This window comes from Neltuma alba, unplaced genomic scaffold (genome assembly GCF_004799145.2).
Source record: "Neltuma alba isolate B1F8T4 unplaced genomic scaffold, ASM479914v2 tig00010693_pilon, whole genome shotgun sequence".
In the NCBI taxonomy this organism is placed as follows: domain Eukaryota; kingdom Viridiplantae; phylum Streptophyta; class Magnoliopsida; order Fabales; family Fabaceae; genus Neltuma; species Neltuma alba.
This window is the reverse complement of record NW_021635533.1, coordinates 74,597-146,685: the sequence shown is the minus strand read 5'-3', so window position 1 is coordinate 146,685 and position 72,089 is coordinate 74,597. Positions and strand designations below refer to the sequence as shown.

Here is a 72,089-nt window from a genome sequence, read left to right as displayed (position 1 = left end):
CCTGAAAATCCCAGAAAAATATCAAAAAATGAAAAATGGTAGGTTAAGGCCTGAACACTTCAGAAAAATTCTAGAAAAATAGCAAAAAGGTTCAGAGGCCTATATGAGGCTGAAAATGATGAAAATACCCCTAGAAGGAATTTGCGGAACTCCTAGGATTTTGACTGATTTGGAATATTTTTAAAAATGAATTATTTAAAATATAGGGAGGCCTCAGATAATGGGACAAAATGGGGGGAAAGTATTTGAGAAATTATCACAAGTTTTATAAATAATTCCGTCTTTAGAAAATGGAGAGGTTGGCTTTAATAGAATTTAAAGCCTATTTATATACTATCCGGAGAAAGTCAAAGTCAAATGTCTAGAGATTGATTTTTGACTTAAGAAAAATTAGAAGAATTTCTTGTGATGAATAAATAGTATTGGTATCCGGAGATAAATTCTCAGAGTTCTGAACTGATAGAAAAAATTCAATCAAGATCACTCTGAAATAAATATTATTAATTATTTTAATTATTTTAATGGAAGAACAAGGGAAGAGCATCACTCCCTCTTTGGGCATGTTATATAATGTGATGTGGATTTATTTGAGGTGAGAAAAAGGTACCAGAACATGTCCCAGTGGTCCCGGTAAGTCAGGATCCGAAAAAGTACCCTATACAGTGCAGAATGGCAAGATAGGTGGAGGAATGCCTAAGGGTTGTATTTTGCATGAATTTTATATTAATTTCGTTCTTATTTTAATGCCAAAATGATGAAAGAATATGGAAGAGACAAGTGTACAGTCAGATGGGGAAAAGATGGGTGACACGTGTACGGTCGGATTAGGGACATGTGGCTTGATGAGGTAAGTATGATGTCATCATGATGAGGTAAGCATAATGTCATAAGACACTTTTCACCATAAGACTAAAAGAGAAAATGGATGGTCCAGATCAAGCCACGTATTTTTAAGATCAACGGCCCAGATTCAGTCTTATTTTCTATAAATACTCCTCCCCTCCCCTCATTTCGTCCTAACCTCATGAAAACCATGAGAAAACTCTTGCAAAATGGATTCTAGAGAGAGAAAGAAGAAGGAGAGAGGAAGGCCAAGTGATCCCATGCAAGATCAAGCTCTAAAACAAGGTATGTTCATGGTTTTTGATGTAGTTTTAACTACCCTTGTTGTTATTGAGTTTGGTTATGGATTTTAATAATTTTTGGGAGCTTGAAATCCTAGGGAGTTATGCTGCATGAAATTCTTAAGAGTAGGGGAAGATGAAATTGATGTTAGATTAATGTTCAAAGACTTGAAAGGAACACGAATCAAGTGGTTTTATGCTGAAATTGGTTGAATTTCATGATTGTGTAACTTGAGGAAATGTTTTGTGCAGACCTGGTTCTTGTGCCTAGGATGTTATTTTGGATGATTTTGATGCTTTCAATGTGTTTAAAATGAAAAATTGTGTAGGGATAAGATGAAAAGATGAAATTGGAAGCATTGGAATCAAAACTGAAAACTAAGTGACAGATTTCGTTTTGGGCCTAAGAGCAAGGGAAGGGGCTGGATTTTGATGAATTTAAGCTCATATTGGGATTCCTTGGGCAAAATTGTGTAGGATTGGCCTAAGGAAACAATTTTTACAAAGTTAGAACACTATATTATAAAATAAGGAAAAATGAATTAAGTTTAAGGACATAAGTCTTTCATATTGTGTAATTCTTGGTCCTAATGAGTAATGTGACCTTTGTGACTGTGATTAGGACCTTGAGGCATCCAAGAGAAGGCTTAGATGTGGTTGAGTAAGCAACTTTAATGGTTGGAAGCAAAAAGGAGTAAAAAGAAAGGTTAAGAACACAAGGTAGCAAACTTTACCCTATTCTTATGTGCTTGGTTTTTGCTTGTATGTATGACATGTTCTATGTTATATGGTTTTATGAACTTATGCACTGTGATTGTGAATATGTTTGAAATGTGTCATAGGCCTATGTGTTTTATGGTTAATGCATGATGATTATCAAACATGTCACTATGTTATAGAAATGTTATGTTGCAAGCATGTTATGAATACCAAACTTGCCATGCATGTTTAGGTGGTTATTGTTTGCTACTGAGATTCTCCTGAATCTCACCCCTCTCTAACCAACCATTTAGTTCAATCAATGATGCACAATGATTGCATGAAGGAGAGCATGAGAAGGAAAGGAGAAGAAAGTAGAGAATTATTGATGTTAATGATTGTTAAGGATTTATGTATAATTCTCCTATTATGTAAATTATGTATATGAATGCTAATGATGCAATGTGTTTGTTTAGAATGACTATGGCATGAATGGAAATGTATAAAAAGGATAGGAAAGGATAAGGCCAAGTTATGCATGCCAAGAAAATAAAAAGAATTAAAGCAAGAATTGTCCAGTGGATAAAACTTTTTATTAATTATTCCTTACAATTTTTATTAATTCTGGATCACGTCCTTATATTTAATTTTTTTCATTGGGTCCTTTAATTTTATAATATTAAGTATATTAGTCCCTTAGAGTAAAATTTGTTAACAGCGTTAAACTTTCCATTCATCCAGGTCTGAAACATTTTGCCTCTGCTCCACTTCCACCATAGTTGTCACACCCCAAAAATTTTCATTTAGCAATAAAGGATTAAAAATTGAGATGAGGGTCAATGTAGGAACTAGATGGGGAGATGAAACAACTTTTGATATGAAACCCCGAAAAGATTTGGACTGGCATTTTCATAATCATCGGTCTAGGAAGGGCAAAAAGGAAAAAATTGATAAAAATTTCAGAAAATCCTCAAAAAATAGAAAAAGTGTAGAGTAGAGGTTTTGAAAACTTGGTTGAGGTTGGAAAGGTGGAATTTAAGTGAAAATGAATTATTACGGAATTTCCTGTAAACAGAGGTTTTTTGGGAAATTATTGAAAAATTGAAGGAAAATAATTATTTTAACTAGTTAGAGGCCTCAATAATTTTGGAAGATTGATGGAAAATTAATCTAAATGTTTATTTGAATTTATAAAATTAATTTTAGGCCTTGAAAGTTCAGAAATTAATTTTAGAAAATTTATTTTCCAGCAGTGACACTGATAGAAGCGCAATCAGAGAAAATTCAAAATAAATACTTAGAGGTGGTGACAAATTCTGAAAATTTTCAGATCATATTCTCATATTAAAAGGTTAATTATCATCAAGAGAAATAAATTTTTGGAGGTCTAAAACAATTATAGAATGTTACTGGTGAATAGTAACTGATAAAGTTTCAAATTGGTTTGAGATAGTGATTAGGTTTGTGGGCTATCTTCTTGAACAGCCCAAACCATTTGTGGGGCCCACATTGAGCCCAATAAGGGTCTAATTTCATGCAGAATCTGGAGGCTTCAATTAATTAAAAAATGCAAAAATTAAGGGATATTTGTGTGGAAAAAGTCAGAGAAAAGCCAAATGGAGTGATCTGAATATTTTGAACACTTGATAGCTGCCATATAAACCTTATTAGGTGTCCAATTTCGTCCAATTGAAGAGGGGAGGAGCAGACTTGAATTTTCTATATATACCCCTTAGAAAATACAAGAAAAATGTTAGAAAATTGGAAAAATAAGGGGAGACTCAGTCACTGTTCATCCAGCCCTATTTTTCAAAAATCTTGAGGTGTTTTAGGCAAGAAATCATCCAACATACATCAAGAAAATATTAAGGTATGTCTAAGCATCATTCTCCCTAAGTTTTACATGGATTTAATAAGGATTTTTACTTGAGAAAATGTTTCAGCCAGACCTGGTTCATGTGCTTAGGATGTGATTTTGATGATTTTAATACTTCCAATATTTTTAAAATAAAAAATTGTGAAGGGATAAGATGAAAGAATGAAGTTAGAAGCATTGGAATCAAAATTGAAAATTAAGTGACATATTTTGGTTTTGACCTAAGACCAGGGGAAGGAGTTGGATTTTTATGGATCTAAACTCATATTTGGATTCTTTGGACAAAATTGTGTAGGATTACCCTAAGGGAACAATTTTTACAAAACTAAAATACTACATTATAAATTAAGAAAAAAGGGATTAAGTTTAAAGACATAAGTCTTCCACGTTGTGTAATTTTTGGTTATAATGAGTAATGTGACCTTTGTGGCTGTGATTATGACCTTGATGCATCCAAGAGAAGGTTTGGATGTGATTGAGCAAGCCAATGGTTGGAAGCAAAAAGGGAGTAAGAAGAAAGCTTAAGAACACAAGGTAGCAAACTTGACCTTACTTTTATGTGCTTAGTATTTGCTTGCATGTATGACATGTTTCTATGTTATATGACGTTATGAACTCATGTGTTGTGATTGTAAATGTGTTTGAATTATACCATAGGCCTATGTGTTTTATGATAAATGCATGATGATTTCCAAACATGTCATTATGTTATAAAGATGTTAAGTTGCAAGCATGTTATAAATGCCAAGCTTGCCATAGAAGTTTGGGTGGTTATTGTTTGCTACTGAGATTCTCCTGAATCTCACATCTCCCTAACCAACCATTTTGGTCAATCAATGATGTACAATGATTGCATGAAGGAGAGCATGAGAAGAAAGGAGAAGAAAGTGGAGAACTATTGATGTTAATGACCGGTTAAGGATTTATATATAATTCTCCTATTATGTAAATTATATATATGAATACCATTGATACCATGTATTTATTTAGAATATTTAGGCATGAATGAAAATATATGAGAATGAATAGGAAAGGATAAGACCATGTTATGCATGCCAAAACGATAAAAAGAATTAAAGTAAGAATTGTTTAATGGATAAAACGTAAGTCTTGGAGCAGTCAACTGCCAGCTCTAACTTGACCCATCAAATGAATGAGTTAAACCATGAAATTTGGTAAACATGTTGTACACATCCCAAGCTTTAAAATGACATATAGATCACTTCAATTAGATGTGTATACTAAGAGATACGATTTTTCTATATTTAGTTATGATTTTTTAAAGTTGGACCAAAAATCTAGAATTTAACCAATGAACAGTAACAGGAAAACTAATTGCAAATTTTCAATCTACGGGCTTAGTTCGTGAATCGCTTGAACTGTAATGTTTCCAAACGCGTACTCTGAGAGGTTAAAGGAAGAATGTTTCAACATCTAACCAAGCTCTCCCCTCTCCTTCATTCTTTGCATGATTTCGTCTCTTTACCCACCTGTCTCCTTGCTGATAATTGGCCCACCGCTGCTTTCAACCTCTCCGTAATTTTAGCTATAAATTGAATTTTGCTTGGCTAGAGGAACCCAGATTCTCGTACTACTTTATTTTTACCTCCATGGATGATTCTGCAGCAGTACTTGTTTTTGGGTGTTAGGCTCAAAAGAATCACTCACCACTTTTCTTCCCACAAACCCAACACTTTCGTCTTTTTTCATGCTTTTCTTGTTACCATAATTCTCCAAACGAGGTTCAAGCTTGTTGAACGAAGGAAGGAGAGGGAAGAGCTGGGTCGGCTATGGCGGAAGGAGAGAGGGCAAAGAAGTTTTAGACTTGACTAACGTAAAATTTAACACGGTTAGCAGATTTAACTCTAAGGGAATAATAGATTTAACATTATAAAATTAGAGGACCCAATAAAAAGGAAAAAAACAGTATAAAGACTTGATTCAAAGTTGATAAAAACTATAGGGACCTTCAAATTAGTTTTCTTTTTATAAATTGATAAATTATAGGAAGTGCTATAATCACTAAATTCGGAGACATGTGGCAGTTTTTTATTATGTATTTAAATATATTTAAATGCAATCTTCTAAAAGAAATTCCTAATAAAATCATATAATTGTATCCTTTATTTGTTATTAATTATTAATAAACCAAAAATACCAGTAAGCCAAGGATCTAGCATTGGAGCTTGTGGAGAATTTATGTTAAATTTGAGTAATAATACTACCATTATTTATTATACTTAGTCAATTGTTATTTTATTTGAGCTTTTATGTAATAAACTACTTCTGCAGCATACCTTTTTGGTTGATTTATGGAAACTCTATCATGCTTGTAGCTACTTAAATATATACTTAATTTTGGTAGGGTCCTTAGAAGGGATATGTAGTACTTAAACTCTGAATGATGGGCGGGATATGTTGTTGAATGAATCTTAGATTTATTGGTTTTTAAGCTTGTGCCAATCCTTGGATTCAGATGAAACACATTATTATTGCTGCTCGAGTACCTGTAATGTTGACGCCCAACATAGACAAGTCAATTGTATTGTATAATGCTACCTGGTTCATTGTCACCCAGCTAGAATAACATGTCATTGGAGTAGAGATTATTATGGGGAGACATATTGGCTTGCACGTATTGATTCCACTTTTGACCATTACATCCAATATATCATTGTGCATAAGACAATACCCAACGATGCTATGTTTTGCTATGACTATTAACAAAAGTTAAGATTAGAGCATGATGAACATTGGACTGTATTTGTTCTGGTCAGTTTTCACTCTTGGATAGCCATATGCAGACGCACGGCGGCAAGGCTCCAAGAGCTCAATGGAGGAGTTTAAACGGTGGGATAGTGGCGGGAATGGCCGGTAATGACAGTTTTACGGTGGTGGGGCAGAGGGAGACCACGGCGCACTGAAGAAATGAGAAAGAAAGTGAGGAGAGTCGAGCGGCCGAGGGGGTTAGAAGACACACTTTCCACGGCGGTTTTCAATAAAACCACCGTGGAAAGAGTTTTTAACGGCGGTTCTTTAAAGAACCGCCGTTAAAAATACTTTCCACAGTGGTTCTTTAAAGAACCGCCGTTAAAAATACTTTCCACGGCGGTTTTATTGAGAACCACCGTGGAAAGTCATACCCTTTCAACTTATTTACAAAAATGCCACCGCGTTTTTTTCCACTTCGTTTTTCTACTGAACCGTCGTTAGTTTGCGACGTTAAAAGTCTTTTTTCTAGTAGTGTTATATCACGCGTGAAGCATAGAGAAGGGTTGAAGATCTTGGTCCTTAATGGTAATGGGTATCCTATAGGAAAAACCTCTAATGTTGTCTACAAGGAAATTTTTCTTTATAATCTATAAATTTGGAGAACTTATTATGTTAAACCAAACTTTGTATTTTTTGTCCTTTTTTAAGCTTTTTATTTGCCTCAAATATACCCCATGCATTGCAAGGGCACTGAACTAGTTTATTATTAATAATTGATACATATTGTTTTTTTTGGTAGTATAATAAAAAAAAATCCTATTTTCTTGTGTAAAATACTTTAATTAAAAATAATAAGGTTAATATAATATTTGATCATTCAAGTTTGTCCTCATTTTAGTTTTAATCCTTCAAATTTTAAATTATAGATTTTGATCCCTCAAGAGGCAAACTAATTTAAACTTTTATAAAATTATAAGGACTAATATTTTAAATGAAAAGAAACTTGAAGGATCAAAACTTATAGTTTAAAATTTCAGAGATCAAAACTCAAATAAAGGCAAATCTGGAGGACCAAAATTTATATTAAATTAAAATAATAACAGACTTGAGATTTTGTTTTGAGTTATAGGACGCACCTTATGTATTGTTCTGCCCAATCCAACTTATATTTGCAACGCAACGACTATAGACCTTATCATTTTATGCCATTTTTACTGACATAGGTTAGATCTGTTGGAAGGGCTAGTTCCTGGCCACATGACCACCTAAAATTCAAATTTTCACTCAGAACATGCTTATATTTAATGTCCAACAATTTCTCAAATAAAATTATTTTTAATAAAAATATACCGCAAGCAAACCCAGTCATCACCATGCTGGCCTTTATTTTCGTCATATGAGGAGCAAAACAAACATAACCTTATCATATATATAAAATATTTGTACTAAACCACATAACACATAGTAGAAAAGCAAGCATGGACACATACAATTCCACTCAAACAAGACAATATTTATTTGGAAGAATTACAATGAGGTCCTAGGGAAGAAAAATAATTACAAACAAGTCCTAAAGCTGTCATTTTCTATTATGAAACTTGACATCACATGCTGTTTAAGTTGCTATTATGACTTTTTAGCAATTATTTTTCTTCTTTGAGACCTTATTGTAATTCTTCCTATTTATTTAAAGCAAATATAAAAAGAAAAAAACAAATAACCTAATGATATGTTATTTGTTTTCTCGCCCACAAAAGCTCAAAGTAACTAGCTGTTCACCATTAGAACCAGAGATGAAGCTCCAAATCAACTTGTCCATTAGAAGCCACAGCACCAGAATCAACTTTCGTGGTCTTGTTCTTCTTCTTCAACCGCTAGTGCTGTTCTTAACATTTGCAATGGGGAAGAGGTTGAGGGTTCGTGGTTTGGCCATGGCCTCTTTCATCATCATAAAGTTTGAATAATATGAATCAAAAGCGGTTGATGAGTTGTTCATAGTGTAATTTGGAGCATAACTCCCATACTGCGGTGGATTGTTCTATCAAAAGTGTCCCATTTGAAGTGTCCTACAAACATCAACAAATAAGCATAATTAATTACAACCCATTAATTTTTGATCAATCAGTGAATTGAGCAACAGTTTGCACAATTATTTTGATCAGAATTACAATTACAAAACTCATTATAGTGGCAACATTCATAATTCAAACAACATTTAAGACATTAGTATTAGATTTAATATAGTTAATATAAAGTGTCATAACGCGTCCGGATTTTGCATTGAAACTCTGACTAAGATCCAAGATATGAACCAGATTCATTTCTTAAAATAATCATAAATACTACCTTCGGTTTTTAATATAAGAGTTGATTTGACATTTAGGTTCTAAATATAAAACCTAAATTCATTTTGTCTCGAATATTTATTCATTTTGTCCTCAAGCAATCCTTACAATAGTTGCATATGTCAAGAACTTACAATCAATTTATAATTCAAACGTAGATTATTAATAAAAGTATTTTAGAGAAAATAATATCCATTTAATACAAACAATTAACTTAACTAACTTTCTTAATCTCTCCAAATTAATCAAGTAAGTCTTATATTAAGGACCAGAAGTAGTACTCAAGATGATGACGATGGATCGCAGGATACTAATCCAAGATATGTACCGGATTTATTTTCTTAAAATAAACCGTCAATATTGAAGATGGCGGCAGTGAATCGCCAGATATCGATCATGGCTTTTGATTTCAATGAAAAATTTTCAATCCACGATTAAGATCAAGCAGCAATTAAAAAAACCAAACGAGTAACCAGAATAAGAACTCAAGTGCCATTGTGAGAATGCATGAAAATTATTGCAAACAAGAATCCATACTCCCTAGGAGTCAGAGGCTCCGACAGATTGAGTCTAGCTTGTTGAAGTAAAGGAGTCTTTGGCTGAGCGACCTTTTATTGACAAACAGCACGAGCAGTTCCAACTTGAGGGGCTCCTGAGAAGTTATAGGCTTGACCAAAAAGATCTCTGACAACATACATTTGCGATTTGGCTTTTGAAGCTTCGAGCAACGAGCACATTTCTTGATTTTAAATTGGGTTTTCTTTGAGGATGTCGATGTTTTCAATTTTGGGGCTTTTTGGGTTTTAGAGGATTTAGGTAGAGATTGAAATAGGGAGCCATTGAGATCAATGACTTTTTTTGCCATTGCTCTGAAAATGAGAGAAGACAAGATAGAAGAGTATTTACTTAGCATATACTCCTCTGCTCCTATTTACGGGAGAGAGAAAAAAAAGGTATTTTTTAGTTCTATTTATAGGACACAGAAAGAAATTTTTTGTATGGATATATAATTTTACCCTTCATTTATTACTCTGTTAACTTTGTTTACATGAGGTATAATATATTTTAAATAGAAATAAAGTTAGAAAGTTATTAAATTTTAAATTAGAGTTAATGAAATTTAAGGTTTTTCTTGGTCTGTATAAAATACGTTAGAAGTGACTTATAAATAAGATTAGAGGAGTACAGCGTTGAGAACCTATTGGGTAAGCATTTATCGACATACAATACTTATGGCGATGCATTATTAAAGGGAAAATTGCTCATAAATGCGTGCGTGTAGAATTAATTGGCCAATGGTATCTAAATTCAAGTACCGATGTTTTTTGTGCATGAAATTTTCTAGAATATTGTTGTTTTGTGTATTAAAACCTATAAGGTGCCATTGGACAATTAATTCTCTAAATAGGTATTTATAGACACTTTTCTCCTACTCTTCTAATTCTATTTATATGGTATTTTTAGCATGTTTCATAAAGATCAAAGAAAACCTTGAATTACTTTAACATATATCGATATCATAACAAATAGAGATAAAATAATATATTCATATTAAAAATTTAATATAACAACTTATAAATAAGACTAAAAAAGGACTTTTCTCTCTGTTTTATATAAACATGAACGAATGAGCATTAAATATAACTATTCGATATTGAGAATTTCGCCCCTTTAGTTTTTATTTTGAGAAGATTGAAATTGAGGATCCATAACGTCCTGACTTTAAATATGTTTTCTTTGACCATGTCATCAAACAATGAAGAAAGAGATAGACTGAGTGGGGGGATCACTTGTCTTTGGAGCCCATATCTGTGTTAAATTGACATTAAAAAAAATGTTATCACCTCCGTTTTTAAAAGTTAAATACATTGAAGTTATAAATGTAAATTCTTAGGCCAAAATACACACAAGTCCCCTCAACTATGTGTTATGATTTTGGTTCCCTTTTTATGAGAATACACGCAGGCAGGCAAGCAATGTTAAAATACCCCATGTTTTTGCAAAGAGTAAAAAATAATTTACTATAAAAAATTTAGACGGCCAAATTTACAATTTTTCTTATGCGTTTAAAAACAAGTAACTGACAACTTTTCTTATGCGTTTAAAAACAATTTTTCTTATGCACTTGTAGAGTAACATCCCTGCGCTATTTTTTTTTTTTTTCCATTTCCAATGTGCGGGGCTAAAAAATCTGACAACTTTTTTTTTCTCTTGGAGTAATTAAAAAAAAAAAGAGGATGGAGAAGAGAAACTCATATTCATACTAAAATTAAGGGTTATTTTATGTTTGTAGCAAATAAGGAGAGATGGACATACTTGTATGTTTTTATAATTAGTAAATTTGTGGTTCAATAAATCTGTTGTTACTATAACTAAGATATTTTTAAATGAATTTTAATTCTCTTTTAAAATTTTTTTCCGTGTTTTCTAAAATATACCAAACATACGCAAAATTTTACAAGGGTTTTTCTTTTTCTTTTTCTTTTTCCTTTTTGGTTAGTGATTGAGAGTAAGTTGTTTTCATTCAACTAATTAGATGGAGAAGGATAGCTATCATAATTTGCTAATCATTAATAAATGGGCTTTCTAGAAACTATAAAATTGGAAAACTGAAAAAGAGTGAAATAAAGCAAAATGGTTATTTTCCACCCAATTTGTATTTTTTTGTTTGGGCTAAAAGGCTTTCCAAGAACAAGAAATATAGAGAAAAATGATATAAGGAACTTTACCTAAATTTTTCCTGAAAAAGTGCAAAGTGCATCCAGCACCTATCTTATTTCTCATGTGCATCCAACTCTCTGATCTTTTTTATAATGCATCCAATACTCTGATCTTATTTTTATGGTGCACTCAATACTTTGATGTTATTAGATTATTTTTTAGTTACACCCAATACCTTAAAGATTAAAATGCTGAATGTACATGTACCCTAAAAAGATTAAAAAACAAAATTAAATGAAAAATAAAAATTCTTTGACATTATTGTTATTTATACTTTTCTTAACAAAAAGAAACCAATATATATATTTATAGACTATAGAGGCGCCATATAATTTTTTAAAAATCCAATTATTACTTTTTCTTAGGCATGGATGTGAAAGCTATTAATGATGAATGAGAAAGAATAAATGACCTAAAAATGTAAAATGTGAAGGAAGTAGCCAAGAAAAGATAAAGACAAGAGGTGAGCGAGGGAGGAGTAAGGACGAGAGGGTCTAACGCTCGGTGAGTGCCAAGAGTATCACAATTCTAGTGCACCTTACTTCCTTTCTGGAAAAGGCTTCATCTTCTTTTGCATTTACTTCATTTTACCAACTTGTGTTACTCTTATCACTGTAGCATTCAAAATTCAGACAACATTAAAGACATTAATATTAAATTTTATAATAATTAATATAAAGTGTTATAACTTAACGCATCCGGATTTTGCATTGACATTATGAATAACATTCATGATATGTACGAGATTCAATTTCTTAAAATAATCATCTGTATAGAAGATGGTGGCGGCATATCGCCAGATATCATTCAGAATTTTTTCAATGAAAAATATTGAATACACGATTAAGTTCATGTGGAAGTTAAGAAACAAGCAAGTAATTAGAATAAGAACTGATGCGAAAAACGTGAGAATTAACGCATGAAAATTATTGCAAACAAAATTTTGAAGGAAACAAACCCATAGTCATTGGGAATCAAATGCTTTAATAAATTGAGTCTTTGTTGAAATGAAGAAGTTGTTGCCCTAGTAACTTTAGATTGACATACTATCACATCCCAAAAATTTTCATATGACAATAAAGGATCAAAAATTAGGATGAGAATCAATGTAGGAACTAGACGAGGAGATGAAACAACTTTTGATATGAAACCCCGAAAAAGTCCGGACTGGTATGTTCATAGTCATCGGTCTAGGAAGGGCAAAACGGAAAAATTTCAGAAAAATTTCAGAAAATCTCCAAAAAATGAGAAAAGTGTAGAGTATAGGTTTTTGAAACTTGGTTGAGGCTCAAAAGGTGGAATTTCAGTGAAAATGAATTATTATGGAATTTCCCGTAAACAGAGGTTTTTCGGGAAATTATTAAAAAGTTGAAGGAAGATAATTATTTTAATTAGTTAGAGGCCTCAATAATTTTGGAAGATTGATGGAAAATTCATCTAAATGTTTATTTGAATTTATAAAATTAATTTTAGACCTTGAAAGTTCAGAAATTAATTTTAGGGAATTTATTTTCCCGTAGTGACACCGATAGAGGCATAATCGGAGAAAATTCAAAATAAATACTTAGAGGTGGTGACAAATTCTGAAAATTTTCAGATCATATTCTCATATTAAAAGGTTAATTATCATCAAGAGAAATAAATTTTTGGAGGTCTAAAATAATTATAGAATATTACTGGTGAATAGTAGCTGATAAAGTTTCAAATTGGTTTGAGATAGCGATTGGGTTTGTGGGCCATCTTTTTAGACCAGCCCAAAAGATTTTTGGACCCACATTGACCCCAATAAGGGCTCAATTTCGTACAGAATCTGGAGATTTCAATTAATTAAAGAAAAATGCAAAAATTAAGGGATATTTGTGTGGAAAAATCTAGAGAAAAGCCAAATGGAGTGATCTGAATATTTTGGACACTTGATGGCTGCCACATACACCTTATTAGTGTCCAATTTTTTCCAATTGAAGAGGGGAGGGCAAGACTTGAATTTTCTATATATACCTCTTAGAAAATACAAGAAAAATGTTAGAAAATTAGGAAAATAAGGGGAGACTCTGCCACTGTTCATCAAGTCCTATTTTTTGAAAATCTTGAGGTGTTTTAGGCAAGAAATCATCCAACATACAGTAAAGAAACATTAAGGTATGTCTAAGCATCATTCTCCCTGAGTTTTACATGGATTAAATAAGGATTTTTGCTTGGAAAAATGCTGGAAAAATGCTGTAAAATTTCGGTTGGACGTGTGGTGCTTAGTAAAGGATAGAAACCTTAATAATCAAGTGGAATAAGAAAGATTAAATGGTGTATGGATTGATTTTTGGAAGAAAATCAAAGTTAGGATCTAAGAGTTCCTATTCGACCAGTACTGTTTTTGTGTAGGGATATGTTGTTGGAAAATGTTTAAAATCATTGGAATCAAAAATAAAATTTTTAGAAGTTTAAAACCCCTATTTGGCCAAGTGAACTTCATGGGGAAGGAGTATGAATTTTTAAAATCTGATTGCACTATTGGATTCCAAATGAAAAATTGTGTAGGATTGAGTCATGAAATGATTGATTCTAAATGAGGAATCAATTTGTTAAAAATCAAAGAAAAAAGGGGGAAATTGTTAAGTTAATGTTAATATTAAACTGTTGAAACCAAGTTGTTTTGTGATTGATATGACCTATGTTTATGCTTGGTTTAATAGGCATTGAGAGGAAGAATTAAGGAGAAGCATTGCTCCTTAGAGGAATTAACTGGACAAGCTTTACAAAGTTAGCTTTGAATTATAATTTGATGGTTTATCTTGCTTGTTTAATGTGATTTGTTGTTTGCTTGGATTAAGGAACTTGTGTGGTGGTGTTGATTGGTTGGATAACCTTGGTTTATGCTTTGACCAAATGTATTGAATTGTGTCGATACAAAAGTGTTGATGTTCCTCTCCTAACATGGCATTAAGCATGATTTTATGTGGTTTGATTATGCCTTGAGGTATGATAACGTATTACATGTAAACTTGCTTGATTTTCATGACAATTATAATTCATATGCTACTGGGATTTCTTTGAAATCTCATTCCCCCTATGTTAAATTATGTCTCAAATAGGGAATGATTCATCCGATGGCAAGGGCAAGGAAATAATTTTGGGATAGAGTAGCATTATGGAAATGATGCTTTTATGTTATGTTGTGTAATGTATTAATGAGCTTTATGTTGAAAATGTAATGGATTATGAATGATATGTGATGTAAATTATATTTGTATGACATGCCCTTATGCTAAAATTATGAATGATGTAATGTTAAAGGAGTGTAGGAAAGAGGAAAATGGGAGATAAATTAAAGAAAGTAACATTGGAGGATAGAAATTTAGGAAAATTTCACTTAAGGACCGCAGAACACAATTAATATCAAAGAGCCCCCAAAACTTTCTGAAACCTCACTGCAGGACCAAGGGGCCAATTTGATATTAATTCCACAAACGCAATGATGCCATTGCCCCTCATTTCACTTCCTTTGAAATTTGAAAATAAGGCCAAAAAACGATGGTCAAAAGTCCTCCCTCTCTCTCTATGCGAACGTGATTCCAATGTGCGAAAACTCTTCCCTCTCCCACTTGCGAACATGCAACCACTCTGGGAAAATTGTAGCATCTCCCAGTCTGTGAACGTGCTACCACTTTGTGAAAAATCTTCCCTCTCTCAGCTGCGAACGTGCTACCTCTGTGGGAAAATTCTTGCCTACCACAATCTGCGAAAAATGTTCGATGTGCCCCTAAAAATTCTGTCAGCTTCATTCTGCGGGTTCGTGGTAGTCACTACAAGCAGAAGGAGAATAAGAAGAGGCCGACAAAGGAGGAAACTTGCAAGGCTATCGATAAAGAAGGAAGAAGCAGGGCGAGAAGAAGTCATTGATTTCCTTTGGTAAGCTTCACGGTCCACATTAAATGCAGTAGATTTCTTTGATTCTGTTTTCATGGTAGGTTAAGGAGGAATAACCCACTGAAAGGTTGGTGTGTTTGGTAATGACATTTAGGTTTTAACCCAGGAATGGTTACCAATGTATCACATAGTGTTCGGCCGTCACCCCTACTGCCCTTTAGCAAATGCTCCTGATTTAGTGAGAGAAGGCTTGTGAGTGTAGTATAAAGAGTTTGTGTGGGGGCCAAGTAAAAAATTTATTAATTATTTAGGAAAAAATTAGTGTTGGTAGTTAACTGTATTGCTCTAGTGTTTCTTTGCATTTTGCAGGAATCAAGAAAAGAATTGGGAGGGGCAAATGTTGTCGTATGGATTAGGCAAATGAGTTTGTTTTGTTTGGTTTATCCCGTTGATTGTTGGAATGTGAGATTTTGTGGGCTAACAATGAGAGTTAGTCAATTGACGTGAAGAATTAGTTGACTAACCAGTTGCATGTAACAACCTCATGTTTGCATATATCTGTCAAGTTAGGCAATTTACATGAAGAATCAGTAAATTACCAATTATGTTTGTTGGAATCTGATCTGTAGTGGCCTTACAAGGAAAATTAGGCAATTGACACATAGAATTAGAGGATTATCCAGTTAGCTTCTGTCTAACAGTTTCATGCTTTCAGGAATCTGTCAAGTTACACAATTTACATTGAGAATCAGTAAATTACCCACTATGTTTGTGGGAATTTGTCTGCAATGGCCTCACAAGAAAAATTAGGCAATTGACACGAGCAATTAGCTGAATTTCCACTTAGCCTCTGTGCAACTGCTTGATGTGTGTTAGACTCTGGAAGTTAGGAAATTTACATGAACAATCAGTGCCGTAACAACTTGCAATTCAAAATTTCATGTTTGTTGGCATTTGATCTGTAGTGGCCTCACAAGGAAAATTAATCAATTGACATGAGGATTTAGGGGATTATCTACTTAGCTTCTGTCTAACAGTTTCATATTTCGTGGAATCTGTCAAGTTAGGTAATTTACATGGAGAATCAGTAAATTACCCATTATGTTTGTGGGGATCTGGTGTGTAGTTGCCTCACAGGGAAAATTAGGCAATTGACACGACCAATGAGCTGAATTTCCACTTAGCTTCTGTGTAACTGTTTTGGACTTTGAAAGTTAGGAAATTTACCTGAACAATTAGTTAACTAACCACCTCTGTTGCATAGTTTCATGTTTGTTGGAATCTGATCTGTAGTGGCTTCACAGGGAAAATTAGGCAATTGACACGAGCAATTAGCTGCATTTCCACTTACTTTGTGTGTAACTGTTTGATCTTTGTTGGACTTTGAAAGTTAGGAAATTGATATGAACAATTAGTTAATTAGCCACTTCTGTTGTATAATTTCATGTTTGATGGAATCTGATCTGGGGTGTCCTCACAGGGAAAATTAGACAATTGACACAAGCAATTAGCTGCATTTCCACTTACTTTCGGTGTAACTGTTTGATTTGTGTTGGACTGTAAAGTTAGGAAATTGACATGAAAAATTAGTTAGTTAACCACCTCTGTTACATAATTTCATGTTTGATGGAATCTGATCTAGAGTGGCCTCACAGGGAAAAGTAGGCAATTGACGCAAGCAATTAGCTGCATTTCCACTTACCTTCGGTGTAACTATTTGATCTATGTTGGACTGTGAAAGTTAGGAAGTTGATATGAACAATTAGTTAATTAACAACCTCTGTTGCATAATTTCATGTTTGTTAGAATCTGATTTGGAGTGCCTCACAGGAAAAATTAGGCAATTGACACGAGCAATTAGCTGCATTTTCAATTACCTTTGGTGTAACTGTTTGATCTGTGTTGGACTGTGAAAGTTAGGAAATTGACATGAACAATTAGTTAATTAACCACCTCTGTTGCATAATTTCATGTTTGTTGGAATCTGATTTTTTGTGACCTGATAATGAATGTTACCAATTTACACGAAGAATGGTGTCATTATCTAGTTAAGTTGTATGTAACAGTTTGATGTCCTGTCGTATGACAAGTAAAGTTAAGGATTTAACAATAACAATTAGTGTGCATACAATTTTAGGGTTTATGTAACAAGAAATGTTGGATGGTATGAATTTTGAAGTGCTATTTAATCTACTAACTAATGACTTTGTGATTATTGGATAAAGGAAGAAGATGGAAAAAAACGATGCATAAGTTACCGGATGGAAAGTATTCAAGGGAGAATATTGGGAGAAAACCAGGAGATGCATGGAAATATGGGAGCAATCACAGGTGCGGCTTCAGCGATTTGGAAGGAGATAAGTGATGCTGACAGGGAGCCATATAGGAAGAAGGAGCAACAGCTGATAGAGGAGAAGAAGAAGAAGGAGAAATATGTGTCCCCATTTTCTACCCGCTGCTCCCCCACAAAATTCAAGGAAGTGGCAAACTTTATAAATGGCAAAGAAAATTTAAAGCGCAAGGTAGAAGACATGGGATTTGGCCATCTTCTTGGTATTACTTTGAATAAGTTGCCCAGAAATTTATGTCTGGAGTTGATTCATGCATATGACCCCCCAAGTAAACAAATCACCATAAGGGGAAAGACAAAGAAGGTAACTGGTATGGATGTTAGGAGGGTGCTTAGTTTACCAGATAAGGGCTCCAAAGTGAAGTTGGATGGCTTCAAGGATGAAGTAAATGAGCTGAAGAAGGATTATACTCCACTGACATATTCTCAAATTGCAGAGAAGATAATGAGCGACGAAGAAGATGGAAACTTTGAATTCTATTTTGTTCTTTTCACAGTGGGAACTCTTCTTTGTCCCACAGGAAGTGCAAGTGTGAGTGAGAAGGTGCTAAAGATAATAGCCTGCACAGAAAATAACTGGAAAAATTTTGATTGGGCTTCATTTGTGCTTGACGAACTCAGTGAAGAAATTAAACGATATAATAGGAGCAGTAAGGAAGGACAAACTGAGGGTGCCAGAGTTTTCAGAGGGTGCATCTACTTTTTATTGGTACTTGTATATTTCCTTACAAAATAAATGATGTTGGATATGGTTTGACCATTAAACTGTTGATGTATTGGGTAATTTGATTTTTGAGTCATGTTTTTTCTTTCTCTGTAGCTGTACTTCCTGCAAAGGTTCCCTTTACAGGGAGGTGAATCAAAAGACAAAGACGCCATCAGACATTGGGATGATAAGGCTGTGAAGAGCAGAATTAACGCAGAAAAAGAGAGTCGATGTGGCATTTTCTACAATCCACCCTCTGCTAAAGTGAATGAGTCAACACAACCAGGGAGCAGTAGAAGTTTCCATAATCCGATGAGTAATACCAATGTGGTAATGTCCATGGTCAGACTTAATATCTGTTTGATGATATATATTTATAATGTGCAGGACATTAAGGAGTTTTGGGTCAATTTCAACAACACATTGAACAATGAAATGGCCACGATTCAAAACTTTGTTTGTGATGAATTGGTTAAGTTGGGAAACAAAATTCTTAACTGGGGAGGCAATGAAGAAGTCAATGATGAGTAGCCAGATGAAAGTGAGAAAGATGAGCATGAAGAAGAAGGAAAAGAACACCACACTAAGGAGGATGAAGATGAGCAGCCACAACATGATGAAGTTTTGACTGTAGAGGGCGGAGAAAAACATCAAAGTGGTGAGAAATTGCATGACGATGAACAGCAAGAAGAAGAAGAGGAAGACGAAGACGAGAATGACAATGTGAGAGAAAATAAAGCTGCAGAAAAGGATACTAAAGGTGAACAGGCAGCTGAAACTGAAGAAGGGCACGAAGAAGGGAAAATAGTGGGCAAAGCGGTGCAGCTACCCACAAGGAGGTCAAGTAGACGTAAACTCCCAGTAGTGAAATCTCCTTACATGTCTACTTATGGCAGAAAGGTGAAAATGAGTGACAGGGATGCAATTTATACCATGTGTACTAAGTAGTGTCAACCAGATGAGGCTTGAGAGCAAGTATAGTCAGTTATTATAGAAAAGACAGCCTGTGAATAATACTAGTATGCAATACTGACTACTTATTTCCACTTTCATATTTGTTGTAGGGTCATGATAGATATGTTTGGGCATTTGGCAACACAAGCAGACCTACAAGCACTGGGTCCCGGAAGGTGGATAAGCAATAGGGTACGTGCACCTATTCAATTTACATCAAAGTGGCCATATATGGAATGTGCCACATTTTTAATTTTCCTGATCCTTTAATCTATAGATCATGACTCTGATTGCCCACACCTTCAACACTGACCAACAGGAGAATGCCTCTGTGGTTAAAAGACACATATTTGATGCAGATTTCACGGTTAGTGCTATCCCCTGTTAATGAGTCAATGCTTTAAATTGTTCAGTCAAGTTACCGGTACATTTTCTTCATTGACAATTTGCATTGCTATGCAATTTTCTATTGTGATAGGTAAGGATGGTGTAGGAACACACAACATGGCAAGTGGATAAACATATGAAAGAACTACTCCCCCAACACCTGGGATACAATTTGGCTGAATGTGAATACATATTTGCACCTGTTTTGTTTGCATTGTATTGGTTTTGCTTTGTATTTGAACCAAGCACACTAAAGTTTTATATGCTGGACTCTCTGCGTGGTGGCGAGGATACAATAAAGCACCAAAAAAAGAAAAAAAAAGTCTGATCCAGCATTAAAAGGGCAGCAAATGATGGCGTAAACTTGTGTAAGTGCTGCAATTATTCTTCTACTTTTATGGACAACCATAGTATCCCCTGTGTGATAATCATTTGTAATTGTGTAGAGGGCATACTTCATTGAAATACTAAGGAAAGTCAAGCCTGAGCTGGAGACTTTGGCCAACCCAGATTCAAACACTGTCATCTTGTATCCCACGATTCATGATCAAGAGAGTACGTGAGTCTTTTGTTCACTGTAAGTTATTTGTCATAAATTATCATCAACATAGATAAGCCAACATTGTGATGTATTCATTTTTCAGTGACGATTGTGGGGTTCATGTCATCACATATCTAAGAGAGTAGCCCGACCCACAAGGATGGAGTTCAATTCACCATGCCTTATTATACAGCAGTAGGTGTTGAATTATATGTTAATAACTTCATGCATCTGTGTGAACTTACTGAGAAAAGTTATTGTTGTCCCATAGGATCAATACACATCTATACGGTGTGAACTGTTGTGGTCGCTCATGACTCATAAAAGAAACATCAAGTCAGATGTTGTTGCCAGACACCTTGACCAAATTAACACACAACGCAAGAGAAAGCGATGACAGAGCAAATTCCTACCTTGTAGTTTTCGCTGATAAGCACTGTAATTGTTGTTGTGAACACTTTATGTGGATTTAAATATTGTGCATACAAAAGATGTTAATAAAGTCTGTTTTGATGGATTTATATTATCAATACTTGTTGACTTTGATTAGATGTACAGTTGACAACAGAAATTAAGGAATTTGTAACAACGATATAGAAATTAACACCAAATATTCGTCCATTTCCAACTGAGCAACCTACATTAAGGATTGGCCCTTTACACGAATGATTAGACAATTTGCAAGAGACAAATAAGTTAACAACAACAATTAGACCATTCACAAGTGTCATTTATCAGCTGAACAACGTGTCCTCTTACATATGCAAGTGCCCTCTTTCACCTGAACAAGGTGTCCATTTCCATGTGGAAGTAGGGAATTTGCAACCCCTATATATATATATATTCAAAATTGAAATCAGTCCATATACATATACCGTCCTTGACCTGAATAGGATGCCTATTTGCAAGGGGGCTAGCCAATTTGCAAGACACATACTTGGCTTCACATGTGGAAACAATCCATTCACATGTTGAGTGGTTTACCTGAAGCATGTGTCTATGAGGGAAGAAGTGGGAGAGAGCCCATTTGCAAGGGGAACTAGCCAATTTGCAAAATATATACCTATATTCACATGTGGAATTAGTCCATTCACATATGGACTGGTTCACCTGAAGCATGTGTCCGTGAGGGAACAAGTGGGGGAGAGCACATTTGCAAGGGGAACTAGCCAATTTGCAAAATATGTACCTATATTCACATGTGGAATCAGTCCATTCATATGTGGACTAGTTCACCTGAAGCATGTGTCCGTGAGGGAAAATGTGTGGGAGACCTCATTTATAAGGGGGACTAGCCAATTTGCAAAAGATATACCTATATTCACATGTAGAATCAGTCCATTCACATGTAGACTAGTTCACATGAAGCATGTGTCCATGAGGGAACAAGTGGGGGAGAGCCTATTTGCAAGGGGAACTAGCCAATTTGCAAATATATACCTATATTCACATGTGGAATCAGTCCATTCACATGTGGACTGGTTCACTTAAAGCATGTGTCCGTGAGGGAACATGTGTGGGAGACCTCATTTGCAAAGGTGACTAGCCAATTTGTAAGACACATACCTGACTTCATATGTGGACTGATTCACTTGATGTATGTGTCTGACTTAAGTGTGGAAGAGCCCATTTGCAAGTGGGACTAGACAATTTGCACCATACATGCATATTTTCACAGCTATAAATAGTCTATTTGCATGTGACCTACTCGTACTGAAGGAAGTATTTGTGAGTGAACAGGTGTGCGAGGGCCCATTTGCAAATGAGATTAGACAATTCGCAACATAGATACATATAGTTACAGCTAAAAATAGTCCATTTGCATGTGGACTGATTCACCTGAAGAACGTGTCAGAGTTAAGTGTGGTTCCTTATACCATTTGCAAGTGACATTAGACAATTGGCAGCATACATTCATATATTCACAACTGGAATCAGTCTATTTACATGTGACGACCTTCACTTGAAGAAGCTTTCCGTGAGTGGATAGCTGGGGGAGAGCCCGTTTGCAAGTGACATTATACAATTTGCAACATACATAAATATATTTACAACTAAAAATAGTCCATTTGCATATGGACAGATTACAGCCTAAGATAACTTGGGACAGCTAGTCACCTACTGTCATGAAATATTTCAACTATTGACAGCACTATACAAAATATAATCCAACTCACCACCAAAAAATCAAAATGGGTTGTCATAGCTACTTCCCCAACAACTCAAGAATTGCATAGTGGGACTCATTTATGTACAAAAGTAGCTGTGTATTGAACCAAAAAAGTAAAAGATTATTTTTAGCAACAAAGTTACCCAGGGTTTGGGTTACTGCAAGTCTTTCTAGTGTGACCAGCTTTACCAGCAATGATACAGTTTCTTCTGCTGGAATTGTGATTCAATCCTCCTAACTCTGGGTCTTCCAGCACGACGAGTTGTCAATGGTGGTTGTAGGAAGATGGTGGAGAGTAATCTTCATATCAAAGGGAATCTGGCCTAGGGATGTCATGGGTCTCAACTGGAATCATGAGTCTGCCATTTATTTTCTTTTGGGCTAAGAGTAAAAAGCAATCCTCGACATATGCATATATATTACCATATACCTTCTTGATTGCAGCACATGCATGTGGGCAAGGTAGCCCAGACATTTGCCAACCTTTGCAGGTGTATTCACATAACACAAGATTTACCTGTACATCTAGGTTTCCCCATCTGACCCTGAAATTATTCATTCCATAATCTTACACATCTATTCTTTCTGATCTAGCCACATAATCCATCAACTTTTCCTCTATATTAGGTCCCACACCGTTGGTCCAATTCCTTATGGCTTCTTTGCTGTTGTACATCTTGTTTGCCAATTTTTCCCTATGCTCATGTATCAAGACAGTTATGTTGTGCTCCTTCTCACCAACAAGCCAAGCATTAAAGGATTCCGTTAAATTTGTTGTGATATTGTCCCACCTCTTGTAAGAAAATTTGCTTTGTGCCCAACGCTCAATGTCTCTATTTGTTTAAAGCCATTGTCTCAATTCTGGACAAAATCCCATTAGCTTTTCCATACTGCGATCAAAGTCTCTATCAAGTCTTGCATATGCAATAGAATCAAATAATTTTAGTGCCACTTCCTTTGTTTGTCTACTGGTCCTCCTCTTTCCCCTAGTTATCTTCAAGAACTCAACACTGTAATTCTCCTTCACATGATAGTAGCAAAAAGCATGTTGATCTCCTCTAAACACAGCTTGCATTGCACCTTTTATTGAGTTGTGTCTATCCGATACTATTGTCACTTCTAATAATCCAGTAATATCCTTTATGTTACCAAGAAACCATACCCACTCATCAAGCGTCTCACCTCCAACAATTGCATATGTAAGTGGGAATAATCATTATCCGTGTCATACGCTTGTGCTCCCAATAACGTACCTTGTACGAACCACTTAAGTGGCATCCATCCACATATAATATAGGTCTACCACCTTTCAAAAATCCTTTTACACAGCAACCATATGCAATAAATACAGCTTGAAATCTATTACCTGACGATGCAACCCACTTTGCTACCATTTCTGGATCACTTTCCTTTAGCCTTTCACATATCCAAGGGATTAACATATAAGACTCCTGTGGACAACCATAAATTTGTGCCAATGCTTTCTCTTTCACTCTATATGCTTGTTGGTAATTGAGGCTCAACCCATACTCTCCTTCCAAATCCCATCTAATGTCATTTGGAGATTTGTGTATGCAAGAAATCAACTCATCTACTATGACTGCTGAAGCAAGTTTGCACCTCTTTTTGTGAGGGACAACTAAGTTGTCTTGTGCATAATGCAAGTGTTCAGTGTTAAATCTTCTCACAACTAGGAATCCATTCTTCTCATGTAGACCATATGCTGAAATTTTCCAGGGACAATCATCTGCACAGCACTTCACAATCATCTTATGCCTATCATTCTTTACATACCCGTAACCAAAGTTGTGTACAAGGCTATACTTAAATAATGACTCTCTAAAATGTTCAGTGCTAACAAAGGTTTGTCCTTTTAACATCAACAAATCTGTCCATTTTGATGAATTTATCACCGTTATTGGGGTTGGCAACATTTCCATACCTAGACTTCCTATCAGTGTTAGCACATCTTGCACGAGAGATATGTTTATGTTGTCATGTCTAGATCCAATTCAATTGGAGATACTGATATTCCACAAGGGCCAACCAAGTCATCTAATTGCATAAACAAATACAGCTATTGAGTATTACAGTTCAATTTATCAAAATTGGACAGATTTCTTATCCTACACACAATCTTAATAAAACCAGTTGAAAACAACTTACTCTTGTGCACTGTCCAGCTGTGACACTTATGTGAAGTCTTTCTTATTCTCACAAACATAAACATGGCCACTACTATTGTTATACTTAATTACTTGTCCAACACCAATATCGTCAACAAGATCCAAGAATGTGTCCTAGCAAAGCTAACTGTGTACTTCATTTTATATTCACAAGTCCCTGGCCACACATCATGAGCTACCATGCATTGTAGTTCTTCATATGTCATCCCTTCTCTCATCAATCTTCTAGTAATGATGCTCCCTTCATAAATGAATTTTCCTTCTAAGGTCTTTACAAAGTGCCCTCCAACATGAAAGATGCAAAATAACTGTTTCCCACTACTGCTAGCCATTTATCCTCTGCTGCTGCACATCATTCAAGTATGACTTTCAATCAACTTTTAGTAATTAAAAATAGTGTATGTTTACATCAGCAATTTGACAATTGACAACAAAAATTAGTATTTTCACAACATTAGATTGCTTTTTCTCGTACACAACTAGAATTAGCAAATTTAGAATCGTAATGCATATTTTTACCATTCCTCTGCACATTTACCTATCATATAACCCATTCCAACCCACACACCCATTTCCCTTTCATTTTGGCCTATTAAGTTCTTTCAGCAGCACATTATACTCAATGTGCACCCACTTTTCAAAAATCACAAACACCACATCTTTAATAACTTAAAACAACATGAGCATGAATTTCTTAAACCATAAACACCATCAGATTTGCAACTCACTCCCAACCTACATACCCATGCACTTAAATACTCATTTCTTCCTCATTTACCCATCACAACCCACCTGTGCTAACCAAATCACACGAACAAAACCAAAATTTTGAAAACAAAATCTTACCTCCCATGCCAAGCTGATGCCACTTCTAGAGAAGATGCAACACCGTAGGGTACACTTGCGATTTCTCTCTCTTGCACCAACTCTGGCTTGGAGTTCGACAGACAGCGGAGGGACGGACCTCAAAAGTAAAGCTCCGCCACTGTGTTTTCTCACCTCATGGTTGTCAACTATCTCCCTTCATCACTGGTGCATTGTATGGGAGAAGCAGGAAATAGCACCAACTCTCCCCTTTCTATCTTTCTTCTCTCTTTTCCACCACTGATAATATGTCTCATTTTCGGAGGGAAATAAGTATTTACTAAGGGCAGTGGCATCATTTCATTTGTGGAATTAATATCAGATTGGCCCCTTAGTCTTGTAGTGAGGTTTCAGAAAGTTTTTGGGGCTCTTTGACATTAATTGTGTTATGTGGTCCTTAAGTGAAAATTTCCCCAGAAATTTCCTAAAAAGTGTCAAATTTGTGGCACATAAAATAATAAACAATTGTTAGAGTTTGGGCATAATAAATCTCATTTTTAGCTTTAAAATAAGTAGTAATTCATTAAATTTAGAGTTGTATGATAAGAGTTATGCTCTTCCAAAGTTGGGCAAAAATACGGGAAATTCAAAAATTTATCAAATAAACAGTACACTTTGACAAATTTCCTGAAATTATTCTAAATGGAATTGGACCTAATGATTATTTTTCCTCCATAGAACTCTTAGCAAGCTTTGCGTGAAAATTGGAACCACATCATTTCAATTTTTTTAGATTTAGTTATGAATTTTCAAAATTGTCCCATTTTTCAAATTAACAGTGTACAGACATGGTGAATAGTACAATTCTGGAATTTAAAATTTTTCATCCAGAAATGTTATGAAACAACTTATATTGATTCTAATTAACATATAACGGGATATAAAGAGAGGTTTGGCACATACAACACCAATAGCCTGAGCTTGATGAGCCCAAGAAAAACCATAGGCTTGAAGAAAAGAAGTAAAAGTTCAAAAATTCTATTTTCCATCCTAAATATAACATCTAATTCGTAATACAATTAGTTTTATAAACTAGATCTTATATTTAGGATAAAAATTATATTTAGTATTAAAGTAGTTGAGATTAGACTTTTGAAACTTAAAGTGTGTGTTGAGCACCTTTTTTTTTTTATTTTAATTTTTCAATAATTGGTTTTTCTATGACACGTTAAAGTTTTCAACTTTGAGATTTTCTGGGTTTTAGGGGATTTATGTAGAGATGAAGATGGGGAGCCAGTACAATTAGCAACTTTCTTTTTGCCATTGAAAACGAGGCAAAACAAGAAAGAAGAGAATTTACTTGGGATGGTGATAAGGTGTTTGGTTCAACATTTATATGCAGAAAATATTTATGGTGAAGCATTGTTCTGATTTTTTAGTGATTACACTCATTTTTTGAAAACTTGTAGTATTACTTTAATCCTTAATATAAGACATAATTAATTAATTTAAGTATATTAAGGATATTAGTTAAATTAGTTAATATGATATGTTTTGGAAGAAAAAAAAAATACCCTAGTCATTTTTTTAATTCCGTCCATCCTTCCGTCCCTCCCTTTCATATTTGATTATCATTGAGGTAATATCAATAGAGTTAATTTGGGAAGACTCTGAGTTTATACCCAACAATAATAATGAACTTGGAATTTTGTTTTAAATTATATGATGGAATTTTGCTCTCCCCATATGTTGATCCACTTTCAATTCAATCCAACTTATATTTGAAACCCATATCAGTTATTGACCTCGTAATTTTGTACCATTTTTGCTAAAAGACGTTGGGTCTCTTGAAAGAAATTAGTTCATCACAATATGATCAACTAAGGCTCAAATTTTCCTCAAAAATGTGCTTATATTTAGTGTTTAATAGCGCCTTAAACATAATTATCTTTAATAAAAAATTTCGCAAGCAAAGCCAACCACCGCGTGTTGTCTTTTGCTATTGCCATGAGTTGATGAGGAGCAAAACATGCATAACCTTAACATATATAAAATGTTGGCAACTAAACCACGCAACATAACATCTAGTTGAAAAGCAAGCATATACCCACAGATACAGTTCCACGATCAAACAAAGAAAATATTTATCTAAAGCAAATAAGAGTAAAAACCAAACAACATGGTGATATATGTTATTTGTCTCCTCGCATACAAAAGCTCAAAGCAACTTTATTCGCCATCAGAACCAGAGACGAAGCTCCAGATCCACTTCACCATTAGAAGCCACAGTGATAAGGCCAGAACCAACTTTCTTGTTCTTCTTCTCCTTCAACCCTTTAAAAGCGCTTGTGTTGTCCTTAACTCACTACAAAAAAATATGCTTTTAGCGACGGAATTTTTTATTTAGTAATGGAATTAGCCACGGATTAGCGACAGAAAATTTCGTTACTAATTATTGATGAAAATTTTCCATCACTAATTCTTGACAGAAATTTTTGTCGCAAATTAACGACGGAAAAATTACGTCGCTAACCCGATTTTTGAAAAAAAAATTAAAATGCCACGTGGCACCTCTACCAATCGCCACGTCATCACTGGTGACCCCCTCCTCGTGTGCTGTGTGCTGCCACCTCACCTCTGCATGTCACATGTCACCACTACATAATTCCCTCCTTAAAGTGACTTCTTCATGGCTCGAACCCAAGACCTCCTCTGTGCGTGTATGCGGCTTTACCAGTTGAGCTGCAATGAAACTATTGACTTATTATGTAAAATTAAATATATATTATTTTACACAAACAATTATATATATTATTAAAAACTAAAAATATACTATATGATAATTTTAATCATAACTATTTTAATGAAAAAATAATTTTTAAATATTTGTTTTACTATTTTTTTATAATGTTTTATTTTTAAAAAAATATTTTTAATACAATTTTAATTTCTAACGACACAAATTTTGAACTTTAAATCATAAATAATTTTTTATAAATATTTTTTAAATTTATTTTTTAATTAACATTGATAAGATATACAATTTAATTATATATGTATTCGGGGGTTTATAAATTAGGATTTAAGATATAATGTCATTGTATAGCTTGATTGTTTTATTCATAAGTGTAGAAAGTAATTCTAGATGGCTAAAGATTAAGTAGGACCATGCTTTTCCCAAGCAACGAAAGTTTTGATCTTTCCAAAGTTCATTGGAACACAGTCTCATAGCATGTCCGGATTTTGATTAAAAAACTCAGCAGAACAATTACTTTGATGGTAATTACAATTACAAAACTCACTAGAGAGCCAACATTCATAATTCAAATCACATTTTAGACATTAACATTTGATTTTATGTAATTACTATAAAGTATCATAATGCGCCCGGATTTTGCGTGAACATTCTAAGATCCAAGATATGCACCGGATTCATTTTCTTAAAATAACCGTAAGTATTGAAGATGGTGGCGGTGGATCATGAATAATGAAACTAATTTCAGTACTTACTATCTTAATGATCACTCTAAGCTCATTAGATCTGAACTGTCTAGATCTTATTTGAACGATTCCGATTTTAAATTTTTAATTAATTATTTTTAGATAGAAATTTTTTTTTTTGAAAAAATGATAATTAAGAGATTGTCTTTATTTTATATTCTATACCTATTAAAATAATTATTTTGAACAAATAAAAATAGAAATAAATTAAATCTGGACCATCTAGATTTCATTTGATGAGTTTAGGATGCTTATCAAAATGATGAGCACAGTATTAGTTCCCGCAAATACTAGTTCAAGATATGTAGCATATTTCTTTTCTTAAAATAACCATAAATATTGAAGATGGTCGCGATGAATCGCCAGATATCGATTATAGTTTTTAGTTTCAATGAAAAATTCTCAGCACAGGATTAAGATCAAATAGAAGCTAAGAAACAAACAAGTAACTAAAATAAGAACTCATGCGTGATTGTGAGAATGCATGAAAAATATTGCAAATGAGACTGAAGGGAACTCATACTCCCTGGTAGTCAAAGGTCCCGATGGATTGAGTCTAGCTTGTTGAAGTAAACAAGTCATCGGCTCAATAAAATTAGCTTGACATACAGCGCCAGCAGCTTCAGGTCGATGAGTCCCTGCTGAGAAATTATAGGCTTGATCAAAAATATCTTCAGTAACATATTTGCCATTTGGCTTTTGAGGATTGGAGCAATAAGCACATTTCTTGATTTTAAACTGGGTTTTATTTGGGGATGTTGATGTTTTCAATTTTGGGGCTCTTTTGGTATTAGAGGGTTTAGATACAGATGAAGATGGGGAGCCACTGAGATCAATGACTTTCTTTGCCATTGCCCTAAAAATGAGAGAAGACAACAGAGAAGAGAGTTTACTTGGTATATTGCTGAGAAGCACGGGTAAGCATTGATAGGCATACAATATTCATGGTGAATTAAAAGGAAAAACTACTCATAGATGCGAGCCTGTAGATTAATTGTCCAATGGTATCTAAATTTAAGCATTGATACTTCTTTTAAAGTATCTGTATTTTTTTTTTTTGCGCAGGCTAAAATATACTTTTAATTTGGTAACTTTATACAATCTTTCATTTGATCCTTTAATTATAAAAAAATATATTTTTAGTCATTTAATTCTAAAACCGTTAACAAAAAATAATGATATTAAGATTTTAAATGTTGATGAAACATTCTTAAATACTAACATATTAAGTTTAACTTTCAAAATAATAATAATTATTATAAAAAATCATTGTTTAGGATTAATAATTTTATAGTTAAAGGACTAAAAATATACTTTTTAAAATTAAAATACTAAAATACTAAATTAAAACCTTTTATAAAGTGAAACAATTAAAAGTATACCTAAACTTTTTGTGGACTGTATGAAAAATCTGGGTATCATGGGCAATTTTCGCTTATTAAAAGAAAATTGAAATTGAGGATCATAAGGAAAATTAATCATTATAATGACTTTAAATATATTTTCTTTCTTGTCATCAAACAATATATAGGCAAAGTGGTGGGGCCCACTTGTCTTTGGAACCCATACTTGTGTTAAAATATTACTACTTTTCCTCATATCCTTAATATAAGAGTTAGTTTGACATTCAATTTAATCTTAAATATAAGACCCTAATATATTTTGTCTTTCATATTTATTATTTTTTTAAAGTAGTCTTTATAGGAGTTATACATGTTAAATATTTCATCAAATAGTAGTTCTCGCTAATACACATAATTAACAAAAATATTTTAGGAAAAATAACATATATTTATTACAAAAAAATAACTTAACTAATATTTAATAATGTGCATTAAAACTAGCCTTCGATGGGAATCCTTTACTATCAATAATAATATTTTGGAGAAAAAGTTATAAATTTGGCAAACAAAGTATATTAATATATTATATTTAGGATTGAATTTAACTTCTAACTAACTCTTATATTAAGAGGTAGTATCATATTAATTACTTTTAATTTAATTTCTCACGTAATCTCTCTCCGCAATACAACAAGGGTACTTGTGAAAAAGAAGAATTTAATGCAAAGTAGCTTATATTTAAGATCAGGAAGACCTTCTAAAAAATATTCCTCTGGTTCTATTTATAAGGCAGAAAGAAAATTTTTTTGGGTCATATTTATTAGTCACTTCATTAAAGTTTCAGTGTGAATGTATTATTGTGTCTTTCATTTATTATAATATACTTCTTTTTATTCTTATTATAAGTTTCAAACAACTAATTTACAATAATAAATAATTAGCTAAAATTAGTTTTAAAATATAAATAAATTAGAAATATACTTTTGTCTTCAAATATGCCCTTATAATAAATGAGAAAAGGGACAAAAGAGAATGTGTAGGAAAATGTGATAAGAGAATAATTAAGGACAACATGAGAAAAAATACATTAAATATTAAGATAAACCCAAATTGAAGCTTATAAAATGGGCCACACCCTTTCTCAAATTTGAAGGTTATAAATAGGATTAGATAGAGTAGATAGTTATTTTTTTAAAATTTATATATATTAAATAGGGATAAAGTTCAAAAGTTATTATATTTTAATACAATGTTAATGTATTTTAAGGTTTTTCTTGGTTTATGTGAAAATATTGAAAATGCCTTATAAATAAAACTATATGAGTATATTTTAAGAATGGAAGTGGTAACCCTAGTTATCTAATTTTTTTTTTTCAATGAATATGTGACTGGGTTGGATTTAAACATTATCAGGCCTAATTAGAAGTTGCTTAAGCAACCAAATCTCCTTTCATTATGACAAAGCCTCCGTTTAGAATCATGTTTAGAATTGTTTATAAGTACATTTCATATAAACTGAGATAAAAAAAATTTCACATATTTACTTAGTATTTTATAAATAACAATTAAAAAGCTATTTAAAGGTCATTCCAAACGGCACGAAATATGGATCGGATACATATTTGAATAACATTTTACTTTCCTAGCCTACCATGTGTTATGATCTTCGTTCCCTTTTTATGTTTTTACGAGAATACACGTACGCGTACAAATAATGTTAAAATATATATCCCCAAGTCTTTACAAAAAGTCGAAAAATAATTTATGATAAAAAAATTTAGACTGCAAAATTTACAATCTTCCTTTCGGCGTTTTAAAAAAAAAAGTAATTAACCAAGCTTAATATGTGAGCACTTGTAAAGTAACACCCCAGCGCTATTTTTTTGCCTTTTTATTTCCAATGTTTATGGTTAAAAGAAAGTAGAATTATAATCAGATTCTAAGAAAGGAATTTAATTACCTTAAAATACATTAACAAATAAAGAGTAAGTGTGTTTAGATTGTCGTTGGAGACTCTTAACGTGCATTGGGAAGAGCTAAACGTGCAGTGCAGGGAAATTTGATCTTAATGATTCGTTTGGATCATCTTTTTGTCAAATTAACTTATGGAGGAAAAGCTCCTTCAACACAAAAGTCATTTTTAGGAGCTTTTGGCATGCAAAACCTAGAGAGAGAAAAAGATGATAATAAGAAGAAATATAAGAGTATTTAAGAGGTTCCTATCTTGACTCAATAATTTATTTTTTAAAAATAACTTAAAATTTTAATTACTTTAATTTATTATTTTTCTAAAAATATATCAAATTGCATGCATATGATGCGTTACTTTCGCTTCTTAATATAACACCTCAATAGACTAATTTAAACATATTAAGGGCATTAAATAAATTATAACCTTAATTTTAATTTTACAATTATCACATTAATATCATGTAATAAAAAATACTACTATTCAATAACGTTCATGTTTTTTTCAGTCATTTTACACCTAAACTTACTTTTCTATTAATCATTCGGACAAGTTTCAGCTTTTTTAACTGACTTCTCATAGGCATTAATCTAAACATAAATCACTTACACTAATTGACTTTTACTCTAATTTAAGTTTGCAAAAGTCAGTTGGAATAAAAATTAGTTTTGCTACTACTAGTCCAAACACACATAATTAACCAAGCTTAATACGTCTGCACTTGTAAGGTAACACCCCTGCACTATTTTTTTTTTTTTTGCCTTTTTCTTTCCAACGTGTATGATTAATGGAGAATTTAAGTCCATCGACAAGTAAAGAGTAAATAATGACAACATGTTTAGACTGGTCACTTGTTATTGGGACTTTTTAGTAATTAAATTTTTTTACTTGAGACCTCTTAGTAATTCTTCCTAAAGGACAACTTTTTTTCTCATTGAGTGAGGGAAAAAAAGAAACTCAAATTCATAGTAAAATTAAGGATTATTTTAGGTGTGTAGTAAATAAGGAGAGATGGACATGCTTATAAGTTTTTTAGAATGAGTAAATTTCTGCATAGAAAAAAAATGAGTAAATTTTTGGTTCAATAAATCTGCTGCTAATGTAATCAAGATTTTTTTAATGAATTTTAATTCTCTTTTGAAAAATATTTCTTATTTTTTCAAATTATTGTAGCAAAACGCACGCAAGATTTTACAAGACTCCCTCCCTCCCTCCCTCTGTGTGTGCGTGTGTTGGTGATGGATAAGCTGCTTTAGCAATCATAATTTGCTAATTGGTAATAAATAGGCTTTTAGAAACTATAAAATTAGAAAACTGAAAAACAGTGGAATATAGCAAAATGTTTATTTTTCTCACAATTTGCATTTTTTTCCCCGTTAAAAGGGCTTTTTGCTTCGGGAGCAAGAAGTATAGAAAAGAATGATATAAAACAAGAAATAAAAAAGTAATAAAATTAAACAAAAAAATGAAAAATTTCCAAATTAATGTTATTTAAACTTTTCTTAACAAAAAGACACCAATATATTATACAGAGATGCCATTTTTTTAATGAGGAATTACGATAAGGTTCTAGAAGAAGGATTTAATCACCCAAAACTTTTATAACGACTAAGGAGTATGCAATAATAAGTTTTAATAACTTAACAAACAGCGAGGGGAGGCCTGGGTTGCGTCGCTTTCTTCTACCTTGTTCCAACGGTTGGTCTATTATTTGGAAGGAAAATGGCGATCGTTCTCTCTGGGAAAAATGCAGCTCTAGTTCCTCAGTCCACTGAGGAAAATGATTTGCTCATTCGAAGCTCAAAAAAGATAAAGAATGGACTTATAAATCAAGGAAGCACCTCACGAATGGAAGAGAAGCCAAAGCTGGGAATGAAGCCTATAGCTAGTCACAGAACTGGACCTTCTTTCGCTGATACCTTGAAAGGAGTTAAGAGACAAGAGGAACAGACGGAAGATGACAAGGAAGATGATGAGGAAAAGTCGAATGATTCTTTGTCTGATAGTTCTGAAATGGAATATGGGAAGAAAGAGCCACTGGTCAGGATAAGGGAAGATCCTAATAGGAACTTCCCGACTTTCCATTTCTCTGGGAGATTGAAAAAAAGACTCTCCAGAGCGTGGAAGAAAGTTGTGATAGTGAAGTTGCTAGACAGGCATATCGGTTACGAGGCTTTAGAATCTCGTTTGCAAACTCTGTGGGCCCAGAAAGGAGTCATCAGCTTGGTCAACATTGGTTATGGATATTTTGTGGTAAAGCTTTCTAACAAAGAAGACTACTTTAATGCCTTGACTGGAGCACCTTGGATGCTCTACGATCACTACCTTACGGTGAGACCATGGGAACCAAGGTTTAATCCTGCAAGGGCTACCATTGACAAAGTTGCAGTGTGGGTGAGACTCTCTCGAGTTTTCCTGGAATATTATGATGAAGAAGCTCTTACTATTATCGGCAATAGAATTGGAGAAACTTTAAAGGTTGATATGAACACCTCTTGCCAACTAAGAGGCCACTATGCTAGAATTTGTGTATTAATTGATTTGGGGAAGCAGCTAATGTCAGGATTTTCTTTAGATGGAGAAGATTGCTTTGTTGAATATGAAGGCCTGCATTCTTTATGCCTTAACTGTGGTATCTACAGGCATCGATCTGAAACTTGTCCTTCATAAAAACCACAAGCAGATAACAATGAAGGGGCTAATGGCTCTTTGTTAATAAAGATGATCAGTGGCGGGTTGTGCAAAAGAGTCACTGGCAACGAAGGGGGAAAGAGAAACAAGGTGAAATTCTCCAGCAACAAGGCCCCGGAACAAGATTCGACGTCCTTGCTGATGTGGATAATAATTTTGAATTAACAAAAGAAATTGAGGATAATGTGGTACCTACAGAGCCAGAGGCACAGCACGTACAACCTGATAGTGCATTTGCTAATGCAATCCGAAGTGTGACTAGTAGAAAGAACGTGCAGAAAAAAAGACAGAATAAAAATAACAAACGTCCTCTTGAGGTGGTCCCGATCCCAACAGTGGAGAGAGCTATTACACGAGAAAATGAGGGAAGAAGGGAGAAAAGATCATGAGATTTATTCACCAACCATGTGAGAAACAACGAGATTCTAATGCTTACTCTAGAGGATTCAAATGAGAAAGAACCTGAAAACAAGGAAAGTCTCGGTGAAAACGACAGAATACAAGATGATGAACAACCAGAAAATGTTTGTATGGAGCATCTGGCAGAACCGCCTTCACGACCTCATGATCCGGGTGAAGGAGCCATGAATGAAAGGGTTAATTTCATTGGGCCGCGTGATTGAGCCCAACCCTGATGAAGTCAAAATGAGTGATCAAAGTGTGGGGTCTTTTGTCCCTAAAACACCCCTAGGGAATTAATTGGGCCTGTTTTAATTGGGCTTGTTTTCCCCCAAATTTCTTTTATGGATTACATACTTTTTTGAAACACCAGATGGGCTTGCGGTAAAAGTGTCTCTAGGAATTTATAGTCAGTTTTTAATGGGTCAAAGCCCATGTTGCTTTTTCTCTCTGAAACAAAGTGTGGAAATGAAAATAAGTTCCACAGCCTCCCTTCAATGGGTTTCGACCAGCTCTCTATTATCCTAAGCCATGGTAGATCTGGCGGCCTGATGGTATGGTAGCGTGGAGAAGTAATATAATTGATGTCGATATACTTCATACCAACCGGCAATACTTTCATCTAAGATGCTCTACCTCCGGCAAACCCAATTTTTTGTTGACAGCAATTCATGCGATACCGCATTCAAATTTGTGAAAAGATTTGTGGGAGGATTTATTCAATCCCTCAAACTCAATTACTGTGCCTTGGGTTGTTTGCGGAGACTTCAATGACAATGAGTAAAGGCAAGGTCACTTAAAGAATGCTAAATGAGAAGCATGAATTACTACAATGTCTAAAGGAGAAAATAATTGGAAAGAGGAAATAATATCCCACAAGATAGCTTCATTTGTTTCGTGGCTAAACCTGACAATCTTTGTAAATTGTTAGATTGAAATCAACACTTGAAGCAATTGAACACTAGAAGAAAAGCAAGGAGAATTAATGATCCAGCAGAGGGAGCACTGGAAACACTTGGGGCTAAAACTGTGATTTCCATGAAATCTTGGCCCATTCAAAATGTGGTAAAAGTTGACCCTGGAAACATATTTATGAGAGGCAGATTGTAGACTTATCTCTTGCTTTGACCCTTTGCAGGAGAATACCGAAGATAACCAATCCGGTTGGTGAGAAAAAGCAAGATAAAAATATGTGATAGCATTCATAATCTCGTGTCATTGCAGGAGGATTAAGTATATGAATGGATATGGTGATTATAAAAAGCTCAAAAATCACATGTTTGCATTTATGATTATGCATTTGAAGAAGGGGACATGACCATAAATTTTGTTCACTAAATGCGGCAAAAAATATTGAATGTTTGGGACAAACAAAGCATAAAAATTTTGTGGAGAGAAGGTCTAAGAGCTATCTTTTTAAAATGAATGGATGTCTGAAAATAATTTAGATCTTTTGTACGAAACAAAAACATCACAAATCCTTGTCTATCTTCCCTCAAATTTTGACAGAGTTACAGTATTGATGGAACATAACTCTTCATTATTCAGAGTTTGCCATGCAGTACAAGACCACGTTTGCCTCAGGATGAACGCAGGTTGGCCTGGGAGAGGGATATCCATAATCTCGCTTTGAAGCATTGACATCACAGAGGCCATAGTGGGCCTATCTTTTGCAAGTTCTTGCACACATAATAGACCTATATGCATGCATCTCAACATATCCTTGAAAAAGCTTGCATCATATATTTGTGGATCTATTAAAAGGGTACCATTGCCATCAATCCATAATTTCCATGCCTAGAAAAATTTACACAAAAAAAAAAAAAGACAATTATCAAACATCAAAATTTATATTAATTAAGACAAAGACGTTTAATACCTTTTCCAAGAAAGGAAGGCAAATTGGAGAGACTTAAAAAACCTAAAAGCATAAAAGATTCTGCATTTTCATAAAAACTTGTGTTCTGCTAATAATCTTTATTAGCAAAACACCAAAGCTAAAAACATGATTTTTCTGAATAAAGTCCTTCAGTTGCATATTTAGGAGAAATGTAGCCACTGCATTTGAACGAGTATTTGAGCTCTCAATGTTCTATCAATATTCTTATCAAGGACAAGTAAAAGGAAAACTTACAATGTTCTAACAATTCTTTCTGTATTTGCTTGGTCTTGACCACCTTTGAAAAGTTTAGTCATTTTAAAATCTGATATTTTTGGATTCATTTGTTCATCAAGTAATACGTTACTTACCTTCAAATCTCTATGTATAATTCTTGATCTTGAATCTTTGTAAAGATAAAGTAATCCCCTAGCTATTCCCTCAAGTATGCTGAAGTGTTTTTCCCATCCCAACCATTTTTGTTGCAATGGATCTACAAAATATTATTTTAGGAATAACCATAGCATTCAAACCCATGGGAAGTATTTCTTAGAGACATGTACTTAGAAACATGGAAAGCATTGGTACAAATGTTAAGAGATAACAAGGTAAAATAAGAGTTGAAGTGCCAAAAGAGACATCCAAGACAATAAACTATCACATGCATAGAAGATGAGCACTAACCAAAGATATAAGTATCCAAACTTTTGTTTGGTAGATATTCATAAACCGGCATCTCTTTTCTTTCAATGCAACAACCGAGAAGTTTAACAAGGCTTCGGTGTTGAAGTTTAGAAATTAACTCCACTTCATTAATAAATTCTTCAACACCTCGTCCAAATGATCTCGAAAGTCTTTTTACAGCTATTTCTTGTCCATCTTTAAATTTCCCCTGAAATAAATGAACAAAGACCTCCTGTAAAAACAGCTAAAACCTTTATCTAATTAATTTCATAAGACTTGAAAAAATGATGAATAAAAAAAAGTGAATACCACCTTGTATATGGACCAAAACCACCCTGCCCAAGTTCATTTGCTATGTCAAAGTTGTTTGTTGCAGTTGCCAACTTTCTAAAATCAAACTGTGATACTTCTTGAATTTTTACTTGCTTTAGTTTTGTAATCCCCCTTGTTGTAATGATCCCCTGTGTTTTGCACATATCAATCCATTTCATCAATATACCATCAAAATTATAACAAGCTACACTTCGCAAGTCATAAGTAATTTCATTCATTTTTCAAATTCGTCACAAGAGAGCGTGATTAGTTTTATTTTGTAAATAAAATATAAATTAGCAACATTTTCTCATATGAAGTGTTTTTGGGTAGGGGTAGAGAGAGTAAAAAGAGGAGGAGAAATGTGACTTCCATTGCCCAAAGCAAGGATTTATTCGCCTCATCGCTCAAATCATTATTAATGCCCTGAATGAACTATTAGAGTAAAACATAACATCACCTTTTTGCTTTGACCATTTTTTCCACAAGAAAAATCCAGAGGCTGTTATGAGAATAGTTCCTATCACAACTGATATTACAGCTGGTATTAATTGTCATATTCTTCTTGCATGTACCTTTATCAAAGAAAACAAGAAGAAAATTCATATAGAATTCATTTTCTAACAATAAGTTCAATGCTATACTACAAATATTGCAATCACAAGAGGTTTAAAAATAAGGAAAAATGGGCAATAACGCTTTCAAGTATATATATAATTTAAATTCATCTATAAATATATCACACGTGGCCTTGTTTGCAATCAACAACCACAACAGTGAAACTCCTTGTCATATGTCTTTTGGAAAAGCATATAAATATTATCATTAACATGGATAAGTAATACAAAATATATAATGCTAAAACGACATTTCAAGTTCTATATCAAGTTCACTTTATGTATTAAAAAAAAAAAAATTTGGTTCAGTCCAAGGCGTTAATGAAATTTCTGGAATTGAAAAACGTACCAAGTTCTGAGGAGCCGAGACGTAAGTAAAGATCCACCCCAGCTGGTGAGTTGCTCATTAAGTCAACTAAATCTCCATTCCAAAACATACAGCCAAGACCTGCGTCATATGCATAAGCTTTGCAAGAGCAATTCTTCAGGCGTGGAGTTTGACAATTTATAGTATCTGTAAAGTTATAAGGTAACGTTTCTACATGATCTGGTACTTTTACACTTTCCAACTTTTAGAAAGCCATCTGCTTGGCCACCTTGAGAGACATTATTATTGTCTCTCTCACACTGAAGTGCTTCTCTTCTCACACACCCACCTGTCCAATTCTGCCTTGCCCATTCTTCTTTGTTATTTGGTTCAAACCCTCTCAAGCAGCTGCAGATTGGTGAGCTCTGCTTATTGCAGATCCCAAATGGGCCACATTTACCATAAACATCACACTCAAAGTCCCCAGTTACCCACCCAACTTCCCTTATATTTTTCTGGAAATTCCAACCTCGTTGTTCTAATCTGCCTTGAGAATCTATTGTATAAATCATCAGTAAAGACTTGTCTGTGAAATGAAAAGATACTTCAACAGTTCCTTCCTCTTCTTTCACTTGAAGCCCATTTCCAAGTGTAGATGATCTCCAAGGTACTCCAAGAATGTCTGAACCATTCCATGGACCACTTCGCCAGTAAGGACGATTGTCTTTCCACACAAATACTTGTGCAAAATTAAGGTGTTCAAGACTGCAAGAAAATTCTCCTGAGGATGGTTCCGATGTACTTCTCCATGATGTAAGTTGTACTTTCTCACCTGTTCGTTGATTAGTGCTAAGTTTCATGTCATGTAACAACGTATCACAAGGATGTTGGAAACTCTCCCATATCATTGCTCCTGTAATTCCATCTACGAGTACAAGGTTGCCAGAATCCAAGAGTTGAGCACTGGAATTTGCTGTAATATGTGAGACATTTGTTGACCAGACAACCTTTTTTTGCCCATTTAAAACAAGAAGATTGCCATTCTCTGATATTGTGAGAACCCCAGAAGAATCAGTCAGTGGGTTGTTTCTGTTTGCTACCCAAACAATAGTGGATTCAGTCATAAGCCAAATTCCAAAGTAGCGATTTGTGGAATTCTCAGACCTGAAGAATCCGAGCGTGAATATGCTATTATTTGAGCTTATTGTTTCTGGTTCTTGGATCAGCAGAGATGGCGTAATGGTGTGCAAGGCACAGACCAGAGCAGAAAAAGAGAACAAATATATAAGAAAAGTAAGTGACAGGAAAGCATTTTTACTGAATCCAATATACATGTTGATTATCGGCAAATGGAGGCAGAGAATTATGGGTTTTTGAATGTTGTAAAGGACTACTGTTTCCCTATTCTTCTCCTGCTCCAGTAACTTGGAATACTCGTAGTCATTTGGACGTAAAAGACTTAACATATTGTTCACTAATTTTTGAACTTCTCATTTATTGATCAATTTTTCTGTAAGTGGGACCATTTTCTAGTTTTCTAAGCAAGCTGTAGAGAGTAATCAATCAAGTTAATGCTTAATTAGCCGCCAAAGACTATTGAATCAAGTTGAACCATTTTTTCTCAAATTCTGATAGGTGCTTCTTCCGCATCTGTGGTTTTCTCAAATTTTTCTGCCTCGCATGATTTGAATTGAAGTTCCTAGACAGAGATAAGTACTCAGAAAAGAAAAGAAACTAAAAAGGAAAAAAACTACTAAGGAAAAAAGAATTTAGGTTACTATGGGCTTGGTTTCTTGTTTTGAAAATAATTTTTTATCTTTAAAAACAGAAAAACAAAAAGACTTGTTTGGTAATTTGTTTTTAATTGATTGTTTTAAAAAACAAAAAACAGTAATATGTTTTTAAAAACCAAAAAACCAAAACAACTTTTATATGTTTTCTTGTTTTTGTTTTTGTGTTTTTTATTTTTTGTTTTGAAAAATTTTGAGAAATCTTCTTCTCTTCTCATCCACTATCCACCACTCATCATTATCAGGGACAACTATCACCTACCAAATGTAGTTTTCTATAGTTTTTTTTTAAACATGATTTTTTAAAATTATTATCCAAACAAATTCTTTTGTTTTTTGTTTTCAAAACTTGTTCTAAGAAACAATTTTATAGAATTGTTTTGAGAACAAAAAAACAAAGAACAAAAACAAACAGGCCTTATGTATTTCTTCTTTAAAAAAAATATTTTTAATGTGGTGAAAACGCCATATTTGAATTTTAAATTCTAAAATTAAGATGAAACAAAACATTAATCGGTTGATTGATCATCATTGATGAACTCATTAAAGCACCTTGTTGAAATATTCGCCCACCATAGTTGATCAAAGTAAAAGGTCAAAGTCTTCTATGCGCGTGGGTGTGACCAAATACTTATTTTCTTCTCAAGTCCTGAAAGAAACTGCGTAGCATTACACGTGTCTGATTTCTATGATAATAAATTGCAAAAAGATATACCAAGAACCACTTACAAGAATTCACGCATTTGATTTGTAAAGAATGACTCACCATGTTTTTTATACCAAACATATTACAAAGATCTGATAGTATATAACAAACACAAGTCAAATTTTACATATACAATTGAGCATTTGGAGGGAACATGATCACAAGTATTCATCACATACAGAAAAACATATTAAATGATTAGGGCTAACAAAATAAAATTTTTTGCAGCTAGAGACAAGGTTTGCAGCTGCCTTAATGAATATCATGAAAGCTGATATGTCAATGAAGAATGCATTAGATCCTTCAAATGAAATAAGATCAACACTAACCAATCTCTATCTTGCCTCAAAATATGAGTGAGTTACATTATTGGTGGAATACAACTCATCATTCTTTGGTGTTTGCCATGGAGTACATGACATAGTTTGCTTGAGGATGAATGCAAGTTGGCTCGGCGGAGGGATATTCATAATCTCACTTTGAAGCATTAACATTACAGAGGCCATAGTAGGCCTATCTTTTACAATTTCTTGCACACATAGAAGACCTAGGTGTATGCACCTCAAGATATCCTTGTAAGAGCTTGCATCATATATTTGTGGATCAATTAAAGGTATAACATGGCCATCTATCCATAATTTCCATGCCTAGACAAATTTACAAGAAAAAGAATGACAATTTTCAGAATTCAATATTGTGTTTATCAAGACAAAAGCATTTAAGACCTTTTGCAAGAAAGGAAGGTAAATTGGAGAAACTTACAAAACCTAAAAGTGTAAAAGATTCTGCATCTTCATAAAAGCTAGTATTTTTTCTCCCACTAATAATCTCTAGTAACAAAACGCTAAAGCTAAAAACATCTGATTTCTCTGAATGGAGTCCTTCAGTTGCATATTCTGGAGAAATATAACCACTGCCTTTGAATACATCTTTGAGCTCTCAATATTCTATCAATATTCGTATTTAGGACAAAGAGAAAAAAAAAAGAATTAACTTACAATGTTCCAACAATTCTTTTTGTGTTTGCTTGGTTTGGTTCACCTTTGAAAAGTTTAGCTATCCCAAAATCTGATTTTTTTTGGATTCATCCCTCCATCTAATAATATTTTACTTGCCTTTAAATCTTTATATATAATTCTTGATCTTGAATCTCTATGAAGATATAGTAATCCTCTAGCTATTCCTTCAATTATGTTGAAGCATCTGCCCCAACCCAAGTATTTTTGTTGTAGTGGCTCTACGAAAAATTATTTTAGCGAAAAGTGATGAAGGAGAGCAAATTCTCATAGGAAGACTCCTCATTTACATCCGAAAATATGGCAGAAAAATAATAAATATAACGGTGGTATTATTTGGCGTATCGTAGGCGACTTCTTTTGACTTGGCTATATTGTAAATAATATCTGCTGCCAACAGGCTACTTTTACCTTCACAACTATTGAACTTGCGCATAAAAAGATATGAAAGCAAATTGATTATTAATCTTAAACGCTCAATCATTTTTCCTGGCCCCCTGTTTCTTTTGCAAGGCATAAAAGACATCCAATACAGTAAACTATCATGTGCATAGAAAATGAGCACTAACCAAAGATGTGTGCATCTAAACTTTTGTTTGGTAAATATTCATACACGAGTGTCTCTTCTCCTTCAGTGCAACAACCAAGAAGTTTAACAAGGTTTCGGTGTTGAAGTTTAGAAATCAAATCGACTTCATTAATAAATTCTTCAATACCTTGCCCAGTTGATCTTGATAGTCTTTTTACTGATTTCCCCTGAAAAAAAAAAAGACAAAAAACCTCCCATGAAAGTGATAAAAACATTAATCTACTTAATTTCTTATGACTTGGAAAATAATGAAACGAAGAAAGAAGGATAGTGAATAGCACCTTATATACCGGACCGAAACCACCCTGCCCAAGTTTATTTGCTTTGTCTAAGTTGTTTGTTGCAGCTGCCAACTTTCTAAGATCAAACAATGATAGCTCTTGATTTTTTACTTGCTCTTTTGTAATCCTTCTTATGTTATGCTGCATTTCCCCTGTGCTTTGCACATATCGTTCCATATCATCCATATATCATCAAAATCATAACATGCTACAATTTCTAAGTAATGCCGTTCATTCTTCAAATGCACAAGAAATTATGTTTAGTTTTATCTTTTGAAAAAGGTATAAATCAACTATATTTTTTCTCACATATTATGTGTTTTTGGGGTGGGGGAGAAAGAGAGGATAAAAAGAGAGGGAGAAATGTGACTTCACTTTCCCAAAACAAGGATTTATTCACCTTAACACTCAAATCACTGACAAAACATCACCTTTTTGCTTTGGCCATTTTTTCCATAAGAAAAATCCAGAGGCTATAATCAGAATAGTTCCTGTTAAAACCGATATCACAGTTGGTGTTTTCATATTCCTCTTGCCTGGACCTGTATCAAAATAAGAAGAAAATTCATATAGACTTCATTTTCTGACAATAATTTCAGGGCTACACTACACATGTCCTAATCAAAAGAGCTTTAAGTGTGTGTGTGTGTGTATATAATTTAAATTCATCCTTAAACATATAACGCGCTCTAGTTTGCAATCAACGACCACAATAGTGAACTCACAAGAACAGCATTCCAAATGTCATGAATCTATTGAAAAAGCATACAAGTAGTATGACTGGCGTGAATACTGAGGGAATATTATGCATTCATTATAAATATTCGTTATGATTGATAGCTGTTATTACTATTCATTAATAATAGGCTTTAATAGGTTTTAGTCCCTCATTTATGAGACTGTATGTCCCTCTTATGCATATATAATCCCCTTCTGCATCAGTATACAATGCAAGAAGTAAGAATATCATTTTCTATCTAAAATGTTCCACAAACACAAAACAGAATATGATAAGATAACTAATAACTATATGACAAAATATATAATGCTGAAGCGACATTTCAAGTTTGGTATCAAATCCTACTTGAGTATCAAATATATGTTTTCATTAACTAAAAAAGATACCTATCTAGCAACCAAAAAAGAAAAAAACGAAACTAAAAAGATACCTTGTTCAGAGGAGGCAAGAAGTAAGTAAAGATCCACCCCTCCAGGTGAGTTGCTCATTAAGTCAACTAAGTCTACATTCCAAACCATACAGCCAAGGCCTGGTTCATATGCATAAGCTTTGCAAGAGCAATTCTTCAGGCATGGAGCTTGACAATCTATTGTATCTATAAAATTATCAGGTAACGTTTCTGCATGATCTGGTAAGTTTACGCTTTCCAACTTCAAAAACCCATCTATCTGGCCACCTTGAGAACCATTATTGCTTATCTCACATTGAAGTGCTTTTATTCTCACATACCCACAGCTGGGCCAATTCTGCCTCTCCCATTCTTCTTTGTTCTTTGGTTCAAACCCTCTCAAGCAGCTGCAGATTGGTGAGCTTTGCTTATTGCATATCCCGGATGGGCCACATTTCCCATAAACATCACACTCAGAATCCCCAGTTGTCTTCCCAACTTCCCATATACTTTTTTGGAAATTCCAACGTCGTTCTTCTAATCTACCTTGAGAATCTATTGTAAAAATCACCAACATAGACTTGTCTATGAAATAAAAAGATACTTCAAAACTTCTTTCCGCTCCTTTCACTTGAAACCCATTTCCAACCATACATGATCTCCCAGGTATTCCAAGAAAGTCTGAACCATTCCATCGACCACTACGCCAATAAGGATGATTTTGCTTCCACACGAATACTTCTGTAACATTGTGGGGTTCAAGACTGCAAGAAAAATGCCCAGAGGATGGATCATATGCATTTTTCCATTATGTAAGTCGCACTTTCTCAACTTTTTGTTGATTAGTACTGAGTTTCATGTCCTGTAATAATGTCTCACAAGGATGTTGGAAACTCTGCCCCATCATTGCTCCAGTAATGCCATCAACGGGTACAAGGTTGCCAGAATCCAAGAATTGAGCACTGGAATTTGATGCAATATGTGAGACATGTGTTGACCAAACAACCTGCTTTTCCCCATTCAAAATAAGAAGATCACCATTCTCTGATATTGTGAGAATCCCAGAAGAATCTCTTAGTGGGTCATTTCTATTTGCTACTCAAACAATTGTGGATTCAGTCATAAACCAAATCCCTAAGTAGCGATTTGTGGAATTCTCAGGACTAAAGAATCCAAGCGTGAACATGCTATTATTTGAGCCTAAACAAAGAAGGAGAACAAATGTACAAGAAAAGTGAGTGACAAGCAAGAATTTTTACTGAATCCAATGCACATGTTGATTATGGGGAAATAGAGGCAGTGAATTATGGGTTTTTGAGTCCTGTGAACAACTATTTGCCTATTTTTCGCCTACTCCAATGATTTAGAGCATTTAGTCGTCAAAGACTTGACATATTGTTCACAAATTTTTCAGGCCTCTCATTCATTTATCAATTTTTCTGCAAATGGGAACTTTTTCTAGTCTTCCAAGCAAGCTGTAGAGAGTAAACAATCAACTTTCAATACATACATTTGATTTTGTGATATTTCTCTGCCCCACCAGTGACAACTGATGTAGTGGAAGTTAGTGCTTAATTAGACGCCGAAGACTATTGAATCAAGTTGAACCATTTTTTTTTGTCACATTCTGACACGTGCTTCTGCATCTGTTGTTTTCTCAAATTTCTCTGTCCCACATGATTTGAATTGAAGTTCCTAGTGAAAGATCAGTAGTCACAGGGAAAAGAAAGAAGGAAAGAAAGAGAGAAAGAAAGGAAGGAAAACAGAGGGAAAAAAAAGCCACTGACAGAAAAGGAATTTGGGTTAGTATAATTCTGCTTTTCAAAAGAAAAATGATTTTTTTGTCAATTAATATTTAAAGGTCCTTTACACAACTCTCTCCCGCATATGAAAGCTTGCATAATGTTGCAGAGATGTCTTTGTATTCAGGGTGTAAAGATGATTACACAAGGTTGAGTGCTGTGTTGAAGTTGATGAACTTGAAAGCAAGAAATGATTAGACCAATGCTAATTTGACAGAATTGCTCGAGCTGCTCAGTGATATGCTTCCTAAAGGGAATTCGTTTCCTAAAGTAATGTACGAGGTGAAGAAAATTTTGTGTTCGACGGGTTTGGAGTATGAGAAGATACATGCGTACCCTAATGACTGCATACTGTATAGAAATGAGTATGAAGGGTTGAATAAGTGCCCTAAATATGGCTCTTCAAGATATAAAGTGAAGAAAGACGATGGTGATTGTGACAAAATAACCAAAGGTCCTCCTTTAAAGGTGTTATGGTATCTTCCAATAATACCATAGTTTAAGTGTTTGTTTACTAATACCATAGAAGTAAAGAACTTGATGTGGCATTTAGATGAGAAAACAAGTGATGGAAAACTTCATCACCTGACTGATTCTCCATAATGGAAGATAATAGTTCAAAAATTTTCTAAATTCGGTAGTGAGCCAAGAAACCTTTGACTTGGACTCTGTACTGATAGAATCAATCTATGTGAAAATCTTAGTAGCACACATAGTGCTTGGCCCATTCTTCTTGTGATTTATAACTTACCTCCTTGGTTGTGTATGAAGCGAAAGTATAACATGTTGTCTTTGATGATCTCAGGGCCAAAACAGCCAGGAAACGATATTGATATCTACTTGGCACTTTTGACTGAGGACTTCAAGAAACTATGGGATGAAGGAGTTGATGTGTTTGATGCATATAAATAAGAGATCTTCAAACTAGTCACCATGATCTTCATCACTATGAATGACTTTCCAGCATATGGAAAGTTGTTAGGATATAGTACTAAGGGGTATAAAGAGTGTCCTATAGGTGAAGAAGGTATGCACCATATGCAACTAAAGCATGAAAGAAGACAGTTTACTTTAGTCACATAAGGTTACTTAACCGATACCACTATTATCATAAGTTGAAGAAAGCATTTAATGGCTCACAAAAATATCAAATAGTTCTAATACTAGTGACTGGAGAAGAAGTTTATCGACAAGTGGAGGGAGTTAATGTCATTCTCGGTAAGAAGAAGAAGAAGACTGCAGGCGAGTGGAATATATGGAAGAAGAGGTTTATTTTCTTTGATCTTTCATATTGGTGGAGTTTTGATGTAAGACATAGTATAGATATCATGCATGTAGAGAAAAACATGTGTGAGAGCCTTATTGGTAGGCTTTTGCACGTAAGTGAAAAGAGTAAGGATGGAATCAATGCGAGATGTGCTTTAGTTGAACTTGGAATAAGAAAACTACTACACCCATAAGAAAGAGAGGACAAGAGAGCTTATTTGCATCCAGCAATGTACACCTTGTCAAAGAAAGAGAAAACAAGCTTGTGTGGTTCTTTGAATGGTATTAAGCTGCCGTAAAGGTATTCTTGTAATTTGAGGAAGCTTGTTTCAATGCAAGATTTGAAGATAATGGGACGAAGTCCCACGATTGCCATGTATTGATGCAAAAATTACTATCAGTGGCCGTTCGAGACATTATGAAAAATGATGTGAGGAATACTATTACAAAACTTTCTATATTCTTCAATGCTATTTGCAGTAAGGTGATTGATCCTGTTGAGTTGGACGAATTAGAAAATGAAAGTTATACTATCCTCTCTTAATTGGAGATGCATTTTCCTTTGATATTTTTTGACATTATGGAGTATCTGATAACTCACCTTGTGTGAGAGATAAGACTTTATGACCCTGTGTGTTTGAAATGGATGTACCCATTTGAGAGATATGTGAAAATATTAAAAGGATATTCTAAGAATTCTTATTAGCCTAAGGCATCAATTGTTGAGAGATATGTAGCTGAGAAGGTCGTTGAGTTTTGTAATGCATATCTTGAAAGGGTAAAGGCAATTGGATTACCTTAATCTTGGCATGATCATGGGAGAAGCAAAGGAACACAAGGTGTCATAGTGAGGTCCATGCCTTGTGATGTTGTGATGCAAGCATATTTATACATTTTGAACAATACGGATGAAGTTTTGCCTTGGATGCTCACAAGAATATGCTAAGGAACATGAACCCAAGAAAGAATGATATGTAACTAGCTAATGAGCACAACAAGTCATTTGCAAAAAGGTTTAAGCAAGAAGTATTAAAGGATGGAATCCTTCTAAGAAAATACAAAGACTAACGGCAGGGCTTCATTTTGAGGTTGTGTGTTAGAACAGATATGATATAAATGGTTATTCTTTTTACACAAAAGCTCAAGATGAAAAAAGTACTATGCAGAATAGTAGGGTGATGGTTGTGACTGAAGTGAACATTTTTCTAGTTCAAAAGATAAAAACCTAACATGGGCATCCATGTCCTATTATGGAGTGATTAAAGACTTATGGAGGTTGGTTACACCAAGTTTAAGATTCTCTTCTTCAAATATAAATGGGTTAATAGTAATGCTGTGCAAGTAGATGAAGAGTTTGGATTTATTTCGGTTGATCTTAAAGGGGTTGTCTATAGAAATGAACCATTCATTTTAGCAAGTCAAACGAAATAAGTATTTTATGTCATCAATCCAGCAAAGAAAAATCTGTCTATCATGCTCCAAGCTAAGAGGCAAGTGGGTGGTGAAGAACTGGAGATGACAATAACTTAGGGTTCAACCTCGATGAAAACCTACCTTTCATAGCTAATTGACCTAAAACAGTTGAATTTGATTTGGTAGATGAAGAATATGCTGTTAGGGATTATCATTGTGTAGGAATTTAGGAGGACAATCATTAATAATCATTACTAAGGCATAAAGCAATAGTTCAACTTGTTTATTGTGTGTATTATTATTTCGTGATTATTTATTACTTACCCTTTCAATTTTTTATTACTTCTGTTCCTTACATTTGTTGATTATTTTGTGAAGAAGACATGGATGGTTCTAGTGGTCTACCAGGTGACAGTCATCATGGTTCTGGTGACAACGTCAGTACTTATACCAGCAAGAAAAGAGGTAGAGGTCCAACCCGAATGAGATCATTGGCTTTGCGTGATGAGGATACACAGACTCCAAGGATAACAGTGGAGTTTAATGATGATATGAAAGTGATAGGCCTTAAAGGGGCTAAGCTGGATAGTTACGTGGGTTATTTGGCACGTAATAAGATTAATATTGAGTATTCAAATCGGAAATTGATAGACAAAAGTGTGAAGGATAGCATTTAGGAGGATATTTTGGTATATTTCTATTCTATCTTTTCGTCATTTGTTTTAGTTATTAATGATTGATTACTTCCAACTTATATATGTATATATTTTGTATTTTATTGCAGTTCACTTTTGATATTCTCGCTATTGAAGAGATGAAGAACCGTATTTTAAAGCAAGCGGATGAACGGTGGAGAGACTTTAAGTCTGCTCTTGCAGTAGATTATCTCTATGGAGAGAGGAGAGGTAAGCAGCACCTAAAGGATCGATACGTCTCCGTAAGTGACGAAGCGTGGGAGAAGTTTGTTAAGCAGTGAGAAGACTGTACGTTTCAGGTTTAATGCATATAAACTTAGTTATTAAATGAATTCACATTTTAATTATATGGAGAGACTTTATTGAATTTGTTTCATTTTCATAGACACTGAGTAAGGGGAACAAGCAAATATCAAAGCAAAATGTGTGCCCACATATCATGTCTTGAGGGGGGTACAACGGTCTAGAAAGGAATATGATGGACGAGTAGTTGTAGGCTGTGCAGAAGGCTGCTGCATTTGACCGTACTGGAGTCATTCCATGTTACACCTTACTTTTATAATACTTTAAAGTCCATTTTATGTTAATTTAGACCACTTTGGATGGCTTTAAGCTCAAGCAAAATGGATCTGGAATGTTATTTATGGGTTTACTATTCATTTAGTAATTCCAGAATTTCTATCCAATCTTGAAAATTCATGATTAATTTTAAAAAAATCAAAACAGAGTGGCTCTAAGTCCTACAGAAGTTACTCAAAGCTCTTTGAATGCTCTTTAAAAGAAAAATAATCTTAGGAACCCATTCAACGTGAAATAATGCCATATTTCTACAGAAGTTACTACTGTTCCATTGGACAAAAACCTTTTCCAGATTTCAAATCCTAACTTTGAAAAATCATCATAAATTGTACACATATCCAACTTAAACATTTTACCTATTTATTTGAAGCTTAAGATGTAAACTATAATTTTGCCAAATTTTAGAATTTAATATGGACAAAAGCTTAGTCAAATTACAGCTCCAAGATAACAGCTTAAAGGGTTACATCATCCATGCATACATTTATTTACAATTGTCAAAAGTCAAGGAAGTCTCACAAATATATGTCATTCTTTCAAGGTTTTCTTCTTCTTCTTGGATGGTTTAGCCCCTAGAAAAATTAATTGTATTTGGAAGGAACAAGATTTTATTGAAATCCCAATAGTAAGATAAAATCAACCATAACATCAAACATGCACTATCATTAAGCATTTCAACCTTTGCTATCATTAGGAAGCTAATTCTTCCTCATACTTAGGCAATTTCTAATATGCAATAGTCAAGGAATTTCAATGCAAGGAGTAGCCACATAAACATTCATCATAACTCAACTACATAGCAGCAATCATCCATGCATTAACAATCAATGCAATATCAATATTAAAGTTAATTAAATCTTGCTACCTTGATCCAAGTGCACTCTTATTCTTTGGTCTTGATCTTTTTCTCCATAAATATCAAATCCTAAATATCACATTACAAAAGGGCAACCATATTACAACTTAAACTACACAAGACTTAATAACAATTCTCAAGTAAACCCTTAACCCTTGATTCTTGAATTTTGGAGCTTTATTTCCTTTAACATAAAAATTATCTTTTTATATCAATCCTACATAATTTTTCATATAGAATCCAATATGAGCTTAGATTCATGAAAAGAAAATTCCTTCCTTCCCAAACAGTGTTGGCCGAATGATAAGACACAAAAGTTCTAAATTTTCAACTTTAATGCCGATGCTTCTAAAGCTTGTTCTTTAGGTTTACCCTATATCATTTTCCACTTCAAACCCAATGGAAGCATCAAAACTCATAAAATCACATCGTAGGGCAAAGACTCAGACTTGGCCAAACAGTACCAACAAAACCCATATCATTCAATCTTTCAAATTTTAACATAATACCACTTGAAATAAGCTATAACCAATATCTTTAACCTGGGTTCAACATCAAAATCATCCTCCCCTATTTTAATAAATTTTGGCTAGTACCTCCCTTTAAGAGAATCAACATTTTTCAACCACTAAACTCAAGAAAACAAGGCCTAATACAAGGTAGAACATAAAACTAAAGAAAACAAGGCCTAATACAAGGTAGAACATAAAACTAATCTTGTATCCAAGCTTAGATGACCAAAGTAGAGGGTTTCTCCTTACTTGCACTTCAAGAAAATATTTGGCAAGAGTTTCCCCTAGTTGGCCGAAAATGTGAGCTTGTGAGGAAGGGAGATGGCTATTTATAAGCCAAACCTTAATTGTTTGCCATCCAAGATTAGACTAATTACCAAGCTTATATGTTAATTCCCTATGCCTTCTTGCTTAATTTCCATCCTTAATTTAAATCCAAATGAAATTGATTTTCCAAAGTCAAAATCCTTTCCATACTTAGCTTGACAACTCGCATCTTAATCCTCTCTATTCATAGCTTGACAAGTGGTAAAATGTGGGCCAAGTAAAAGTCAAAAAGAGTCTTTTCACTTTATCAGTATACTTTGTACTGAAATTAATTTCTATATCATAATTACAGTATCTTGGCCACTGTAATAATTTTCTGTCAAATCCATAATACATTCTTATCATTTTTCTCTTTCCAAAATACCATTCTTTGTTATCATCACAATTTTCTATCAATGGCAAAGAAAGACACTATTTTAATTATCATAGTGATTTCTTTACATGGAAAGACATTTCTAGAATTTCTGAACATTTAAGGGGCTTCTTTCTACTTCACGATCTCTTATAATACCTAAGAATAACTTGTAAATTTTCTCAAGATTTAATTATCTTTAAAAGTATTTATTTGGAATTTTTCAAATAAAAGTCCCAATTTGGCTTAATTAGCCCTTAAATTCCTTTATAATTTTGTAAGGGTAATTTGGGAATAAAACCACTTATACACTATCATATAATTCCCAAGGCACATTAGCCCTATCTTTTCTCAATTTTCGGAGGCTTAGAAATATTTTTGATAATTAATTTTTGACCAATTTTTCTTTATTAGTCAAATTTCTGTAATTACTGAAAATTTAATAATAATTATTTCCCATCATAATTCTAACTTTTGAGACTAATATACTATCTTGAGGGCTTTTCCCTAGTTTCAATAATTATCTAATAATTTTTGAAAATTTCCAATATATTTTTCAAAATTACGTAAGCTCGCCTGTAACTTTTAAAAATTATACTTTTGTTTCAACACTAACTTAACTTTAAGAGTTGTGTCATCTCATTTCTTATGATTCCAGCCCTTAAATATCTAGGAACATCATTACTCTTATTTACCAAATACCAGAAGTAATTATTGCATTAATATGTGACAATCATGAGACTTCATCCCCGTTATCTTCAAATCTTGCATTGAAACAAGTTTCCTCAAATTAGAAGAATAATCTTGTAGCACTTTAATGCTATTCAAAAAACTACAGAAACTTGTTTTCTCTTTTTTTGATAATGTATACGTAGCTGGATGTAAATAAGCCTTCTTATCCTCTCTTTCTTGTGGGTGGAGGGGTTTTCTTATTTCAATTTTGATTAAGTCCTGTCGTGCGTTGATTACATCCTTAGTCTTTCCACTTATATGTAAAAGTGTACCAGCAAGGTTCTCAAACATGTTTTTCTTCACATGCATCACATCTAAATTATGCCTCGCATTAAGATTTCGCCAATATGGAAGATAAAGAAAAATGGATCTTTTTTTATATATTCCTCTCATCGGCAGTCTTCTTCTTCTTTTTACCGAAGATCACATTAACTCTCCCCATCCATTGATAAACTTCTTCTTCAGTTAATGGTATTAGAGCTACTTGATATTCTCGTGAGCCATTAAATGCCTTTTTTGACCTATTGTAAGGATGGTGCCAACTAAGAAATCTTCTATGACCAAGGTAGACTGTCTTCCTTTCGTGTTTGAGTTGCATGTAGTGAGTGCCTTCTTTACATATCGAACATACTTTATGCCTCTTAACACTATATCCTGACAAATTTTCATATGTCAGAAAGTCATTTATCTTGGTGAAAATCATGGCGGGTAAATTGATGATCTCTCGTTTATATACATCAAGCACATCAACATCTTCCTCCCATAATTTCTTCAAGTCCTCAATCAAAAGTGCTAAATACACGTCGATTTCATTTCCCGGTTGTTTTGGTCCTGAGATCATCAAAGATAACATGATATACTTTCTTTTCATACATAACCAAAGAGGCAAGTTGTAAATTACCAGAAGAACTAGCCAAGCACTGTGTGTGCTACTAAGATTACTATATGGATTAATTTTGTTCGTAAAGAGCCCTAGCTGAAGGTTTCTTGACTCACTACCGGATTGAGAAAATTTTTGATCTCTTACTTTCTATTGAGGAGAATCTACAGGGTGATGAAGTTTTCCATCACATATTTCCTCATCGAAATGCTATCTCAAGTTCTTTGCTTCTATGGCATTAGCAAATAAATGCTTAAATAGTTGTATTATTGAAGACACCACAATACCTTTAAAGGAGGACCTTTGATCATCTCATTATAATTACCACCACCTTTCTTGACTTGGTATCTTGAAGTGCAGCATTTAGGACACTTATTCAACCATTCATACTCATTTCTGAATAATATGCAGTCATTAGGACATGTATGTATCTTCTCATATTCCAAACCTATTAGACACAAATTTTTTTTTGCCCCATACATTCCTTTTGGAAGTGAACTCCTTTTTGGAAGAATATCACTCAATAGTTTGAGCAATTCTATGAAACTAGCATCAGTCCAACTATTTCTTGCCTTCAAGTTCATCAACTTCAACACGGTTATCAACCTTATGTAATCATCTTTACACCTTGGGTACAATAGTGTCTCTATATCACTGCACAAGCTTCCACATGTGGGAGAAAATTGCACAAAAGACTCGACTTCATGTCACAAAACATATCTGAAATTATATCACTGAAGTCATCATTCACAACCTTCTATTTTCCAAACAGTGTAGTCTTTCTAATTTCGCTATGCCATATCTAATTTGTATACCTCAAATTTATCCCATCAAAAATAAGATACTCTCTTATCTTAGGAATACTTTGCCGACTATTATTTAAATATTTCATACAAGTATAAAAATATAAGCTATCTATAGAGTCAATGAGTATAGTTGTACTATCAAATTCAATTCTAATTATCACTATTCTGTATCTGTGATACAAACCTAACTCCAACCCAAATTGCTTAATTCAAATATTCAAATAAATAAAATAATTAACTTTTAGTTAATAAATTAAAATTGACTAACACTTAATTACAAATTAAAGGGAATGTCTTTTTTATTTTATAAAAATTTTGGCAGAATTTCTTCTTAAATATAACAAATCCCAAATTATTTAAACAATAGACAAATTAATCAACCAACAAACCAACCATATAATAAACAAATACAAGATAAATTTGAAGAACTATAACTAACAAAACAAAAGTAACAATTTAATCTCAAACCAATTCAATAAATAAAAATTCTTAAAGCTAAAACTTCTGAATCCAAAACGAGAACATAAATGATATCCACTTATCATGAAATTTAATAATACTTTATCATCAATCAAATTTTATAATAGAAAAAAATTGGTAACAAGTTATCTATTAGTAAATTCTCAAGTTTATTACAAAAATTTGACAAAAATTTAAAATAAAATATCAAAAAATTATTTAAAAAATTAAAAACTTAAGAAATAATCAACTTTGAACATTTAAAGATATTTCTAACGCTGTCTATAGGAAGTAATTGAGATTTTCTAACTCCAAATGTCACCAACCAACCCCTCAAGCACATAAGAAATGTAAAGTAAATAATGCAAGACATCCAAAATGTACAACCAATCAACCTATTTGAAATATAATAGATTTCTATTATCAAAACATCCAAGACACTAAGAAAAAACAGAAAGGATGAAGGAAGATGAAACTCACTCAGTGGAAGATAATTAAAATGCGATAAGAGGCAACAATGGACGGCGAAAGATGGCAGAAAACAACCATGACACCAATAGAGGGCCAAACACAGTAGGAAACAGTGGGGATTTGTCGGTATTGTAGTTTCGGTGGTGGGATAGAGGGGAAACACGATGCACTAAACTATGAAACTGTGAAAAAGAAAATGTGCGATAGGGTTATGTTTAAAACTTTCCATGGCGGTTATCTTAATAACCGCCATGGAAAGTATTTTTAATGGCAATTGTTTAACTTAACCACTGTTAAAAGTACTTTCCATGACGGTTATCTTAATAACCACCATGAAAAGTTAATCTTTGTGCTATTTATTTATGAAAATATCACTGCTCTTTTTTTTCATGGCATTTTTCTTTTTAACCACCATTGTTTCCTGACGTTATATGTCTTTTTTGTAGTAGTGTGTCTCTCATTGGTTTCTTTGGTTTATCATCATATAACACTTCTATTAGTTACATTTAATTTGTTAATGAATTTCTTCTTCTTAAATTGGTGTTTAAGAATTTATAGTGTATATAGGTGTTGCTTTACCCAAATCACACACATCATTAATCCTAGTTGCACATTTTAAACAACTTCTTATAGTTGTTGGTAGATGTGAAGCCCCAATATAATTAGTATACCAACTTGCAAGTTACCTGTTTGCAATTAATTACTTAGATTTTCCTAGTTTATTTTACTCATTTCATATTCATCAAAGAGTACGAGTTTCAATTTTCTATTTATCTATTTTTCTCAATAAAATAAAAAAAATTCATTTATGTATGTTCTCATATTTTTATTCTCACATACAATTTAATTTTAGAGTTAAAGCACATTTTTAACAATTAAAATTTTTTCCAAGAGCATCTGGCATCAATAAATTTTGAAGGGTGTAAAATTAGACATAATCTTTTAAAACAAAGAAGTTTCACCATTTTGATTACCCTAACCAAACGTCTATTACTCTTTTTAAGGTGGGTCCTACTTTTTTTCATTCACTCCTCTCTATGTAAATCCTCTTCTTTATTTTCCTTGCTTTTAATTTTGATGGGTCCTACTATTTGTTTTGCTAAATATAATTAGGTCAAAATGCTCCATACTTCCCAATAAAAATATTATAGGGTTAAAGTGCAATTTTAATAACCAAATTTTATGCCAAGAGCATCTGGCACTATTTAGTTTTGAAGGATGCAAAAATACACATAATGACTTAAAAAGGGAGCAATTTAGTCACTGTCATTAATAGCACCAAACGTCCGTCTCTCTCTCTCTCTCTCCCCTCCAATGTGGGTCCCACTCATTTCTAGCTGGCGTAAGTTGCTCAAATACTTCTTTTCTCCCTCTTTTCCCATATTGCTCCATCTCTCTCCATTAACGCAAAGCTCCTTCTTCTTAATCAGTGCTTTTTTAATTTTTTTTGGCCAAAGAATGCTTCTTTATCATCCTTCATTAGATCAAAACATCAGAAAATTCAAGAAACAAAATCAATACTTCTTCCCTCATATCCACCACCATTCACCTCCCCCTTGTCTCTATTATCTGTCATCATTGCAGCCACTGTCGACGTCTCTCCCCTCTCCACTACCAATGACCTCCTCATCTTCTCCACCACCAGCGACCTTTTCCCTCTCCTCTCCCATCATAATTGATCTCCTCCCTCCATACCACTGTCCTCTTCCCTCATTTCTCCCACCATTGTCCAACTTTCCCCTCATCTTTGCTGTCAATCTTTTCAGTCATCTCTGCAACTATTGTCAGTGTCTGTTCCTTCTCCACCACTAGCGACCTCTTCATCTTTCAACTACTGATAGCCTCTTCCGTCTTCTTCTTTCTCAGCATCATCAACCTCCTCCTTTTTCATCAAAGTTACCTTGCTTCAGCGAAGATATGTTGTCGAGAGGATTAAACTTATCAAACTTATTACTAGGGGATTTAAGAATTTCAACTAAAAAGAGGGAGATAAAAATGGCTGCTAAGAATGGGAGGGAGAAAGACGGGAGTTGGGAAGGTAAGTCAAAGAGTGAAAACATTAGAGAGAGAGAGAGAGAATGAGGAAGATGGCACGAAAGGTTGGTCAGGAAGGAAAAAAACGTGAGACCCATAGAAAGAGAGTTGGAGCATTTTTATTGGACCGTATAAACGACGTGGCCAATAAGTGGAACCCACTAAACCAAAAGTAATAGCAGTTTGCTTCTATTAACGGCAGTGGCTAATTTGCCCTGTTTTTATATCATTATGTCTACTTTTGCACCCTTCAAAACTAAATAGTGCCAAACGCTCTTAGTGTAAAACTTTATTGTTAAAATTGCACCTTAACCCAAAATATTACACATCACCACTTAAATGTTATCTCTCCTTCTCCTCTCTCAAGTGATTCAAATTATTTTAATGCGTCTTCAATTTCTCTCTCCCCCTTAACACATCAAAACAACTATTCTTTCTCTCTCCTCACCATTATCTCAAGCATCATTTAAGAAGAGGAAAAAAAATGAAATCCACCCCTTGAGAATGTCACACCTTGCTTTTAGACCTTATTTTACCTCAATTGAAACCATTTAGAATCATTTCTTACGGCCTTATGTTGCAAAAATTTAAACTTTAACATTTCTTAAATTCGGGTTACTATTCATTGTAACCCTAATAAAGGCCAAACTATGAAAATTAATAATTAATTCTAAAAAAATCAAAATGGAGTAGTTCCAAGTTCTACTTAAATCTCTTAACACAATCTTTAAGAGAAAAATACTCATCGATATCCAAAACTCACCAATAAATCTTACATTTTGTGCAATTTTTGTCAACATAAGCTTCAGAATCTCATTTCCCATTTTACAAAATTTTTTGAAATTTTTAGGTATAATTTTCATTTTTGCTCTTACCGGCCTGAAACTTTGCAAAATTATGATTTTGCTCTTGGCTTAGCTTAACCTTATAATTCACCTCATTGAGGCTTCTAACACAACTTTTAGCTGTTATTCATCTCCATTTCTCTTTTGTGGGTCCTAAGATTTCTCTGAAGTCTCTAACTTTATTTTCATTTCGGTCCCTAGAATTTTTTCAATTTACGATTTAGTCCCTGAAAATCCTGTTACTTTTCTTTCATATTTCTAGGACTCCTACTAATTGGGGTCCAGTAGCCTACCTATCTCAGGCTATTTCTAGTATTTCAATGTCTAAAATTTGGGATGTTATAATCCATCTTTTCAATATGATTCGTTGTAACCATGAAAATCCTCTTTCTCCCACAGTAAGACCACAACCCATTAGTAAAATTCAACAACCCATACAATGTTATTAAAGCAAACTCAGAGTAAAGATCAAAAGTAAGGGCTGTGAGAGATCTACCTTGAGTGGTGAGGCAGCGCATGATGGACCCAACGATGGTGGCATCCGAGTAGGCACAATGAGTGGTGATGAGGATGTGAGTTGAAAAAATGGTAGAAATTAGCTATCGAAAATGAAGGTAAAGAAAGAGAGAAAATTAAGAGAACCAAGGTATAGATGAAAGGATAAAAATGGTGGAGTAAGAGAGAAAAAGTCAAGGCAAAGGAGGAGAGAAAGTTGAGAGAGAGGAGGAAAGTGTGTTGAAGAAGAGAGAAAGTTGAAAGAGGGGGAGAGAGAAAAAAATCTTGAGAAGGTTAGCGGAAGATGGATGGATGAGGGAAATAGAAGTCAGGAAGAATTGCCATTTGTTCAATGTGTGGGACCCATCTTTAAAAAGGTGACGTCCATTTAACTTGTTAACGGAAACGGTGAAAATGATGTTTTTAAAAGATTATGTCTAATTTTACATCTTTCAAAGTTTATTGGTATTAGGTGCTATTTGTGCAAAACATAATTGTTAAAATTACACCTTACCTCTTAATTTTATACCCACAACTAGATAAACCTATTATTTGCATGTTAAGTGATCACATTCATGTTTTTTTTTTTCACGTTTTTGGTACACAAGTGGGGCTGTTTGGATATTGCAATTTCGGTGTGTTTCTTTTCATAGTCCAAAGATTTGGAGCTAATAAAGTGGGGTACACTTTTGCTTCTATTATTTGAGTTTTGTTCACATTCATTAGAGGCATTGGTGGTATTTACAATTTTATGAAGCATGATCTAACAGTTCTCAAACCGTTAAATCCTGCATATGTTATGCTATATTTCAAAACAAATAAGAAAGATGGGTGAATTTATTTTAGTAGCATTATGCTCTCTCATGTTCATTTTAGTTCATTTCACTTGAAGTGATGAAGTTATTTATGATATGACATTTCTAACTCAGTCTTAATAAGAGGGACAAATTCATTTAGAGGAACTGAAGCCCTTTTTGCTAATGTTGGATATTTCAAAATTCTCACTACCAGGAAAAAAGTTTTTAACGGCGGTTAAATAAGGTTTTCCATGGCGGTTTTGGAGGCGTAATAGATACCGTTAATGTTGAAAGGAAAATAAAACACGGAGGTTGTAAACCGCTGAGGAAAATTGACTTTCCACGGTGGTTTTACAGGAAACCGCCGTGGAAAGTTGAATTTACACGATGGTTGTACGGGAAACCGCCATGGAAAGTTGAATTTCCAAGGTGGAACCACCGTGGAAATTCAACTTTCCATGGCGGTTATTAATAAAACCACCATTATAAATGTTTTTAACAACAGTCATACAAATAATTGCCGTTAAAAAAGTCAATTTTTTTTTACTACCTCCCTGCAGTTTATAGACCCAAAATCAATTGAAGAATATGCAAAACAATTTCAAAATGACCATATGAACACTAACATCCATTCTTATTGAATCACCAAATATATCATCAAACAATCAACTAGTTAGTAATCTAACGACGAACTAAAATGTGAGAATGACTTAACTATCTCACATTTAAAATTTTACAGCAATGTTGTTGACAAAGTGTCCCTCATCAAGTTGACTTCCTTCATTTCATACGGCATAGCATTTTGGAATGCCTGTCAATAAAAGATAATGGTCATTAGTCAACTTGATCAAAAATGTGAAAAGAATCGAACAATTACATACAGTGTAACCTATATTTACCTCGTCTAATTTCTCAGTCACCCCTGTCTCAATGATGTCATTCATGTAGCGGATGACATAATATCCATATTCAACATTCCCGGGTTGACAACGGTACTAACAAAATGAAATATAAATTGAATATCATACTTTGATTATAAATATTAACTTTGATTACTGAAAAGATTTATAAGCATATGTGGGAGTATCGATGTTGGTTGTTGCAAATTTTGCTGCTTGGCCACAGCATTGAAACTATGAAAAGCTCTATCAGCAATTAAAAAAATGATATTAGAGCAAGTTTTTATAAACTTTACATGTAATAAATATATAAACATAAACTAATGTGTCGATGACATCTCTGGTTTCTTTTGTTGGACTTCTATGGAGGAAATCAAACTAGTAGACTTTGTTATAAAAAAGGACACAAACAATTAGGGTCCAATGATAACTGTAAAATACAAACAATGTATGTTAATTGTAATCCTATATATACAACTTTTGTATCTCAAATACAATAATATACTTACCCTTCCACGTAAGGTGCAAAATATATTTTATTTTTCATCTGAGTCATTGTGGTCATCATGTAAATCAACCTCGCTTCCACAGTATTGACTATTTTCTGCACCCTTTAAGGACTCATAAATCCATATGTTCCTTCAAGTCCTCCTTGTTGATAGATTTGAGTAAAGTGCTTATTGTTCAAATAAGAAACATTAAAACATACATAAGTATAACATAAAATAAGAAAATGATATTATAACTTACAAAATAGCTAGCTGCATGAAGACTATATCCAGCTCCTCAAAGTTGAGGAACTGAACGAGGTCCTTCTTGTCAATGGTGAAGTCATATGTTACATCTGAATCCACAATCCCCATTGGCATCTTAAAAGTAAAGGGCTTATCCATGGTTGTCACCATGGAATGAAGAAATGCCAAACTGGAATACATAACCACAATGTCACCCGGAATAGGTACGAGGACAGGATCTGATGATGCACTCTTTGTCGCCTTCTTCACTATCGCCTTCTTCGATAGTGGCTTTGCAATAAGTCTCTTTGGCCACAAACTAAAATGTCCTTTAGCTTGAGCCAATAGTCAAACCTTATCAGTAGGGTTGGGCACTAGTGTACCACCTTGACCACTACGAATCCTATCCACCCTCGCTTGATCTTTCGGAACTTTCTTACCGCGTATCATTGTGCCTGAGAATGCCCGACCATTGGCAACATGAACAACTGAATTTTTGAAGTCCACACAGAGAGCACACAGCATTCCATTGTCTTCAGAAGGGTCAGGGCTAGGGTGAAGGTCAGATACTGTCAGCTGTTGTGTCTGATTATTATTACCCTTCCCACTTTTCATCATAGGTAAACCCTGAAACATAAAATGAAATTAGTTAAGACATATTAAATAAGTTAAAAAGGATGAAATGAACCTTTAGAAGATTTGAGAAGATGTGTGATTATTACTTGTTGAAACTTGGGAGCGAACTCCTCACACATCTTTTGCATCTTTGCCTTGTGTTCTTCACTGAATTGAGCTCGAACTCTCTCCATTTCTTCTTGTAATTATTGGTCGAGCTCCTCCTTAGATACCATGTTAGCAGAGAATGATCCAGTGCTTCTTCATGCACTATGGCCAAAGAACTGTTTAATGCCAATCCCTTTAGGAGCCCCTCTGACTCTGTCGGGATGGTCAGCCTTTCCAATGGCAGTGGCTAAGATATCCATCCGTCTGTGAGAAATGAATGTACCTTGGGATAATTGCTACTCAAGTATATCCTGTAACATTAAAGCAACAAATTCAATTTAAGATAATTGAAAAAAGCAATTAATGAAGCATAATGTATATAAATATTACTTACAATCCTCTCAGCAACAATAGTAGACTCTAGAGTGATATATTGACCCCTTTTAACCCTTGCTGCCTTCCATTTTTCTTGGCGAGAAGGACGCTTAATGGGTGGAATGTAGCCTATAGGATCTGAAGCAGCAACCATCTGTGCATTCTTTATCCACTTGTCCATCATACTTCTTTCTAACCTACCGTACCTTGCACGAGACATGGTATGTGGGTACATATTTTGCTCAAATATTTGCTTGTTCTTCCTACTCAATGTCTATGACAATGAGACAAATTCAACAAAGTTAGTTTAGCTAAATAAAATATAAATTGATTAAAAACTAAGTTTGAAGAAACCAAACCTGAAATACAGGGTCTTCACATTGCTTTATAAACCTCTCCCATGCCTTGTCACTAATAAAAGAGTATCGATCTTTAGGATACTCACCCTTTCTTTTTCCACGAAGATACTGTCTTGTAAGCATGGATTTAAAATCCCTCCACCGTTCATCGAGTTGCTTAAACAGACAGTCTCTCATTTCCTCAATTGCAGGAATATCAAATGTTAGCTGCAATATAATAGAATAGAGTTGTAAGTAAATAAGCAATTATAATTGAAACAAATAAAGAAAAGAATTCGTAATGTACCAAAATATCCTCCCAAATGTTTTCTTGAAATCTTTGTCTACTATTCTCTAATTAGGAATCTCTATCCCAATCTTACTGCATGCGAGATAACCCACATAACTAGTAAATTGAGCCCTTTCAAGACCTACAGCTTTCAAATCATCATCAAACTCTACTGTAATCCTCATAGGCTGCGTGGTCTCATCACGTAAAGCCAAATGCCTCATATGGATTGGCCTTCTACCCTTTCTCTTGCTAGTAAAGAAGTTGTCATTGCTAAAACCCTATTGACTGGATCCAGCCATACTATGCCTCACATCAAGACTTTGCCAATATGGAAAATCCAAAAAAGATAGATCTTTTTTTCTATATATTTCTCTCACCAGCTATCTTCTTCTTTCTACTGAAGACCACATTAATTTACTCTAGCTGTTGATAAACTTCTTCTCCAGTTAATGGTATTGGAGCCATTTGATATTCTTGTGAGCCGTTAAATGTCTTCTTCAACCTATGGTAAAGGTGATGACAATTAAGAAACCTTCTATGACCAAGATAGACCATCTTCCTTCCATGTTTAAGTTGCAGGTAGTGAGTGCCTTCTTCACATATCAGACATGCCATATGCCCCTTAACACTATATTCTAACAAATATTCATATGCCGAAAAGTCATTTATTATGGTGAAGATCATGGCAAGCAAATTGAAGGTCTCTTGTTTATATGCATCGAACACATCAACACCTTCCTTCCATAATTTTTTCAGGTCTCCTCAATCAAAGGTGCCAAATACACATCGATATCATTCCCTGGCTATTTTGGTCCCAAGATCATCAAAGATAACATGATATACTTTCTTTTCATACATAACCAAGGAGGCAAGTCGTAAATTACGAGGAGCATCGGCCAAGCACTGTGTGCGCTACTAAGATTACCATATAGATTAATTTCACCTGTACAAAACCCTAATGGCTCACTACCAATTGAGAAAATTTTTGATCTATTATTTTTCACTAAGGAAAATTTACTGGGTGACGAAGTTTTCCATCATATATTTTTTTATCAAAATGCCATCTCAAGTCTTTGCATCTGTGGCATTAACAAATAAATGCTTAAATCGTGGTATTATTGAAAAATACCACAGAACCTTCAAAGGAGAACCTTTGGTCATCTCATTACAATCACCATCTTCTTTCTTAACTTTGTATCTTAAAGTCCTACATTTAGGGCACTTATTCCACCCTTCATACTCATTTCTAAACAATATACAGCCATTAGGGCATGCATGTATCTTCTCATATTCCAAACGAATCAGACGCAAAATTTTCTTTGCCTCATACATTCGTTTTGGCAGTGAATTCCCTTTTAGAAGAATATCACTCAGCAGTTCAAGCAATTCCATGAAATTAGCATCGATCCAACCATTTCTTGCCTTCAAGTTCATCAATTTCAACATGGTTATCAACCTTGTGTAATCATCTTTACATCCTGGGTACAAAGGCGCCTTTGCATCACTACACAATGTTTCACATGTGGGAAAAAACTGTGTAGATGATTCAGAACATATGTCACGAAACATATCCGAAATTCTATCACCAAAGTCTTCATTCACAGCCTTCTTCTTTCCAGACAGTGTAGTCTTTCTAATTTCTCCATGTCATATCCAATTTGTATACCTCAAATTTATCCCATCACAGATAAGATGCTTTTTTATCTCAGGAATACTCCGCCGACTATTGTTTAAACATTTGAGACAAGGACAATAATACAATCCATCTCTTTTATTAGAGGTATTCTATGAGCAAACTCAAGAAACCTTTCAATTCCATCCTCATATTCTTTGCTAATTCTCTTAGCTTTCATTGAACTACGATTTATTATTCTGCAGAATCAATGAACATAGTTGTAATTACTTTTAAAAATTAGATTAAGTAATTTCTAAAAAAATAGTCATATATAGTGAATGAGTAAAATGTTGATAAAAATATATAATCAAACAAGCATATATAAGTTTTGTAAAATAGTTAATAATAAATTATTTTTATTATTTTAATCAAAATCAAAACTATTCTTTATAGCATATTTCAACATGCATAAATAATATACAAATTTTAAATTAATTTAATATAATTTCTTTTGGAACACTTGCTTCTAATTTAATGTCATAGAAAAAATAAAATTAAATTTGCATATAAAAGTTTGCTTTTTCGTAAAAATAAATTAAAACACATACTTAAAGAAATAAATTTTTGTAAAAATATTATTTCCTTTTAGATACTCCATTCTAATTTTCCCTATAACAAATTCTAAACTACTTAAAAAATAGACAAATCAATCAATCAACCAAATTAACAATATGTAAAAATCAAAGATAGGATAAATTTGAAAAAATATAAGAAATAAAATAAAAGTAACAATTCAATCTCAAACTAATTCAATAAATAAAGATTCTTAAAGCTAAAACTTCTGAATCAAAAATAGGAATACAAATGATATCCATTTACTATGAAATTTTAAACAATACTTTACTGTCAATCAAAGTTTATAATGAAGCAAAAAATTTCACAAAACACTGAACAGGTTATTTATTAGTAAATTATCAAGTTTATTACCAAAAAAACCAAAAATTCGAAATAAATATCAAAAAATTAAAAAATAATAAAAAACTTCAAAAATATCAACTTGAAACATTTAAACATGTTTCTAATGTCATATAGAGGAAGAAATTGAGTTTTTTTAACACCAAATGCCACCAATCAACACCTCAAGTACATAAAAAACGCAAAATAAACAATGCAAGACATCCAAAATGTAAAACCAATCAACCTATTTGAAATACAATAGATTTTTATAGTCCAAACATTCAAGAAACTAAGAAAAATGAAAAAATAAAAAAGAAGAAGAGGATACTCACTCAATGGAGATAATTCAAATGCAAGAAGATGGGCAGCAAAGATAGTGGTAGATGGCAACAAGCAACTACAAGTAAAATAGAGGATTTTAAACAACGAGAAAGGGGAGGGAATGGCTGGTAATGGCAATTCAGTGGTGGTAGGACAGAGGAGGACCAAGGCGCCCTGATAAGAAACTATGAAACTGTGAAAAAATGAACCCTATCGCGGTATATTTTGAAACTTTTCACGGCGGTTATTAAGAAAACCGCCGTGAAAAGTGAAGAAACACGGCATTTATTTACAAAAATGCCACAGCTTTTTTTTTCACGGTGTTTTTCTTCTTAACCGCCATTGTTTAGCATCATTATCTGTATTTTTTTCTAGTAGTGTCAGTCTATCCAAATTAGTATGTGTTCTGTGACATACCCTGCCCTTATATTGGCTTATATTGGGCAAGCATACTTTCTTCTAAGACAGAGTAATCTTATTAGAAACACCTTTTATTTACCAAAAGGATTCCAAGTATGCTAATGCAAACCCTCAACCATTACCTACAAAAGTAAGGGGTTTAAATTAATTGTTAGCTAATTAGAACTTTGCACACCCTTGTACTGGCCAATGTTTGTGATCCTCATTACAGTAGCAATCATAGCTTCTTGAGTGATGATTTCTGGGACTTTCTCTATTTTTAATCAAAACTATGATGGGTTGGGATTTGTTTGTTTGTATGATACTTCTTTTAAAATCAAGACAATAGTGTATTATTTTCTTGTTTTTCCACCAGGTTTCTTTAATACTTTTATAATTCTATTTCATTCCCATCTTTACCTCAATCTCTATATTACTGAAAAGCAAATTCTTCTTTTTTATAATATATCTATTATAAGTTCCACATTGTAAGTCTCACAAGAGAAGTAAGATTTATAAGCTTAAGGGGTCTCTCAATAAGCTAGTCTTTTAGAATTGAGTTTTTTTTGTTTTGTTTTTAATGCTTACAACATTGGTGCCTTAACTAAGGGAGGTTTTTCTCATTCATTTAAGCAAGAATAGACGAAAAAAGTGACTCATTTACATCTACTTATAATAGATGTATATGTAACCTATTTTCTACATCTGCTTTATGTCTCCTTCCAAAACAAACGAAAAAAAGCCTTCAAAATAGACATAATAACATTTTTTTAGTGGTAAAAATTATTTTTGTATTTGGATAAAAGAACTTGTGAATCAAAGCTTATTCGATTCACATTCCTGTTTCTAATCATAGTCACATATGTACTAGTATGCAAGTCATATCCTTTAGTATCCAAATAAGTGTTTTCATTCTAGTTTGAAAAGAGGACTTGGTATTCTTCAAATACCGTCTATTCATTATCTGAGTTTATTGTTCTTGATGCCTACCTCTTGTGTTATGTGAGTCATTTTTGAAGTCAAGATCTTTTTCAAGACAATCTTATCTGAGTCACTGCTTGTTTATTTGAGTCAAACCTTAGAACATTGACTCTGATGATTTTGTGATCAAGTGCAAATCTATTGTAACTTCATCTAATCATGTCTAAAGCTTATAAAAATGTGTTGAATCTTCTAAAAACAAGTTTCGTAGATAATTAAATATGTATTAAGCTTTAATAGATAGATGACATTGCTAATAAGAAGAATGTCTCTAAAAGTCACTAACTATTCGATCTGTAAATACAGATGAGCATTCAATTCCATATACGAAGAAGACTATAGGATCTCCGATCATATGAAAGCAATGATTGAGCTCACTTCAATAGGTTAGATTAGGAAAAAAGTAATAGTGGAGGTTTAATGTTAATTAAAACTTTAAGGAGGTTACATTTAAATTTTAAAATATTAGGTGTTATTTGCAATTGATCTAAAGTTTACGGGTCTTTTCATATCATAATCTAAAGTTTTTGGTCCATGTGAAATGCCATGTTATCCTCGTTAATCTAACATGGTGGTTTTTGTTAGTTATTTAATGGTAAAAATGATGGCGGGGTTCAATGTTAATAATTAAAACGTTAAGGAGGTCAAATCTAAATTTTAAAATGTTAGCGGATCATATACAAATGATCCAAAATTTTGTATATATTAACCATTAGAAAAATATAAAACTTTGAGTTATTAAGAGGACCATAAATATGGCATAATTATCTTTTGCTGCAAAATTATTTTCTTGTGAAAGGTTGAGTCAAGGGAATGCATTTTTCCATTTCTTTGTATACAAAGGGAAGGGATAGCCAAAACCATAGCATGATTTCCAATGAAATCCTTATCCGCAATCTAACAAGCAAAAACCAAAAATTAGAAGAAAAATATGAAAGATAAGAACTATTTATGTAATTGAAACTCATACAATCATGAATAATCTTTGAAACTATATGTTATATCAATAACATATGTGTGATGATACTATCTATCTGCCACATATCTCACTAATGCTTAGTCCATTGTTGGATATTACTCGTTCATTTTCTTCTATAAGCACACGATTCATTTTACTCTGCCATTGGATAAATGCAGATTGCCTTGGAGGAAGAAGATTAACAATGTCACTGCTCAGCATAGAAATTACAATGCTCATACTTGGCCTCTCACTTGCAAGGTCTTGCACACATAAAAGCCCTATATGTATGCATCTTAATATATCCTTCCCTAGGCTTGGATTGGATATTTCATCATCAATTAACAATGTAATGCTGTTTTCATTCCATAATTTCCAAGCCTAGAGCATAGAAGAAAAGAATTATCAGCTAACAATTGAGTTAGCAATGAAAAATACATGTAATTAGGTAATTTCAAAGGCAATGGATAGTAGATACTTGCTAGTCCTAAAAGACTCAAAGAATGCTCATTGCTAGAAAAGCTAGAGTTTTTTCTTCCACTAATAATCTCTAATAGCAAGACTCCAAAGCTAAACACATCTGATTTCTCTTAAAAGCATCCTTCTATTGCTTATTCTGAAGACATGTAGCCACTACATATAATTGAGTGAAACAATTAATTATTAGAACACTACTAACTTCTCAATTCACTAATGTTGGATCGAGAAGGGAAACTTACTAGGTTCCAATAACTCTCTTTGTATTAGCATGATCTTCTCTCTCTTTAAAAATTCTGGCTGAAAAGACCTCTACTTAATACATAATTATAAAACTATTTTTAAAATGATAACCATGGTAGAAAAAGAATTGAGTTAGAGTGTTAAAATACTACCATGGTTATAAAGAGTTTGACTTATTTCGAAAACGTCCCCAGTAGCTCAGGATACATAAAACACCCATGGATTTAACAACGTAGAACAAAGCCTCAGGGCACAGTAACCGCCCACAAACCCAACATAATATTCATCCCACAAAGACTTAGGGCACAAGAAACATAGGTTGCTCAACCCAGCCCATAAGGCATACACATAAGAGTATCACATATAGCAGAGTCTTATGGCCTTCAGCTATTTTAACAGCATTCCATCAAATACAGTCATCCAAACAAAAGAAAGTATATGTCAACATAGTTGTGGGCCCTAAGATGGCAATATACATAACATTACATGCCTAAACCAAAATAGGACTACTAGGCTATGCTCGCCTATGCCTCTGGTTGCTTCCCTTCACGCCGAGCCAAACTAGATGGCTCTCCTGAAAAGTATTGATGAACAGCGGGGTGAGACGTAAAGTCCCAGTAACCAAGTATTAATTTATGACATATACAAGTAGGATGGCAAGTTGGTGAAGTAGTGCTTAAATATAGTTTAAGAAATAAATTGGTACTTTAATAGATATAATCACATAAAAAGAGTATATCTCTCCATCCACAACACAATTCATATAAAAGTACATATATGCAACAACACAATGAAATATGCCCTCCCATCACCTTTCTCCTCCTTATGACTCCTTGACAAGGACCCGGGCTTTCTGTGCTGAGTAACCCGGCCAAAGGTCACCCCACTCACATCAAGCAACGGGCCCCCTCCTGTACCTACACCGCCCAAGAATGGACTATGGTACAAGAGGTGTCTACCCAAGAGTTCATTCTCAATTCTGGGCCAAGGAAAAGGAAGAACTACAGGGGTCTAACAATAAGGCCAAACACTGGGATCCGTAGTGTAGGCATGCCGCGTGGGCTTCAAGAACAATTATCCTCCACATAACAAAATCCCATCCTCCACATATGAACCCCATGCATAGTCACAATATAAATCAAAATATCACAATCTTCAAAGTAAGATGATATAATTTCAAACAAAGTATAACACATTTTCATTTCATTTAATAACATAATATTAGTATATTAAATTCAGTACTACACGAAAACACAATTTCCAATAAAACACAACGCAAACATAATTAGATCAACATACTTCCCACTTCACCAAAATTTGTCATATAATAAAATATATATTTTATTCACAGGCATACTTTTACAATTTAACTAAGAAAATAAAAACATAATAAACACCTTACAATCCAAAGCGTGTATATAAAATAAATTAACCCTAGTTACCTGTACTCCAAGCTTAACCTCACAGCTTGAGAAATAAGAGCGCAAATTACAAACTCCGAAGTATAAGATAATCTACAAATAATATAGATACAATTTAATATACATACAAATAATTAACTTAAATTACATAGAATTTATTATTAATAATATCTATACATATATTTACTATCCAAAAATTCTTACTTCAAATAACATTTTTTTTCTACCAAATAACTCATTTAAATTATAAATATTTATAAAATATTGTTTTTATCTAATATTGTAAGAATCTCAATTTATAACTTAAGTTTCCAGTTTCAAAATTTTTCTAATAATATAGTCTTAACCTATTTTACATTTTAAACCGATTAAAATATCAATAATACATTAAGTAACCCAAATAAGTTATTTAACTTAAATTTAATCGGTAAAAACATTCTATATATCTTGAATAATACATTTTTCAACTAAAATCTTAATTTAAAATTCTCAAAACAATCAATAAACAAATATAAACCGATTAAAATTTTAATAATATATCGAACAACCCAAATAAATTATTTAACCTATTTTTAATCAATATTTATATGATATATATCATAAATGACAGATTTTTCAACAAATAAATTTAATTTTAAATACCATAGATAATAAATAGACAAATCTAAACCGGTTAAAATTAACTACTTATTTATCTCTAAATTTCTACAGTCATATATTGTCAAAAATCATTACTTACTCTGTACCCAGCTCACAAAATTTTCTCTAAACATTGTAGTAATACTACTAATATAGAGTTCTAAATATATAGAAAATATTCATAAAAGAAATCTAATAGAAAGAAGTATTTTTATGTACCTAAATGATCCCCAAAGCTTATATGACTCTTCAAACTGCTAACACTTCTCTTCTTTTCTCTCAGTCTCTCCTCCTGCACATCTCACTCTTTCTTTCCATTCTTTGCGATCACTTCTCTTTTTATCCTTCAAATTCCACCGTCCTTCCTCAATTTTTTCTTCATTCATTAATGCTCCCTCTATATTTTTCTTCCTTTAGTCAAAAACTACCCCTCAAATTCCTCTTCCTCTTAAATACGTTCAGCTTTCGGTGGAAAGTTGAATGTGTTGTCCCCTTCCCCCATTTTTTTTTGTTTTTTTAATAAAATATTATTATTTAATAGTAATAAAATATAATATATATATATATATTTTAAGGATGTTACACTGGCCATACCAAGATCTAATATTTTTGGAATCAGATTCTCATTTAGAAAGATATTAATTGCTTTTAAATCCCTATGTATAATTCTTAGTCTAGAATCTCTATGAAGATAAAGTACTCTACGAGCTATTCCTTCAACAACAACAACAACAACAACAACAAGCCTT

At 33.5% G+C, this 72,089-nt stretch overlaps 2 protein-coding genes across 2 annotated transcripts; both read right to left on the bottom strand.

The window, feature by feature from the left end:
- Positions 1-39,136: 39,136 nt before the first annotated feature.
- LOC114758422 (G-type lectin S-receptor-like serine/threonine-protein kinase At1g11330) lies at positions 39,137-40,604 on the bottom strand. The gene is made up of 2 exons (XM_028947459.1): positions 39,392-40,604; positions 39,137-39,279 (listed from the first exon to the last, which is right to left on the bottom strand). The coding sequence occupies exons 1-2, from the start codon at positions 40,602-40,604 to the stop codon at positions 39,137-39,139; spliced, it is 1,356 nt and encodes a 451-aa protein (XP_028803292.1).
- Positions 40,605-43,928: 3,324 nt separating this feature from the next.
- On the bottom strand, positions 43,929-47,234 carry LOC114758421 (G-type lectin S-receptor-like serine/threonine-protein kinase At1g11300). Its single transcript, XM_028947458.1, has 5 exons — positions 47,201-47,234; positions 45,497-45,742; positions 45,286-45,411; positions 44,690-45,202; positions 43,929-44,062 (listed from the first exon to the last, which is right to left on the bottom strand). The coding sequence occupies exons 1-5, from the start codon at positions 47,232-47,234 to the stop codon at positions 43,929-43,931; spliced, it is 1,053 nt and encodes a 350-aa protein (XP_028803291.1).
- Positions 47,235-72,089: the final 24,855 nt, after the last annotated feature.

Bases quoted from the DNA above. Each gene is read 5' to 3' on its own strand.
- LOC114758421 (XM_028947458.1), bottom strand. From the start codon at position 47,234: ATGTTATACTTTCGCTTCATACACAACCAAGGAG. The intron at 45,203-45,285 runs GTTTCAAGTGAA...TTTTTACAATAG, and splicing joins TCATGTATGGTTGGAAATGG to ATTCTCAAGGTAGATTAGAA. The intron at 44,063-44,689 runs GTATCTTTTTAG...ATTTTGATACAG, and splicing joins TCTTGCCTCCTCTGAACAAG to GTCCAGGCAAGAGGAATATG.
- LOC114758422 (XM_028947459.1), bottom strand. From the start codon at position 40,604: ATGTTAAGTCTTTTACGTCCAAATGACTACGAGTATTCCAAGTTACTG. The intron at 39,280-39,391 runs GTAAAAGTACCA...CATATGACGCAG, and splicing joins CTTTCTAAAAGTTGGAAAGT to GTCTTGGCTGTATGTTTTGG.